The sequence below is a fragment of the Podarcis filfolensis genome (genome assembly GCF_964270895.1).
Source record: "Podarcis filfolensis genome assembly, chromosome: 6".
In the NCBI taxonomy this organism is placed as follows: domain Eukaryota; kingdom Metazoa; phylum Chordata; class Lepidosauria; order Squamata; family Lacertidae; genus Podarcis; species Podarcis filfolensis.
This window is the reverse complement of record NC_139609.1, coordinates 33,359,692-33,431,780: the sequence shown is the minus strand read 5'-3', so window position 1 is coordinate 33,431,780 and position 72,089 is coordinate 33,359,692.

Below are 72,089 nucleotides of genomic sequence, written 5' to 3'. Positions count from 1 at the left end.
CTTCTTCCTCCTTCCACCGCAGCTGGCTTCTGGAAGTTTGTCTGAGGCACCGAAAGAAGAGGATGCTGCGCAGGTCGTGGCAACCTTTTGGTAGGCCATTTCTGTTCACACACGGCATCTCCCAATGCTGCGTAGCCTTCAGCAACCTTCCTTAGGCCGCTCCAGTCTGCACCGCATCTCCTGAGGCTACAGAGCAGGAGGCGGAAGACAGCAAAGATAGAAGAGGAGAGGGAGGGGGCAAGTGAGCAGGCTGTAGTGGTGAGCGGGAGGACAAGGAAGGGGTCAGTGGAATGGGGAGGAATGGCCCAAATTTTTGCCCCAAAATGTTGTGGGTATGCATATTCTCATGATAGCCAACCAGATGCCTATGGGAAGTCAAAAAGCAGGACTCATTATATGAGTGCTCCATAAGCCTAATTTCCACAGTAAAGTCCACATGCCTTCATTTCAGAAACAGGCTGCTTTCAGATGTATGCGAATAAGAGTTGAGTCAGTTAGGGAGTCTGTGTGCACTGAGAATCAGCTGCTGAGATGAAAGAGAGTGACACAAATGAAAAGCCAATTTCTCTGTCACCAGAAAGGTGGGGAAAGATGCATGAGTCACTTGTGTTTCTTCTCTTTGGGTCATAATGGTAGCCATTCTTTTCTTCCTTGAGGAGATTTGTTAGACCCTGGCTGGTGTTCATGGCTCAAGATGGAGTCTGGCTTCAAGAATACAGGAAAACTAGGAGAGCAGAAACATAAATTACATCTGATCCCTCATTAGTTAAACTACAAACTAGCACTGAAGCTATATGTGTGTAGAAGAAGATCAGTTATAGTATGAATCAATAAAGCTGCAAACCTGTACTCACTTAACTGGGAATGAGTCCCATTGTACTCAATTGGGCTTACTTCCAAGCAGACATATATGAGATTCCACTTTAAAGATCCCCTGACACTCTGTATCAATGTAAACATTATGATGGACACCCTAAAATAATAGTGTTTGAATAAGCAGACATATTCCCCAACAATATGCTAGAAAAAGGGGAGACAGCGAGGAGCTTAAGCTAAAGCATTTTATCAGATCTCAGAGTGTGTCTCCTAAGGAAGTGGGATAACTGCATTAATACAGTATGTACAATGAATTATCTCATTAAGAAGTACTTGGAATCTGACACTAGGCTCCATGCTATCAAAACATTACAAATTCCAGAGATGTGTTGCCCAAAGTTAGTGGGGTTCATTCCTACAAAATGTGCAAGAAGGAGCCTTCAGTTTTCAGTCTTGCTCTTGCTCTTCCTCTGTTTGATATCCATGTCTTGCTGCTTACAGGGTAGATAGACCTCAATATGTATGTCACACTCTAAAAGAACCAAATAGCATTGCTCCAGAATTAAGATGAACTCAGAAATGAAATAGTAATAATAATAATAATAATAATAATAATAATAATAATAATAATAATAATATACAGAAATTCCCTTAAAAACAGCAGTTTTCCCAGGATGGCATTTATTACCTCTACTCCTGATGGTGCAACGAGCAATGTCTCTTGAGTGGGGTACCATGTTGGACTGAACTTTCAGCGCATGGTGCTGGCATAGACAAACTCGGCTCTCCAGATGTTTTGGGACTACAATTCCCATCATCCCTGACCACTGGTCCTCTTAGCTAGGGATCATGGGAGTTGTAGTCCCAAAACATCTGGAAGGCCAACTTTGCCTATGCCTAGCATGGTGAATAAATGCTCATATCAGGAGATAGGCATCAATATGGAATGATTTGAGAGGATGGAAAGTGAGAACAGGTGTTGTGTCACTGCAGAAGTACTCATGGATTAATAGCCATCGCAATATTCTTTTGAGCTGGGCTGCCTGCAAGTACTATTAGTCTCCCTTGCAGAGACGCAAAAGTTGGCAAGAGTGAAGAGAACCACCGGAAGCTGTCTGAAACCTCAGTAGCAGCCTAGGAAATTATTTGTTATTATTTTAAGTGTGTTTTGAAGCTTTGAAATCAGAGGGATGTGAGGACCCTGCCATGTGCCTCGTTAGCAACACTTTGCTGACATGTTTCATGCGTTCCTTCCCACCCGCTCTTCCAGTTGAAAGAGTAACAATGAATTCATCTGTGCGAGCTATAGTGATGCCAGTCATTCACATCTGCAATAGATTTGTTGCTGTTTCTGGGGATCGAGATATGAAGAAGAAAGGGGGGGGACTAGGCACATGGCACTGGAGTGCGGTATACTCCCAGCAGCTGTCACTGCTGCCAATTACTTCGTTTTCATTTATGAGAGGCAATATGGCCTCTTATAGCAACCAAGCAAAGCCTGTTGGTGATTATTGGTTTTGTTTAGTTCAGAGGAGACAGGCTCCAGCAAGCTGTGGGCTTCCTGCTGCCGGTTCTCGTGCTGCTGATTTTTTTCTCCCAATTATTTGAAACACTGAAGTCACATAATCACAAAGCCATTCAGCACAATCTCCAAAACAGCTTGCTATTACTTCAGCCTGCCAGCCTGCCATTTTTATAACAAAAACTCATTACAAAGAAAAAATTGACCCCAAAATAGCTAAGGTATGGGCAATCCCTAAAAGGATTCAAGGACGTGCATGCAGGCACACAGACAGCTGAGATATGGTCAATATCTGAAAGGATTCAAAGATACACACACAGATGTATACAGCAAACCTGACCATATTGGGCGACAAAATGCTTCAGTAGCTATTGTTTGCAGCAGTATCTGAAAGCATGTTACAAGTCAGGGGTAGCTAGTGTGATTTTGTGAATTTGCGGTCGTTGTAAGGACTTAGGGCCTGTCATGGCTCGCTGGCAAGTGTCCAGTATGTTCTGAGCTCAAGATGGACCAAATATCCCCCCCAAATTTATGGCAATGTCCCCACAAAACTTGGGAGTGGGCAGATGGAAATATATCAGACTTTGAGGGGGGTGAATGAAATCAAAGACCTTTCAGCTGGGAGTGAACTTATTTTTAAATAAAAGGCGGCCGTGTTGTTTTTCTTTTCCCCTTTCTTTTTAACCAGAAGAAAGCTCAGCTGTCAATTCAAGTGATGTCTCGGCTGTCTTCAGGAGCCTGATAGCATTCTTTTTGTAATTAATGCCCACTTGGAGGCAAATTCTGAGGAATCAAATATAACTGTTCCTATTAGCCCATTTTGTGGTGTGTGTGTCAAAATCCTCCATTTGTGAGGATTGATACATTAGTAGGGATGGGAAGAAAATGGATTCAGTTTGCATTTAAAGACAATGTTACTTAATGCACACTTTCTGAAACTGTGATAACCAAAACACAGCCATCCTTCAAAATTCAGTTTTCCAGATTTTGCAATGCAGTTGTCCACTCAAGTACTGTGTGGAAAATGCATATGCTGAGGTAAAATATGTATATACCGTATTTTTCGCTCTATAAGATGCACCAGACCATAAGACGCACCTAGTTTTTGGAGGAGGAAAACAAGAAAAAAAATATTCTGAATCCCAGAAGCCAGGACAGCAAGTGGGATTGCAGCTCAGCGATCCCGCTTGCTGTCCTGGCTTATGGAATAGCCACATGCAGCCTCTCCCCGGCAGGGCATGAGTCCCCCCCCCTGGCCGGGAGAGGCTGCGCACGGCTAAGCAAGAAGCCAGGACAGCAAGCAGGATCGCAGCTCAGCGATCCCACTTGCTGTCCTGGCTTCTTGCTTAGCCGCGTGCAGCCTCTCCCCAGCAGCGGGATGAAGGCTCCTGTTGTCCAGGAGAGGCTGCGTGCGGCTAAGGCTCCCCCAAGAGCCGCACTCCCTTTAAAGAGCGCGTGGAGTGTGTGGGGGCTCTTGGGGGCTTTTCCTGAGGAGGAAGAAGGGCACGCTCCACGCGCTCTTTAAAGGGAGCGCTGAGCAGAGCCTCCCGCCTGCATTCGCTCCATAAGATGCACACACATTTTCCCTTTTTAGGAGGAGAAAAGTGCATCTTATAGAGCGAAAAATACGGTAACCGCATTTTTTAGTGAAAATAGCCTACAAAAGTGCATGTATTGGACAAAATGTTGATGAACTAAAAAGAAAAAGCAGCAGACTGATTTGGTAGGGTTGCCATATTTCAAAAAGTAAAACACCCTGAAACTTGAGCTTTCTTTAAGGAAAACCCAAAAGTTGTTGAATGCAATTTTTCAATTGACTTGCCTTAGATCCAGAAGAATTTTGGATGTATGGCGGCCCAAGATTTGGAAATGTGGACAACGGGGTATAAGATTGGGGGGAGGGAGACAAAAAACAAAACAAAAATTATATATTTGGGACTTCCAGCATATTGACATCACCCGTTAGATGAATGCCGAAAACTTTTCTGTGTTGGCAAGCCTACTCAGAGATAAGATTAAGTTGCATATACTTTGTTTTAAAAAGAACTAAGACTTGTTGTTTAATTATTTTTAAAGTTTTGCTAATTCTTAATGGTTTTCGAATGCTGATATACTTTTTGTGGAGTTTAGCTGTGTTTTCTCTGCCACTTTATTAAACATTTTTAATGAGTTCTTTGATTAAGCAGTTGATAAAACTTTAAGTTTGCTAAGTATATTTGAGAGGGAAATCGGGAAAACTGACAAGCAATAAATTGGACAAAACTAAGAGAAGAAACCCGTACAGTCAAACTAGGTTTCATATATATATAGAGAGAGAGGTTATATATATATATATATATATATATATATATATATATATGCGCATAACAAAATAATGCCTGTTCAATTCCCTTGGATTCTTGCCTCTGGAGCCTGTTATCCTTAATTCTCCCACCAGAGCATGGAAGGTTTGTGTTGTTAATAATCAGATAATGTAAATTCAGCCCATAAAATCTAATAGTGGCATCTATTAGTGATGAAAATGCTGAAAGGTGTGAATATTATAAGCACTGCTTCAAAGGAGATGAAATTTTGTTCCTATCCAAATTGCATTAAAATATCCTGTTATAATATGCATTATGTGAGTAATGGCAAGCCAATTTCAATTTCACCTTCCCTTTAGAAGATAGCTTTAACTCTACATATTATGTCTTTATCTCCCTTAAAATTATATTGAGGTCCTCATCAAACCCAACTCAAAGAAGCCTATCCATCTGTCTCTGATTCCTAGGGGCTAAAGTGTTACTCAGTGCTGCTGTGTGAGTTTTAAACAGAGCTAGAAGAAGAAAAATCACAATGCATAACTTATTTTGTGATTCAAACTTTTTTTCCTGTTTGCAAATTATTGACGGACAGATAATATTACACTCCCTTTCATTCTTTATTTGAAATTCTTCAAGAATAATTATCTATTTAAGTAATTCTTAGGCCTTCAATTGTTCCCAAGAAGATCTTTGTGAATAAATGAGTTTGGGGGGGGAACCAGCTTTTTATTATTGCACATCTAGGTCATTTGAACTCTATTCAAATGGTTCTCGTTTGTCATTTTAGGCATTTGTTATGTGCTGGCAAAAATTCTAAGCATGGTACCGAAATGAAGATACACAAAGGTTACAATGGAACTGGGGCTTTTGTCATATCCTGTGACCTTTCCATATAATCTCTACCAGGCCTAAATTACATTCTTTGAACCTTTTATTCTGTAGTTTATGTAGCCTTTTTATTTGATAAACTTTCATGAGGCCTCCTTTTTGAAGCCTGTAAAATAGCCACAGAGAGCTATATCTCTGTTGTATGAATCATTTCTCGGCAAGGAGTATCTTTGTAACATTGGGTAAGGTTTGTTGTAATTTAATTCTGTCAAGAGGGGGAAGAATGTTTAAAAACAGGATCATTAAGCTAAGCAATGCTTAGAAAACTACTGAGACCTTAAAGACAAGGCTGCAGTAGAATATAACTTACCTGGAACTGGCAATAAACTTCTTCAGTCTTGATGGAAGTTAGTCCTAGGTGTGTATATGACTGAATCCTTTGGCTTATGGTACAATCCACAACTTGCTCTTTGCTAAAGGTAAAGGTAAAGGGACCCCTGACCATTAGGTCCAGTCATGGCCGACTCTATAGTTGTAGCTCTCATCTCGCTTTATTGGCCGAGGGAGCCAGCATACAGCTTCTGGGTCATGTGGCCAGCATGACTAAGCCGCTCCTGGCGAACCACAGCAGCTCACGGAAACACCGTTTACCTTCCCGCCAGAGCGGTACCTATTTATCTACTTGCACTTTGACGTGCTTTCGAACTGCTAGGTTGGCAGGAGCAGGGACTGAGCAACGGGAGCTCACCCTATCACGGGGATTCGAACCACCGACCTTCTGATCGGCAAGTCCTAGGCTCTGTGGTTTAACCCACAGCTCCACCCGCGTCCCTTGCTCTTTGCTACATAATGCAAATTGTTCTTCCTCATTGTTAGCACACACAGCTATATCCCAAGGAGCTCCAGGCATGCCCAAACTGTGGGATACAACTTGGTCCAGTTGCCGTGAGTCACAAATACGTTTTCTGTTAGTTTGCTCCTGCTCCACCAGTCTCCAGACCTATGGCAGCTGATCAGAAGAAGTTGTGGCCACAACTGGATTAAGAAATTATGAGACCCTAAATTATGACAAGTTTAAGAGACTCCATATCATTACCCAAAATTACCCCTGCCCAAAGTACTTCAGCTAGCATCTTCAGCAGCATACCGCACTTGTTCACACAGCACTGCCAAGTTCACAGCACCAACAAAGCACTGACCAGACTAAAAAGCTAAAATACTAGACTGCAGATAGAATGGAAAGACTTACCCCTCAAATAGGATCAAAATTATAATACCTGACTCTACGTTCTGCCTGCCTCCTAGAAAGCAGTGGCGTAGCGTGGGGGGTGCAGGGGGGCCGGCCGCACCGGGCACAACATCTGGGGGTTAGGGTTAGGGGGCGCAAATCCACGGGTTAGGGGGTGAAAATTACTTGCCTTGCCCCGGGTGGTGACAACCCACGCTACGCCACTGCTAGAAAGGTATAAGACTTACTCCTTTCACTGTTTCCGTGGGTTGTAATGTTGGTTTCACTCTCTCCATTTTGCACGTCTTTATGAAAGTTGGGATTTCTTTATTCTGTAGGCTCAGAGCATGTGAGTGCATTATTGCCTGCATATAATTACTCTGTAGCCCATGCTTAAAGCAACATACTCTCTGACTTTTCCTTGTAATAAACTACTCTTCTGAATATTTCTTGGTGTGGCGTGTTCTTTATTGGGTGGAAGACTGATGGATATAAACACAATTGAAGAATGTCCGCTATCTCTATGCTAAATATTTTGCTCCTATCATAGAAAGTGCACATTGGGGTCATATATGCAATGGACATGAATGTTGGGTCAGACATATGCATGTAATAAAGTTGGTGACCCCTTGAATAAATATAGAATGCAATTCTTTATAGACTTACCTTGGATTAAACGACAATGAACTCACTTTGAATAAATATGCAGAGGATTGCACTGCTAATTTATTTAATATATTTTTATTTTAAAATGCCTATGCTTTTGTACTCATTGGTCAGGATACTGGCAATGAGGGTAGGCTTCATTCGTACTGGGCTGTATGTATATCCTTTCACCACCCTTAACAGTCTTGTGTATAAAAGATTTACGGACTTAAAAGAGTATAATCCATTCAATTTTAGGCTACAGTCATCTACGCCCTTACCTGTGGCCAAACCTTATTGAACTCAGTGGGGCTTAAGCACTAGACAAGTGAGCATAGAATTGCTCTGGCAAGCCTAGTATGATACCATTGATTTTAATGGGAGTGTTTGGAATGCACTGAAATTGAAATCTGCTATTGGGATGTCAAAATGCTTAACTTTGGCAATGCTTCATTTGTTTCAAATGTAAGTTGAAAAGCGCATGAAGAGGTTTCAAATACACTTGCCCCTACAGTATTTCTGTGGCAATGAATTCTACATAGAATGACTGGAATGGTTTCCTGTTTCTCTCAGTTAGGGGCTAATCCTCACAACCACTTTCCCTGTGACAAGTCACGTATGATTTGGTAGCATGAATTTCCACAATGGGCTCGGATCATGCCATTGCCAACCTTCATCAAAGTGGTGAAGTGGTGTTAAGAACTTACTCTCAGAATGCTGCTTGCATCTTTTTAATTAAGGCTGATTTCAAGATATTTGAGACGGATATTTATTAAGCATTCTGGATTAGTGCGCAGCACCTACCTGCTGTGCCTTAATCAACTGAGACTAAACAGGTGTTATTAAAAAGAGATTAGGATTCACCAATATAAGGAGATGAGTTTAACATAAGACAAATACATCTTCGAAGCATGAAACCATTATCACTTCACTACATGCAAAGAAGTTGTTTGACAAATTTGAGTGCCCTATTGAAGCATTTCGATTGCTGGAAGTTCAGATTAGGGAATAGCTTTTCTATAAGAGTGATTGCAAAAGCCTCCTTTAGATGCAGAGATTACATTGGAACAACTGGCAAAGCTTTTTATCTCAGTGAAGCAGAAATCAGGGCCTTGCCCCCTTTTACTGTTGTTTATTTCCCACTAGTAGCACAAGCTAATCAGTGATGTACCTTCATAATGAATACACAGAAATCCACACAATAGAATTGGAGTGTGGCTCATGATGTGTTGAACTATTCATTTCAAATCTTCGTAAGTGGGGGGAAGAGGTTACCCTTTCAAATCACAGCAACCCACAAATCGCCACCCTCCAATTAGCTGTTTAAACACTTTGTGAAAAATATCATATAATGCTGCAAAAGGCAAGGCACATTAATGCCATTAAGAGCAGCATATGCCTCCTTAGGCTTCTTTGGGCAGAAGGGAGGGATATAATTTTAAACTAACTAACTAATTAAATTGGTGCGCTTATGCACTTGACGCCATGCAACTGTGGAATGCTAGTAGAAGAATAATGTTGGATCATACCTAAAACTGGATCTTTGCAATCTCTACAATGCTCTGCAATCCTTGTTTCAAGCATTGAAGCAGATGCAGTGATCCCAGTAATTCCAGTAAGTGTTCTTCATGCAGTCAATGACTAAGAGGTGGTGCCTATCATCAGATTGTCCCTGTCCAAGAATGGTCATGGCTAGTAAACCAGAGAAAGCTGATAGAAGGCAATTCATGCCACAGTGGATATTTGAGCCTCTACTGCCAAAGCTGGAATCAGGAGTGGCTCCAAGCTACAGTATTTGCAACCTTCAGAGGAGAATGCTCCATTGTGCAAGGCAAAATCCTTATGCTGATGGAACATTAGCCTTAGTGCTATAGTGAGTACATGCGGATATGACAGACCATATCTGAACCACTTGGGTCCCATGTTATCTGGTATCCCTCTCTTGTACCTTCCCTTTTCCTGTCTGAGGTACTTGCTGCCACTAGATAAGAGAATAATTGTTTGCCAACAGCCTCCCCAAGTTCCTGAGGGGTCTCTTTGAAGCCTCTTTAGGTAGCAAGAAGTTAAAGCTATAGGCATGTATACACGTGAAACTCGGAAAATTAGAATATCATGGAAAAGCTCGTCTGCGGAAGGAAGCATGAAGTGCTCCAAAATCTCCTCGTAGACGGCTGTGTTGACCCTGGACTTAATGAAGCACAGTGGACTAACACCAGCTGATGACATGGCTCCCCAAATCAACACAGACTGCGGAAAGTTCACACTGGACTTCAAGCATCTGGCATTGTGTGCCTCCCCATTCTTCCTCCAGACTCTGGGTCCTTGGTTTCCAAATGAGATGCAAAAGCTGCTCTCATCAGAAAAGAGATTTGGCATTGAAGGCTGCTATTGAAGCTTCCTGGTCTTCCATAACACCTCAGAAGTGCCACAGGCTGACAGCATCCATGCCACACCACATTGAGGCGGTAATTGATGCAAAAGGGGCTCAAACCAAGTACTGAGTACATATGCATGCTTCTACTTCTCAGAGGTCCAATATTGCTCTATTTGCAGTCCTTGTTTTGCTGATTTTAAGGAAAATATACTTCAAGAGGGAAAAATACAGAAACCTTAAATATTCCAGTTGGAGCAAAAACAAACAAATTGGATAAATATAATCCTCTATTCCTGGTCACCAGACCCTAAACACAGCAGGTTCTCAATAGAATCCCTACTCACGAGAAGCCGTTAATTCTTTGAAGACTCCATTGTAGGCTGCAGATTTTCTGTTATCATGCTGAGATCCCCTTGATCTGTAGACTCCACTTGTTAATCATATGGTCCTCTCCTCAGGTTACAGGGTCAAGGAGTTTTGGAGCTTTTAAATCCCCATTTTCACAGAGAGATTCACAACTGCAACTTGCATTAGTTCTGGGGGTCTGATGACAGCAGCTAAACATGGCTGACTCAGGGCTATAGTGACTTAGAGGGTCCCATTGACTATTGCTGAAAGAGATATAAGTAGCCTTTATTTTGTTCGTTCTGAGCTTATTTCCATAGCTGTGATCCATTTGCCAAGAGCTGACATTGCTTGCCTTTGTTTCAAAAATATTTCACTTCTTCAACCAGTTTTCAAAAACACAATGTGTGTGAGTGAGTGTGTGTGAGAATATGAATGGGTTATTTTCTAAACCAAGATGTCCATGGAAAATTATAACATCAAACTATATGAGAGATAATTTATTTAGCCTCCTGTATGATTTACTGTGTCATTTCCTCCAATTTAGTGAAATTACTCTGAAAGAAGAATGCCCTCCTTTAACTGAAGTATTCGGCCTTAAAAGTGAATTATTAAAATGCATGCAACAAGATAGCAAGGCGTAATGTGGTTTCTGACAAAATTTACTGTAACCTTAACTGTAATTATATCAAATATATTGATTTAAATTCCATAATCAGATTGCACAGGTAACGATCCATATCTTTGGTAATTGAGTTGTGAGCACAAATGTAATTACTGTAATGGTATAAAATTTTGATGATACTATCTAGATTAGATTGAACTTTGGGTGTACTTTAAGAATATCTAGTGATTCACTAAACAAAACAAACAAAATAAATATCCCCCACTATGCAGTTTTATTAGGATAGAGGGTTTATATATTCCCAAATCAGAATGATTGGAAAGCAGTGTTGTTTTATTGAATTAAATGATTTTTTAGAGTAGTCTTTTACGTATTTACTATTTAGTTCAACTGATTTTTAAAAATGTTTTCTCTGCCCTCTCCCTTCTCTCTCTCTCTCTCTTTAAGCTTTAATTCCTTGCACTTTCTTGAAAATAACACTCGTTGAATACAATGGGATTGACATCTGAAGAATGTAATCATAGGATTGTGTTGTTCGCATTATACCTCTTGGTTAGTTTCATCTGTCATTAGCAGCTACACAGATGGGTCCTAGTATAAGACTTTTTACAGCTGTATAAATAAAAAAGAGGGCATGAGCTGATGTTAGTACTTTGTGAACTGAGAGAGTTATGAATATGAAAAATATTAAAACAGCCTTGAAAAAAATAATTTATAACTTTTCACATAATAGATCCGTAAGATTCATTTTCACTAATATAATACAACTGCGGCTCATAAATTAAAGTCAATAACACACAGTTTAGCAGTGTAATGCAGCATATCTATTCAATTACAAATGAGGGCATGCTTTATTTCTTCTAGTTAAAACTTACTTTAAGAAGGTTAGTGCCTAGGACCTTTCACAGTGATTCATGGGCCCTCATAATGGGTTATTTGCAAATCAGAAGCTTAAACTTTGCATAGAAGTGTGATTATTGTTAATTTCACATTTAAATAGGTGGATTCATGTGGTTCCAACCAGCAAAAGATGGATTTTCCTACCTGCTCAATTACTAAGCTCTACTGCAACTCATGTAGCAGAAACTAATATGTTTAAGAGGCTATCTTATCTAATTGTTACCTGTGCTGTTCCAAAATGTGGGAGGGTTTGTTGTTGGTGTTTTGCAGTACATTTGACCTTTGTGTGTGTGTGTGTTTAGGATCCGGTAAACCACTTAGAGCCACTTAGGAAAGCAGGTGGTGCTGTGGGTTAAACCACAGAGCCTAGGACTTGCCTATCAGAAGGTCGGTGGTTCGAATCCCCACGACGGGGTGAGCTCCTGTTGCTCGGTCCCTGCTCCTGCCAACCTAGCAGTTTGAAAGCACATCAAAGTGCAAGTAGATAAATAGGTACCACTCTGGCGGGAAGGTAAACGGCGTTTCCCTGCGTTGCTCTGGTTTGCCAGAAGCGGCTTAGTCATGCTGGCCACATGACCCAGAAGCTGTACGCCGGCTCCCTTGGCCAATAAAGTGAGATGAGCGCCACAACCCCAGAGTCGGTCACGACTGGACCTAATGGTCGGGGGTCCCTTTACCTTAAACCACTTAGAAATCTTCTTTGAAATATGAATTGGTATATCAATGAGCTAAATAAGTAAATAATCAGTAAAAGGCAATTGATAACTCCTGAAGTTAGCTCCTGCTGTTCTTCCCTAGGTCTGTCTTACAATGTTTTGCCTTTTTAAATGGCAAAAAAGCAGTTGGAAAGAAGCAAAGATAAGTGAGTAATGTCTAGTCCAATACATGGAAAAACCTGCAGCTGTGTTCTTGAGCCTTGGGTACCTTGATATTGTTGCTTAGCCAATGGTCATGGATGAAGGAAGTCAGATTCCCAGCAACACCTGGCGACCCAAGTTTAAGAACACTGGCAAGGATAAATTATGGGTTTTTAAAAACTTCCGTAAGCTAATGTAATTATTTCCTTCTGTTTCCCCATTCTTGCTTTTTCTTCCTAAGGTGGATGCAGACATTTGAAAGTCATTAAAAAAAAATCAAGTTGCTGCTACATTCTTTGGAGGATCTCACTACACAATTAATCAAGAGGCAATTTCTATGTGAAAATTAAGTTTATTTAATTTGAAAAAATTCATGATATCTGTTTTACTCTTTACTGTGCTGTTTTATGCTCTGTGCAGAGCTATTTTTGCTAGTTGTTTCCCATTTACCTATGGGGTGACCATTTTGTTTTCCTGTACAATGCCCTTGTTGGACTAACTAGTACCATGGTTAGTTAATCAACACTGGTTCCCACCCAAACAAGCATTAGCAAGGCCACCGAATTCCATGAAATACAAAATGCTATTCTAATTTCACCACCTTCAGCTTAACAATACTTTTAACAATACATTAATTACTTTTAAAACTTTACTAAGGATCTAAGGGATTTAAGCAAGAGTTTCTGAAAAATAAGCAAATGTGAAATTTTATCAGTTTCTGACGTAATCCGTCAGCCACCAGAAACAAATTCTGTTCAAGTAATATAAATGATCATTTTGGATATATTGTTTTTTCAGTTCTGTTTGCTAATCTACCACTGATGTCTAGCTATGTATCGGAGCAACCACTGTGACAGTTGCAATTGTATTATTATTCTTTTTTGACAGAAAATGCTATTTCATGAAGCAGATGTACACAGAAGCAGAATATTGCTGATGGAGACCTGTAGGTATCAATTTTCAAAAGTGAGACAAAGAAAGAAAAATAACAGTATTTTTTAAAAAGAAAACTTCATTTATTTACAGACACAAAAAGGACATTTAAATGCAAATTGCATTCAGAAATATTGATCTCCTTTTTTTTTTAGTAAAATGCATCTTATTATGGTTGATGAAACTGAGCAATCCAAAGTAGATCTTTTTCTATAGCTAATCCTCAACAGAAAAACTTCCACAAAAAGTAAAATTATAGCCCTTATTTTTCTTCAATGAAATTAAAGATCAGCTTTTACATAGAAACTTTTTCTATAATCTAGCTGTTCATAGTGGTGTTGTGTCTCTTAATTGCCATTCAGACAAAGGACTGTTTCACGCGCTCAAAAAAAGCCAAACAAAATCAAACTTATCTCCAATTCTTGCTGATCATTTTGTTTCATGAGCCATGCAACTGTAAGCTAAAACAGGAAGCATGAATGCTACCCTTTCATTTCTGAAATTTATCTTTGACTTCCTTAGTGTAAAGCCTTTATTGCTCATTCAGTAGAAATAATGTGCTGCTTTGCACATCTTATATGCCTAAGGCATTTGATGATGTTGGACATAAGTACTCTGCAGAAATGCAGAAATGAGCCATAACATCCGATATCTCTGATCCTTTCCCCACTGGTGGACCATACTATAAAATGTCTGTACTGGTGGAAACCAAAATCAGCCTAATGCACTGTGGAGCAATGATTGTGTATGCCTATGTTAATTGTTAAGAGAACAAATATAGCTAATATATATGCCTAGCCACAATGGTCTATATAAGATAGTACAAGCTGGCATGTACCAGAGCATGGGTGACTGTGGCCACACTCTGACTCCCTACCCTGAAACACAGTTTAATGCAGGTTCAATGGTTGCATCTGGAATTTCTTACCTGCTATGGTAAGACGATAGAACAGCTTTTCATACTGGGATGCACTTAGAAGAACATGAACTACTGTATTTTATTTATCTGCAGCAGGAAGCTAGGAAAAACCCACCGATAATCTCACAATCCTCATTTACACGGTATTTCTGAGATTACAGGTTTAATGCATGTAAAACATAAATGAGATGACTGGCAATAAGAGCTAAAGCATTTAATTCTCTGAACTGAAAGCCATTGTGCATTAGGCAAGCTTGAAACCTGGGACCTCTTGCTACAAAACAAGGTGTTCTCTAGAGTTACAGGATTTCTTAGCTATAAATTCAAAGTCCCTAAGATCTGGGGAGGCTAACCATGTAACAGGTTAGAGCCCAGCCACCTGCAGAGAGCAGTGGTAGAGCTATTTCCCTTGGAAGTTTTAGAGAAAGGTTAGAACTCAGCCATTAAGCATTTCAGCCGGAGAAGGTTGTAGGAGTAAATTCAACATACTATAATAGTAAACCCAAAGTATGAAAACTATACGGTTTGGTTTGGTTTGATTTCTTAGAGCATTCAAGAACCCTTTATGTAAGGGCTGTAGAAGCAATTGGGACATTTAAAAACAACAACAATGACAGCTGTTGCAAACTGTTATCAGTGTTGCCACTGGTTCTCTCTCCCCCCCCATAGGGCTCCTGTACCCTTAGCAGCTACATGATAAACAGGTATTTGACTGGTGCGGCTTTTCATGGCATGAGGAAACTTCAACTCTATTTTATTTGTCATGATAAAGGTCCAGGATCTCATTTACAAAACTGCCTGTCTTACCTGCCATTACGATTATTATAGATCTCTGAAGGATTGGATAATTCAACCACTAAAGAAGGTCTGTAATGAAATTTTGGAGGGGAAAAAAGCGCCAGAGTCGTGGAAGGAAGCCTATATTACGCTTATACTGAAAACTGAGTCTGAAAAGACACAACTTAAGAACTACTGCCCCATATCCCTGCTTAATGTGGATTACAAAATATTTGCTGATATTTTGGCTAAAAGATTAAAAAAAGTATTAGTGGAAGAGATACATAAGGACCAAGCCGGCTTTCTCCCAGGTAGACACTTGTCTGACAACACGAGGAATATAATTAACATTTTGGAGAAGTTGCAAGTGAACATCAATACTAAAGCAGTTTTAATCTTTGTAGATGCGGAGAAAGCCTTTGATAATATTTCTTGGAGTTTAATGAAGAAAAATCTTCAGGGGATGGGGGTTGGTCAAGGGTTTGAAAATGGTATAAGTGCAATTTACTCAGAACAAAAGGCTAAATTAATAGTTAATAATGTGGTGACAGAGGAATTCAAGATAGAGAAAGGGACACGACAAGGCTGCCCAATTTCCCCATTGCTCTTTATTTCGGTCCTGGAGGTTCTGCTAAATATGATTAGAAGGGACCGTCTGATTAAAGGTATACAGGTCGGAACCAAACAATACAAACTGAAAGCTTTCGCAGATGATTTAGTATTGACGTTACAGGAGCCAGAACCTAGTACTAAAAGAGTATTAGAACTGATTCAAGAATTTGGTCATGTGGCAGGATTTAAGTTGAACAAGTTAAAAACTAAAGTTCTTGAGAAAAATTGAACACCGATTGAGAAAGAGAGGTTTCAGAAGGAGACAGGTTTAACATTGGTCAAGAAAGTAAAATACCTGGGGGTTAATATGACTGCTAAGAACTTAAACTTATTCAAAGATAACTATGAGAAATGTTGGTCAGAAGTGAAAAAGGACTTAGAAACATGGTCAAATTTGAAGCTTTCCTTGTTGGGTCGAATTGCTGTTATAAAGATGAATGTATTGCCAAGAATGTTTGTTTTTTTTCAATCATTGCAAATTTTGGACAAAATGGACTGTTTCAAGAAGTGGCAGAGAGACATTTCTAGATTTGTCTGGCAGGGCAAGAAGCCCAGAATAAAATTTAAAATACTAACTGATGCAAAGGAAAGAGGTGGATTTGCCCTGCCAGACCTTAAACTTTATTATGAATCAGCAGCATTCTGCTGGTTGAAAGAATGGCTGCTTCTTGAGAACACAGACATTTTGGATCTAGAAGGTTTTAATAACGTTTTTGGGTGGCATGCATATTTGTGGTACGACAAGGTTAAAGCACATAAAGCATTTAAAAACCATATTGTCAGGAAAGCATTGTTTAATGTCTGGATAAGATATAAAAACTTATTGGAAAATAAAACCCCAAGGTGGTTGTCACCGATGGAAGCAAAGGCTCAGAAAAAGCTCAATATGGAGGCCAAGTGGCCGAAATATTGGGAAATTTTGGAGCAAGAAGGAGACAAATTGAAATTGCAGAGTTTTGAGAAATTAAAAGACAAAGTGCGAGACTGGCTTCACTATTATCAAATAAGAAAGGCTTATAATTTGGACAAAAAAATTGGCTTCCAGGTGGAAAAATCAAAATTGGAAACAGAACTGCTAGATCCCAAAACAAAGATACTTTCAAGAATGTATAACTTGCTGTTAAAATGGAACACTCAGGATGAAACGGTTAAATCTGCTATGATTAAATGGGCACAAGATGTTGGACATAACATTATGTTTGCTGACTGGGAACAGTTGTGGACCATAGGTATGAAATTTACGGCATGTAATGCCTTAAGAGAGAATATTATGAAAATGATATACAGGTGGTACATGACACCAGTCAAGCTTGCAAAAATATATCATCTGCCCGATAATAAATGTTGGAAATGTAAAGAAAATGAAGGTACATTCTTTCACCTTTGGTGGACGTGCCCAAAGATTAAGGCTTTCTGGGAGATGATCTATAATGAAATGAAAAAGGTATTTAAATATACCTTCCTGAAGAAACCAGAGGCCTTTCTCCTGGGCATAGTCGGCCAATTGGTGCCAAAGAAGGATAGAACTTTCTTTATGTATGCAACAACAGCAGCAAGAATACTTATTGCAAAGTATTGGAAGACACAAGATTTACCCACCCTGGAAGAGTGGCAGATGAAGGTGATGGACTATATGGAATTGGCGGAAATGACTGGCAGAATCCGAGACCAGGGAGAAGAGTTGGTGGAAGAAGATTGGAAGAAATTTAAAGACTATTTGCAGAAATATTGTAAAATTAATGAATGTTAAAATGATGCTGGATTGAAAATAAGTGGCATTAGCAACAAGGTTAATAAGAATATGCAAAAATGGATTGATAATGGATGAAAACATATAGCTATAATATGTTAAGATATAGAGTTAAGATAAATGAAAGAGGGTAAGGATTTGCTGAATTGATTATGTAAATGGGAATACAAAAAGGGGAGGTGTAAGGAGGTCAAGGAAACAAGCAAATGAGGTTAAAGATATCAAAAAATGGATTTGTTTTTTAAAATTTTTTCCTATCTATTTGTTCTTTGTATTTTGTATTTTCTTTTTTTCTATGTATTTTTGTATTTTTTGTATTTTTTTATTTTCTTCCTTTTCTTTGCTTTCTTTTTATTCTGTAAATCTCTGTTTTTTGTAAAACCCTAATAAATATCTTATTAAAAAAAAATTACCTGCCATTACGAGTGCCACCTCACTCTAAGTATATTGGATGGATGAGGGTGGAGTTTACACTGCAAAGACAGAGTTAACAAGCTGGAAAATGCACCCCCCCAACCCATCTCAGAATACAAAAGATGCACAACTCGTCACTTGCCTAGAAAAATGTGCAGCCCCACTGTACATATATTTGGGGCTGCTAGGTGCTTGAATATTCTCCTTCCCTATAAAAAGATGCTGGATGAGTCCTACTGGCTTCTCCCAAAAGTCTAGCTAGTCAAGCATCCTGTTTCCCATAGTGATGTCACCAGAAAGCTCTCAAGCGAGGCATGCGGGTACCTGTCCCACCCCAGAAACTCATATTCAGTCACTTTATAAAGCTATTCCCTATTGCAGTCTCAGGCATCCATATGAGAGTCATTCTGTCCCTGTTGTGCTGGTGTTTTGTCTAGTGAGGCAAAAACTGGGTAGGTCTGCCTTGGAGAAAAAAAGAATGACATACAAGCACAATTTGGGAACGCAACTTAGACATTTACTGAGGAGCTCCGGAAAATGAAGCGGGATCTCAGACGGCTAGAGCGAGTATGGCGACGGACTCGTGACGGAGCCTCAAGAACATCTTATAGGATGCTTATGAAAGCCTATGAGATGGCTATGAAAGCTGCTAAGAAATCTTACTTTGCAGCTTCCATTGCATCCACTAGCTCTCGCCCGGCACAACTTTTTAGAATAATTAGGTCAATAACATCCTTAGGAGGACAACCAAATTTAAGCACAAATTCGACCCACAGCTGTGAGGCATTCACGAGCTTTTTTGCGGAGAAAGTCCTGTTGCTCCGCCGTGACCTCCCTGCCAATTTAGATACAGTGACTGAACTGGAGGCCCCTCAACTGACTTCAGGTCCAGTGTTGTACCATTTCGATCGGATACTCCCTACTGATGTGGATAGATTCCTCCAAGTTGGTAGACCCACCACCTGCCTCCTTGATCCGTGCCCGTCTTGGCTGATTAGGGAGTGTCCAGATGTTGCGCGGACCCCCCTGGTTGAAATTATCAATTTGTCCCTTGACACGGGGACATTCCTAGGGGAACTGAAGGAAGCAGTGGTGTGTCCTCTCTTAAAGAAAACTTCATCAGATCCCTTAGACCTATCCAATTACCACCCAGTTTCAAATCTTCCATACCTGGGTAAGGTAATTGAGAGAGCGGTTGCTGAACAGCTTGGTAGGTTTCTGGAGGAAACATCGGCATTAGATCCATTTCAGTCCGGTTTCCGTCCTGGTTTTGGGACGGAGACGGCTCTGGTTGCCCTAACAGATGATCTCCGTAGACAACTGGATCGAGGCGGGTCAGGACTGCTGATCCTTTTAGATTTGTCAGCAGCCTTTGATATGGTCGATCATGATCTTCTGGACCACCGCCTCGCAGACGTGGGGATACAGGGCATAGCCCGTAACTGGTTGTGCTCTTTTATCTCTGGTCGGGGACAGAGGGTGGCACTAGGGAGGGAAATGTCGTCGCGCCACTCCTTGGTGTGTGGAGTGCCGCAGGGCACAATTCTCTCCCCGATGCTTTTTAACATCTTTATGCGCCCCCTTGCCCAGATTATCTGGAGCTTTGGGCTGGGCTGTCACCAATATGCTGATGACACTCAGCTCTATCTGCTGATGGATGGCCACACCGACTCGGCCCCAGACACACTGACCAGATGCTTGGAAGCTGTGGCTGGATGGTTTCGTGGGAGCCGATTGAAACTAAATCCTTCGAAGACAGAGGTCCTATGGCTAGGTCGGGATGGCATGGGGATGAGAGACCAACTCCCTTCTCTTGCGGGGGCCCAATTAGTGCCATTGCCTTCCGTTAAGAGTTTGGGTGTAATCCTTGACACCTCCCTTTCCATGGAGGCGCAAGTTACAGCAACAGCCAAGGCGACATTTTTCCACCTTCGCCACATCAAGCAGTTGGTCCCTTACCTTTCCCACCCCGACCTGGCGACAGTGATCCATGCAACGGTCATCTCCAGGCTTGACTACTGTAATTCGCTCTACGCGGGGCTGCCCTTTAAGCTGTCCCAGAAACTCCAGTGGGTACAGAATGCTGCAGCGAGGCTCCTCACGGGGTCTCTGCCATGGGAGCATATTCACCCAGTGCTTTTCAAGCTGCACTGGCTCCCGGTGGAGTACAGGGTCAGATTTAAGGTGCTGCTTTTGACCTTTAAAGCCCTTCACGGCCTAGGACCCTCGTACCTACTGGACCGCCTCTCCTGGTATGCCCCACGGAGAGCCTCAAGGTTCATAAATAACAACACCCTTGTGGTCCCAGGCCCTAAGGAAGTTAGATTGGCTTCAACCAGAGCCAGGGCCTTTTCAGTTCTGGCTCCGGCCTGGTGGAACGCTCTGCCTCATGAGACCAGGGCCCTGCAGGATCTGATTTTTTTCTGCAGGGCCTGTAAGACAGAGTTGTTCCGCCTGGCCTTTGGCTTGGAACCAATTTGATTCCCTCCCTCCCTCTCTTTCTTTTTTCTTTTCCTTCTCCTCCTGCGATGAGGCTACATTTTAATATTTTAATGTTCCATTATTTTAATGTTGTTTTTTATTTTTGTTTTTAAGTTGTAATCATTCATCTTGTTTTTATTATTGCTTGTAAGCCGCTCTGAGCCCGGCCTTGGCTGGGGAGGGTGGGGTATAAATAAAAAATTATTATTATTATTATTATTATTATTATTATTATTATTATTATTATTTGTTTATCAATGTATTGTTGATTTGAGTTTGCAGGCTACTCTGTCCCTCAGGGACTTAGGAATATTGGCAACAAGTTAAAACTAATAAGCCAATGGACTGGAGCTCTCAGAATTACAGAAAGGCCATCAAGACTAGTTATGTAAGTAAGCCTTTTGAGGGGAGGATGGGAGGGAAGAATCCATATATACAACACAATATGTTGCAACAAGTTTTTGTTGTAATCCTCACGGAGCAAACATTTAAACATTTAGATCAGAAACAATATTTCAGGTGAAATGCCTTATTCCAGGATGGTGTTGAGCACATCACTGGCAATTCATAAATGTTTAAAAGTGATAGTTAATTATGTGCATTTGATGGAGGCCAAAGGCAGGTTTTCCATAAAACCCCTTTTAAGAGGATCTGAAAGAACTTTGAAAAGTTAGCTTGCTATGGAGAGAACGGGGAGGAAGAACTCTCTCTTGATGTAATATTCTTTCATTTAAAAACTGTTAATTATATAAAATAAGAACAAAAAACCCCTCCTTTCCAGTTGCCTCACTTTTTGATTTCATAGGAAATACTTGAATCAAAGAAGAAAGGTGTGATTCAGTTTTGAAGTACAAGATGCAATTTAGTCACTGAATACCTTTCCCATAAAGAGCTGCTGTTTCTTAAGAGCATTTTTCTTCTTAGGCAATTACAAAATGAAACATGTATTCTTATTTTGAACGATCCTTCCATTCTCTGTGGCATGTTGCCCTGGGTATCAGTTGCTCAGAGCTCAGGATGAGTTGGTCTGCACTGATGTGCAAAAAGTAAGCAAATATTCTAAAAACTGGAGAGAAATCATTGGTGACAATGTACTAAATGCTGTAATTTTGCATTATAGCACTGTCATCAAATTGTTTTACTAGATGCATTATGAAGTTCATGACAGACTAATTTCGATGTTTTAGAAACATGTGCTAACTAGGACCAATTTAAACTGAGATTTTCATTACTTGATGACGTCAATAGTTTTAAGGCTGCAGTGCTCTTACACACTTTCCCGAGAGTAAGCCCCAGTGAACACAGAAGGCTCTTTGTCTACCTTCTGCAGAAAAAAAAATTACTAAAGCAATTAAAAAATATATTACAAAAGGGTACCCTGCTATGAAAAGCTTTTTTTAAAAAAATTAAATTTTTGGGAAGGAGGGAAGTGGTACAGAGAGAAAAAATTCATTTTTAAAATTAAACAAAATAAAGAATTAACAACTCTAATATTGGGGTCCTTTTATAAAGTATTAAAGAATTTTGCCTAAGATTGCATGAACTATAGCCTGCCCCTTAAGAGGAAGGAGAAGGGAATAAACTAACTAACTAAATTCATTTTTCTACAGTCCTCGCTGCTGTTTCTCATTTGCCCAATCTTAAATTCAGTTCTCTACATTTCTGCAGCAATTTGCCATTATTTTAAATTTTTAATAGAGTTTTTAAAACATTCAAGAGTATTTTAGTGCATTTCCCCCTGAATAGACACATTTTTCTATGCAATTTTGCCTTACACCTATTTGCAAAGCAATTTCCTGTGATATAATATATTTGGTGTGTGTTATTTTCATTATTATAAGCTTTTTAATTCACACTTTACCCCAATGTGTTCATCTTCATACACATTACTTGGCTGAAGAACTACATTGCAAAATTCAGGAAAGTGTGAATTTAAAAGAATAGCTGTGTTTCGGTTTGCATATTGTTTCAGAACATGTGAATTTGGAAGACTCCCTTTTAAAAGCAAATTTATGCAAATTACTCACTCATCCCAAGTTGGTTACGAGCAGTCAACTCACTGTTTTGGAAATCTACGTAGTACCGGATCTATTTTATTTTAGAACAGTCAAAACAAATGCAATACTAAACAGAGTTGCTGAAGTAGCGTCAAGTTATGTAGTTTCACAGGAGAGACATTTAAATACAATATTCAAAGAAAGAAGAAACTTCAGTGAGATTATCAAAATATTTCCACAGCTTGTAAATCTCCCATTATTGTCTGAATGTCACCCATCAGAGAGACAGACTGAGGTATTAAGACTTTCCACTGTATATTACAAGGAACTTTTATTTAATTTAGAATAGTAATATTTCTCAGAATTGTTCAGGATGCAGTCTTTGAGAGGAATGGATGCAACAAAGATGGATGTCATAATGCTGTATTTTTCATTTCATTCCTTCCTACCTCACACTTCTTCCTTTGGCCATGAATAAATTTAGGACCACAGACTAAGCTGCTAATCATCCTCCAATAATGTTAGTCAGGTAACTGAAATATGTTTTAATTACTGACCGATGACACGCTTGACTCATTTCTCTTTTTTTCCAGTGGCATTTTCAAAGGGTACCACAATGAAGGTGGGGGCAGATGCCAGAAGAAGCAGTAAAACGCCACAGAAAGCAGGCGCCACCTACTGAAGAGGTCCTCTATGTGGCCAGTATTTGTCAACTCTAGGTATATCTGACAGCGACAAAATGTCACTGAAGTTAATATGTGGTGCATTTTTCAAATCTGTATATTAAGTTTTAGCTAAGCCTAACTGTCAGCAAAACAATCACATATGCCTTTCCTGTTTTCCCCCGTTTCCACTTCACTCTCTTTAAAGGTAAAGGTAAAGGACCTCTGACAGTTAAGTCCAGTCGCGAACGACTCTGGGGTTGCGGCGCTCATCTCGCTTTACTGGCCGAGGGAGCTGATGTTTGTCCGCAGACAGTTTTTCCGGGTCATGTGGCCAGCATGACTAAACCGCTTCTGGCGAAACCAGAGCAGTGCACGGAAATGCCGTTTACCTTCCTGCCGGAGCGGTACCTATTTATCTACTTGCACTTTGACATGCTTTTGAACTGCTAGGTTGGCAGGAGCTGGGACTGAGCAACGGGCGCTCACCCCATTGTAGGGATTCAAACCGTCGATCTTCCGATCGGCAAGCCATAGGCTCAGTGGTTTAGACCACAATGCCATCCGCATCCCTCACTCTTTTTATGTTTCCTATTTCCTCCTATTTCCTCTGTGCCTTCTTCACCCTGCCTTCTCCTGCTTGCACTTCCTTCCACTTTTCCCTTCTGCTACCACTTCCCTCCCCTGCCTCCTTCTCCTGATTATTTCTCTTGCTTCAACCTCCCTCTTCTGCCTGTTCCCTACAATTCCACCCCCTTCCCTTCCAATTTCCTCCCCTCCCCATTTCCACCTGCATCTACTTCTTTCCTCATCTCTCCCCCCCTACTCCCACTTTCTTGCCTTGCCGCTGTTGTTTCTCCTGTGATGAATTTTGAATTGCAAGCTTCATGAGGTGGAGCCCTGCCCTGCTGCACGCTCTTATGCACCAGGCATGATGCTAAGTAAATAATAAATGACCGTTCTGGGATGACAAGTCATATGTGCAAATTTGGAAGGGGGAAAAAAGGATACATTTTTTACCCTCTTTCAAAATTTTGCTCAGCTTTACTTACGCTACAAGTTCAAATATTTCATATCTGCCCTAGCTCTACCAAGCATCTCATTTCTGTGTTTGTAGCTCAGATACCCACACCACCCACCCTGACTTTTTAGCCTTAAAATACAGGATTCTGGCCTGGCCTTCTCTTGCAATCTGTTCTACTGACAAGCCTAGTGGGAGGAACAGAGCTGGCAGAAAGCACCAACTGGTTGTTTTCTGGGAATTTCCACATGAATATTTTATACCTGTCAATCTGACTGTATGTTAAATCTTAGCTGAACTGTAGTTATCGGTGCATAGTGGAATGCACATCTACATGCCTTCCCCAACAAATGGGAATTTCAAAGCTACCAGAGCAATAAATGTGACATCAGATAAGAGTTAAAGATCTAATTGCAGCTCCAGAAAGAAGAATGTGAGACCATAGGCATCAGTTACTCAATAAGTGTCTGTGGCTGTTGGTCTTTGGTTACTTGATGTACAATGGCTGCCTTCTTTCTCCTCCTGCGTCTTCATATCTGGATGAAAATAACAGTGTATACAATTAGAGCTGAGCTGAAACATTTGGCATTTGCTGTGTTCTCCAGGGAGGAGTCAAAGGAAAAAGAAAATAGGTGGCTTTTAATCCCCAATGGAATGGAAAGGAAACCTCATTTTTGTGAGGCAAAACAACAGAAAGGGCGCTTTTAAAAGCAGAATTCCCACTGTTGTAAAAACCTGCCTCGCAGCATCCATAGATTCCCACAATAGCCCCTGATGAGGAACAGTGCTTGTCATGGTGAACTACCATTATTCACAAGAGGTTATTCTGGGGGGGGGGGCGGGGGCTGGCAGCTGATAGACAACAGAGAACTAGATAATTTTCATATGACTTTTGCTTTTCTCCAGCCTGCATGATCACCTGAATAGCTTTACCACTGACATTGGAAATCTTTGCTGTTTGCCATGGACTGATTTAATGCAGAGGAGTGTGGGTGGCACCAGCAAGGGAACCCCCAAGGGAACCCTGAATGGAAGAAGGGTAAGAGCCAGGGGGTTGGTGGTAGGGTGACAACAAGTGGTCAGAGGGAGAAGAGGGAACAGATAGGGAGGAGGATGTATTGGAAGCTGAAGAGGTAACAGGGTTTAGTGAGCAGGAAGAGTCTGTGACAGAGAGCAGTCCAGAATCAGAGGCGGAAGCTGAGGCTGGAGAGGAGGGGGGCCAAGAAGCAGTGATGAGTCAGGCTGGTGAGGAGTCCAGGCTGCCTCCCTTTCCTGAAGCTACCAGCTCCCCTCCCCAGTGGTCTCCCAGAACCCAAGGCGGTATGAAGAGGGCGAAGCAAAGGCAAGACAAACGAGCCTTAGAAGGTTTAAGGAGGAACTGGGAGAGGAGAAGACAGAGAGTGGTGGGAAGATAGGGACCTTCAGTCCTTGAAGAGTTGCTGTGCTCAATAGGCCTGGCCCCCTGAGCTGTTTGTTTCTTTGAATAAAGAGCTAACTTCACTGAAACCGTGTGAATTGTTACTGGCCGGTTCCTGGCTCCCACCCCTGCCACTGCCTTGTTCACTTTTTTAAAAAATGGTTTAGTTTTCTCCTTGAAATAACTGTATTGTGTTGAGTGGATTGCTTGACTCTTCATGACCGTGTAGCATGTGCCACAAGTCCTAGGAAGAGAGAGAGAGAGAGAGAGAGAGAGAGAGAGAGAGAGAGAGAGAGAGAGAGTTTTAAAATAGTCACACTTATTTTTAATAACACCTGAGACCTTGTTTGCTTGCATTTTCGCCTGGTTTTTTTTATTGCTGAGTTATAAACAACCCAAAATAGGAAGTTATATGGGAAAAAAATGCTGACAATGTCTTAACTACTCTCCAGAGTTGCAAACAGCAATGCTATAATGAGTCAGCCTCGTGATAGTTTCACAGGCATGGTTTCATTTTTAGAAACACCAGATCGCTGGTGGCCTACATTTGCACTACACAGGCTCTTTCACAGACCTTCATGGCAATTTATTATTATTATTTGAAAAGGAGGGGAGACAAGATTATTTCAATTTAATTAGTTCTCTATTTTGCCTACAGCCTTTAGGAACTGAACAATGTGTAAGCTTGCTCTTACAAATTAGTTTAGATTTTTTTTAAAGGGAGAGAGAGAGAGAGAGAGGACCTGCCACTTCTATTTATCCCTCCACCCTCCCCGTCAAGGTAATATGAATCATACATCTTCTTTTTTTTCTAATGAGTTGTATCAGGGAGTCAGTGGTCTTTAGTTCGTGGAGGGCACCCTGTTCTATGCATTATTCATTACCCAAACTGTAGCATATCTTGATTCAAGTCTAAACAGAAACCAGTTCTCAAGCATAACTCTCAGCCTTCTCTCAAAATCATGAATTATGTAATGTGTGAAATTTTCTACAATAACACCCCCCTTTCTTTCACTCAAATCTACTCAGATATTTTTATTAAATATTCCTCATCTTCCACAGGGGCTCCTTTAAGCCAAGTGAATTATAACACTGAAATATTTTATGACTTTGCAAAGTCTCCCCAGCACCCATTAAAAGCATTTTAGGAGTTGACCACATAACAATATTATTATTACGCATGGGATGTGCAGATATGCACACTAGACATTACACAAAATTGTGTGTTATTGGCATCTTATATAGAACTTAAGCATGCCTTGCTGAACCAATTATATCATCTCTCAGCATGGATGACACACTTGCCAAAAATCAGCAATAACTCAAGAAACAGCAAAGCAAATTGCTAGTGAAACAACAGTAAGGACACCTCTATTTTTAGTCACTGCTATCCAGCCTATTCTTAGGACTGGATACGAGTGTAATGCAATTTTAGAAATAAGCAACCTATGAGAATATAATTCTTTTTCATCCAAAATTCAAGCTTTTCTTGTATATAATACCCCTAGAGGTATTTTTTTTTGCCTCAAAAAGAGAGAAAGGGGAAAATTCAGATGAGCACAGGCGGTAATGTGTGATGATAAATTAGTTAGTGACTCCAGTATGAAACCTCATTCTCTTTCAGAGCTTCTTTACAATAAAAGTTTGTTTCTGGAAGTTATATCAATCCGGGGGGGGGGGGGGCAAACTGAAGAGGAGAACCAGTCAATATTCAGAAAGCGTGTTCTCACTAAAGGAGAGCACGTGTTGCGGATGGGGCCTAGCAAGACACCCCATAGTTGCCAGGCAGTATAAGATAGAGGGGCCTGGCAAGGATTGGCTGTTTGAGTTGCTGGGATAAAATGGATGTTGCCAATTTGGGGGTGGGAACAGGTTATTTAAACAAGGTTCACAGCAAGCTGCTTTCTCTTTCAATGTGGGAACCGGATCACCCGCCCGCCCTCCCTTTTGGGCTTGTGCTTTGACCTTGCTATGCCTATCATGGGGTCGTCTGCCTTGGTGCGGGGGCCTGGTAGGAATTTTTCCATTTGGCTGATTAGTGTGTGCCATTTGGTTTTTGCCTACTGCGTAGCAAATCGTCACAACTTGTAAGGTTGGCGGTTAGGCATTGGTTTAAATTGGTTGGTGGAGGGGTATGGATTGGCTGTGCCTGCCCCTCCAATGCTGCTGCTGCATGGGAATTCTGTTAAAGGAATTCAGGGGCTTACCATCCTCTCGTCCAAACCCCTGGAATCGGGTGCGGGCCGCGTAAGCTCCTGGGAGCATGCGGGGAGAAGCTGAGGGTCTGTGTCGCAGCTCCAGTTATCCCTGATCTTGTTCCTCCACACTGGCTCTCGCTGGAATCCGGGAGTCAGTGCTGTCCCCCAAGGCGGGGGGGACAGCTAGTCATAACCAATGCCTAAGCAAGGCGGTTAGGCATTGGTTTAAATTGGTTGGTGGAGGGGTATGGATTGGCTGTGCCTGCCCCTCCAATGCTGCTGCTGCATGGGAATTCTGTTAAAGGAATTCAGGAGCTTACCATCCTCTCGTCCAAACCCCTGGAATCGGGTGCGGGCCGCGTAAGCTCCTGGGAGCATGCGGGGAGAAGCTGAGGGTCTGTGTCGCAGCTCCAGTTATCCCTGATCTTGTTCCTCCACACTGGCTCTCGCTGGAATCCGGGAGTCAGTGCTGTCCCCCAAGGCGGGGGGGACAGCTAGTCATAACCAATGCCTAAGCAACCACTCACAATTTGTATGTTTAATAAAGTTGTGGCCAAAACTATGCCAAAAACCTTAAACAAAAATTTATGAGTGATGTGTGAGTTATTGGGGTAGGGGTGTTTTGGGGGACCTCAGCACGCAACCACCAAACAAGGGTATTTTTACTCTAGTCCAGACATGTTTTTGAGCAGCTTAAGAATAAAAAGTTTGAATCCCACAATAAGTTAACTCAATAAAGTTCATGGGAGGAAAGCTTTTTGTCCTATCCTCCCCATTCAAGACACCAGTGTACCCTCCAAAGCCTTTTGGATTGATTAAGGGATGCTCAAAACAATGCAGGAGAGGCTGCTAGAGGGAGGAGAAAACCACACACTTTCCATCCACGAACGTGCTTAATCAGGCCAGGATCGAAGGCGGTGGTGAAAGGGGGCATGTGTGCCTGGTGGCAGGTTAGGAGCGTGGCAAAACAGCATCCTGCATGGGAGAGAGAGGAGAAAGGTGTGCCATTGCCACAGCACACACTCAAGGACTTCTTATGTTCTGGCTGGGTTCAACTTATTACGTAGCTCTTCTGTCTCTCCGATATCACATTGTTCTTAGGCCCTGAAAGACAGCTTGGCTGACTACAGCCTATCCACCTCTGCTTAGAAAGTGAAGAGGAAAAGAGAGAGGTTGTGGTGGCTTTCTGGTGGTGGTGGTGGTGGCAGGATGGCAATGATGAAGATAAGAAGGGGTTTCTCCCTTTTGCCCCCCACCAAAGCGGGCTGCTGCTGACCAAGTATCTCACCTTCATTGGGCAAGGAGAAAGACCTGGATGGGACACAAAGTGAAGCAAGAGAACCACTCTTGTCAGTAGCAGGGCAGACCTTTGCCCTCTGGGGCAAAATGTATAGACTGTTCATAATTAAACTTCTCTAGGAATTCAAGCTCCTTTTTGGATGATTTCCTCTTCTATGCTCCCCTGAACCTCCAGAGTGGCTTTTTACACAGCATGTAGATTTTATGGGAAAGAGCAGGTGGGGAGCTTTCCTTCTACGCTCTCCATTAAGTTATCTTAGGAACTAAGGCAAGGATATTTAATGCTTCAGTGCACTATTCTGTAAAGAGTGCTGACAGGCCTATTCAGTCGTTTAATTTAGATTTTTTAGATGTCCCTGACATTCTTTTAATGCTAGTGGTGGGGAAGCTTTATAAATAATTGTTCTCATTAATTGGTTTCTTACTTTTATGGCGTTTTGTGGTTTATTGTGCTTGTATATATTGTGCACTGCTTTAATATTTTCAATAGTTGGCAGTACAGATTTTTTAAAAACAAATAAAATAAAAAGCAGAGAACAGAAAGTAGGGGTTAAGACAGCAGTCCTCATTACAGCCAAACTTCCAAGCAGACATGGTTTCAAGTTTCTTCCTATCTGTTAATGGTGACCACAATTCCTAGACTGTTATTCTGCTACAGAATCCTATTCCCAAGCACACATCCATCCATCCATCCATCTATCCATCCTAATCCTTTCCCTCCCAAACTGATGACCCCATTATATCCTAGCACATGGGCTCGATATCTATTAAGCCTTTTCTTCTAACTGTGATGTCAACTTTATTATAAAACCTGGTCATGCATAAGGAGGGCATATTGTTCCAATCCTCAGACTAGTCTGGAGAATATTGTTGCTGCTGAGAATGCAGAAGTTAGCCACTCTGTCACAAAATAAAGGACAAAAAGAAATCAAATGGGGTTGAACTAAGGTCAGAGATTTTTCTAGGAGCTAATGGTACAGATATTCTCCCTAACACTGAGCCAGTGGCATAGTCAGCTATAATTGCTAGCAAGGTTATTATGCATCCACAGTGACATGTCTGTGCTTCTACCAACGCATATTTAAGCTTTAGGGAAATCCTAAATTAGCTCTCCCCACCCTTAAGACCTTTAGAAATAGAAAATACTTTGGTTGATGAATGAAAAATCTAATGCAGAAAAACAGAGCTGAGCACTTATTCCAATCTCCACCTAGTGATCAATGGTTCAACAAACCTGGAGGGTACAGCATGTAATGTTTTAACAATGAGGACTCTTATTTTTATTAGTACACATTAATTATGAATTATTATGAAACTTATGCAACAATGCAATTCAACAGAAGAAAAAACAAAGTAGCTTATTCTAATATTTTAAACCAATGAGAAACAGGTTCAATCTTAATTTTTCCACCACAAAATTCCATCAATTCTGAATCGGCACTCATGGCACAAGCATGTTTATTATAGAATAAAGACAGGAGTCTGCAAATATCAGAATTGTGTGTGTCATTTGCATAAGTAGTCATGGTTGGTGAACATGCTACATTTAATTGAGGATAGTTTATTCTGGAATTGGTAATTTGATTGAAATGTAGGAACAAGCCCAAGATAATCCTATATTGGATTAGCTAGGATCAAACTGAAGTCAGTAAATTAGTTAAGATGAGACATATTCAACATGTCTGGGTTAGTGTAGTCGAATATTTCCCCCTTTTCACAGGACTGTTCTTCGCCATGAAAGTTGGGGTTGTTAGATGCCTTTCAGCAGGTTTTGAATAATTTTCATTGGTTAGTTGTTTACTCTTCCCTCTCTTTTTAAACAACTGCAAGAAAACAATAAGAAAACTTTACTGGTGCTCCAGCTCATGGCTTTGATGCTCTGGGCATGTTCCTGGGACAAAACAATCCTGAAAGTGATACTACATCATGATATAGTGTCACTGATATGTTTTGTTTCAGTTTGAAGCAGCCATCTTCCCTTTCCTCAAAATTCCCCTTCTTGTTACTTAAAAGAAAATAAAAATAATTGGCAACCTCATATTTAAGAAAATACCATAAGAAAACAGCAACTTCAAATTGCCCCTTTCAAGATTAACCCCTCCTTCCTGAAATTTGCTGGCCACTTAAAGCAGTAGCAATGGGCTGGCTGTTTCATCCCAACACCAGTTTGGGTGAATGTTTTGGGGACAGTTTGTACTTGCTCATCATCGACTGATTTCTGGTATCTTTTTGTTTCAATGAGCCATCACAGGTTTTATTTTTTGTGAACCACCACAGATGATTGACAGTGAGCAATCTGCATCATCACCCACTGGGCGAATAAGCTGCCAGAGGTCAGGAAAGCTCCAAGCAAATCACTGAGGAGCCTTTCTCACTTCCTTGGGCTAACCATTCCACGGCTGTCCTGGCAATGGAGATAGCATCTCAGCCAGGTAGAGACATAGCGGAAATAGGGAGATGGGCAAGCTACTTGCCAGGGCTGACAATAGGTAGTTAAAAGTCTGCCAGGACAGGCCAAGGAGTTCTCCCAGTTGTATTTGCACTGCGTAGAGTGAGAGAGGGGAAAGAATTCATGGGCTAGAATCCCCTCCTCTCTACAAGGAGAGAAAAAAAGTGAACCTAGGGATGTTGCCATAGATAGAAGTTCTTTTTAGTCCATTTCAGTTCAACACAGGACTTATCCCCATTTCCACTTATCCTATTGTTTTCCCCTGGGAAAACTGCTCTTTAGTGCTCAATAGGAGCAAATGACAATTCGAGTTTTCTCTTGATTGACATTTCCTCCAATTTAGTACTAAATAGTGGGTTTCCCCTTGGAAGAGTGGGACAAGGGGAAAACCACTTGCACCAGTGCCTAGAAAGCACAGATCAAGAGGGAAACTGCTTGGACCCATGCTTTCTAGGCACAGGACAAGTGGAAGGTCCTGTTCTAGGCACAGGACAAGGTTCTGTTGAATAGAGATAGTTCATACACTTGGCCATGACCCTTAAGAGTTGAGTGGTCAATTTACCAAGCAATAAAGTGTTAAAGCGATAGTAAGGATAGTAAGATGAAAAAGAGAATGGGACTCTTGTACCTTTAATAGCTGTGAGGCTTTTCTTCCCTTTGTATAGAAAGCTGCACCTGACAAAAACCCTTACTTTAAGGCTTCAGTTATTCTGTGTTGCAGATGGTGCCAATTAGGCTTGTCCCTAATTGTTTAAATTGTAAAACAATCCTATTTGTTTAAATATTATTCTACAATTGCATCTTGGGGATCAATCAGGTTTGGAATGTAAGTAAATTATTGCCACTCTCTGTTGTGACATAGGCTCGCAACATCCAAGAAGGCAAGGCAGTGATGTGCTGTACCATTTGAAAGCTCTTTGATGGGCTAGTTGCTAGGCCGCCAAACACCATTGCAGCCCATGTTCTTCTGATGTGTTTGCTGAGCATTCCTTCTGCACATTTGTAGCTTGATGCATAAGCTAAGTCGTATTAACCATTTTAATGGTCACAATGTTTACATAGTCTACCCAAAGCCTCCAGTTGCTGGAAAAAATAACATGCCCATGAGTAAACTTATTATGACAACTTTGCTTTTTTATGTTTTCTCTCATATTGCCATTCTCATTTCACTGTTTTAATTTCTTTCTAAATGTTGCTTGGATAGTAGAGTTTTTCCACAAAGGTAAGGTTTGAAAGAGTGGACTATATTTGTTTCTCTCCCCACCCCCTTTTAGGTTTTCCTTTTGCTTCTTGGTTTTCTCCATGGGTGGTTGAGTGGTGGATTTTTGCTATATTTCATGGTATTATAGAAGTATGCTTGTAACAATGTTAGTATTGGTAGAAATCCATCTGTTTCCAGCAAGGGTGCATCTGGATTAGCAGACCAATGGAATGCATTGCTGGTGAAAGTTTTATATTTGTTGGTATGTGAAAAAGCTACCAAATCTCCAATTATGGCTTAGAATACCATGAATAATTTGTTAAAGACATGAATGAAAGTTGCCAAGTTTTATGAAGCCCACTGACCAAAGCCCCTTCCTTCTGATTCATGTAGGTACAAACGATGCTGCCAGACCAGCCTTCAATGTATAGCAAGGGAGTATGAAACTGGGCAGGATGCTGAAGGCTCTTGGGGGGAAAGTGTTTCTTAGATCACACCTTCCTGATGAAGGTCATGGCTGAGGAAGAGACGAAAATACTAGAAGTTAACCACTGGTTGCACAGGTGGTGTCATTAGGAAAGGTTTGGCTTATTCGATCATGGTCTCCACTTCCTAGAAAAAGGACTTCTGGCAAAAGATGTGTTGAGCCTTGCAGTGGTTGGCAAGCATGTGTTTGCTAAGTGCATTGCGAAACTGATCAGGAGAGATTTAAACTTAATCCTGACGTGGGGCAGAGAAAATATTGAAGGCGACAGGGGAACACCTGGTACTGGGGATAATAGCTTCATTGAGACATAGGAAACTGAGGTGGTACTACAGAAACCTGCTATAGGGCAGGAGAATACAAGAAGAAAGCAACTGGAGGGAATGACTCATGGTTTCAGTTGTCTCTATACTTAAGCACAGAATATGGGAAACAAGCAAGACAAATTGGAGTTTTTAATACAGGATGGCAAATATTACCTGGAACGCATTCCTGAAACCTGGTGGGATGAAACTCATGACTGGAATGTATAAATTGAGGGTATAACCTATTCAAAAGGAATAGACCAAATAGGAAGGGAGGAGGAGTAGCATTATATGTAAGGGATGTGCACACTTGTGAAGAGATCCATGACCTGGAGCATGGAGGGCAGGTTGGATAGGACTCCAGTCTGTGACACAGGAAGGTCACTGCCAGTCAGTGTTAACAACACTGAGCTAAATGGATCAGTGGCCAAACTGAGTATACAGCAGCTACCAGGAGGAGAAAACATTGCACCCAATGCCAACTATATACACTTTCAACATTTCTAGCTGCATATGGAGGAGCGGAAGTGAGCTTTCTCAACATTTCCATTTGCATATTGAATGAGTGGGGAAGGCATTGTATGTTGCAAGCCTGCCTGTCTTTGAATCTACAAACAAATGGTCTTAAGGGTGTGTAGCTATATTCTGAACTTAGCTGAGTTTTAACCTGAAAGTTCCCAACAGCTAAGCAAGGAGAGAAAGTTAGAAACTGGGAGCCACAGAAACGTTTTCTGCAAGGACATGCCATTAAAGGATAAGAATTTCAGACTGAGATTAAAAGGGAAAATCCTCTGAAATGTATTTATCAGTGAATGACCCTGATCGGCTGTGATCCATCACAGGAAGATCGTTACTAAAGAAGTCAGAGTAACACAGTAAACAGGTTGAAATGGTTTAAAGATTATTGACACTTAAATTTTATTTAGAGATGAGGATAAGAAAAGAGCATAAAACCAGAAAGGTGATTTTTTCTAAAACTTCATGGATTGTGGCTGGGAATCCTAGCAGTATTGCTTTAAAACATTCTAAGTCATTGAAGTTTCATTCAGATGTTAAGTTTTACTCAGCTGCTTTTATGTACATAGGATTTCAGTCTTATAGATCACCATCACATTATTGAACATGTAATAGCATGATCCAGTTGTGTGAATATTTGCTCAGAAAATGTCCATTTCCCCCCCAGCCTGAGCCTATGTGCATTTATGTTGAACTAAGCCTGTGATGCTACAGCTAGTGTAAAAATAAACTAAAAGCAGTTGTAAAAAGATTTGTGTGTTTTTTTAAAAAAAATCTTGAATTTGGATAATGAAATGATCTTAATGAATGATAATCAAATAAATGTGGTATTTCATAGCAAGAAAAACAGCTGTGTAAAATGTACTAGCATGCATGTCAGTAGTTTCTCCCCCACGTGTGTATGGGAGAACCCTATGCGCTGATGTGACACTGATACGCATTGACACTTGCCATACTACTTAGCAGAATCCTATGTCTGCTCTATGCCAAGCCACAATTTGTGAACAGTTTCCCCATTAAATCCATATGATAAAAAATACTTAGTCACCCCAAATTAGATGGAGTTCATGAAGTTCATGCATAGCTACCTCCCTGCTCTGAAGGAGAGTCCGAAACCACATTTCCAGGAAGGTAAAAAAAATGCAGGCAGCTGTGTTGGCCCACCATAACATACCTCAAAAAGATCAGCAATACACATCAAGATACCATTCTTGTAGGATGAGCTGACACACACTAGCAGAATGGTGAGTTGGTGAAAGGTGGTGATTGACCTGTTGAAATTTGGCTGAGATGTGCTATATATTCCTGATCAGCTGTGTAGCATGGCTGTAGCCCAATACATAGTTTCCTGGGAGTAAGGCAAATATAGCGCTCCAGCAGATGATCTGCTAGATCACAACTGTCATACAGTGGTACCTCGGGTTAAATACGCTTCAGGTTACAGACTCCGCTAACCCAGAAATATTACCTCGGGTTAAGAACTTTGCTTCAGGATGAGAACAGAAATCGTGCTTCAGGTTAAGAACAGTTTCAGGTTAAGAACGGACCTCCGGAATGAATTAAATACTTAACCCAAGGTACCACTGTATACCATTTAGTTTTTTCTTTTTCACATATCTTTTTCAGGAAATTGTACCAAACTTTCTTTGTATTTTTAATTGCCTTTGTATAAACCACTAACAGTTTTTTAAAAGAAAATTAATAAAAGTTTAGATCTGCATTCCCTACTCCTTTTCCTGCTTCACTACAGCACCAACTGACAGGAGTTCTTTTGTGTAGGCTCAATGTGTTTTTCAAAATGAGCTCTATACATGTCCTACTGAGTCTAGAGCTCCTTCTTTTGAAAGTGGATCAACATGGGGGTCTTCATTTTGGATTCTCTTCAGAATATGGCTGTCATGATTAGCTCATGTGCTGCAAAATTTGCCACTACAGCACTGAAATTAGATGACTTGGCTTTCCGATCATGAAATATTGTTTTGGGATGGGTGGGAAACATTTGAATTACTTTTTTAAAAGAAACATCAAATCTGAACCATCAGGCTTTAACCGCTGTCATCTTTTCACTCATAGTTCCGCAACCATGAGAACGAGTAAAATGTATTTAAAAGAAAAGAAACAAGACCAAAGTGTGGTTTTGCACAGATTTGAACAAAAGATCCACAATTTACAGAGAAGCCCAGAAATAGCATGAAACCTCCAAGCCATATGCTGCACATTTGAAATGTAAACACTTCTGTGGTGCCCAGCTGTGAAAGATTAAAAAAAGAAGATAAGATAGAAAATACAGTAGAAAAATGTACGCTTTGACAAGGATTATTTCTATTTCTCGGTGCATTTTATGGTCCAAGAAGTATGATTTCTCAACTCTGCTGACCCCATGTTACATAAAGTGGAATGGCTAATTAGCTTCTCATATGATAGCGGGCATTCTCTCACCTAACATAACAGGGGCAAGGCATGCAGATTTCCTCAGCAGGTACCTGGTGCACAAGTGCTTGCTAAATATAACCATACGGTAGGGCCTATAATCTTATAACTTCATATTTTGTGTTATTAAGTAAGAGTGCCAGCAAACACCAACTGCAAAATAGTAATAAGTACATCTCAGCACATCTTTTTATTCTTCTGTGGAGCAAAATAAACATCTTTTCAATATTTAAAAATTCAACGTCATTTGGTGTTGCATATTGCCAAAGAAACATTTCCTTTCTCCATCCTATATTCATCAAATTTTGCAAGTGCATATTACTGGTCTATAACATCATATCTTGGGCTGGTGGAAGCCCTGCACATGCCACTCTGTGACAGTGGAGTGACAACGGCATCATTCTGCAGGCCACAGCCAGAGTGAAGTCAACAGAGGCCAGCAGAGCTAGATGGAAGGACTCAAAGCAGGTGTGATTGTAGGAGAGAAAGGAGTTTGAAAGAGTGATTCTTTATTCTCTCACAGCAGAGTTAGCACAATAGTGATTGCCCCAAACACATAAAAACTTGGTTAGATTTATACCTTCCTTCATTCACCTTTAATCAAATGTTTCCCATGAAAATACTTAGGCTAGAATAAATCACAGACACTTAGCTTTGCAAATAAGTGAATATTTTACTCACAGAGTTTCCAGAAGCTACAGCAAGCAAGTATCCATCTGTTGGAAGGAAAATAAAGTTTGTGTGGGAGAGTTCCAAATGACTTTAAAAGAAAAGAAATGTGTTTCCTTACAAAAAGAATCATGCAATCTTTTGGATAGCAAAGATGCAGGCTATAAAATTTCCTTTCAGATAAATTCAATTCACTTGCTGGGAGCCATGGCCACATGGCTTCTTTCATGTTCTAGGAAGCATGAAGAAAAGAAAGGGGTGGGCAGAGCCTGCTGAGAGCCTGCTAAGGCACAACCACCGGCAACCTGAGCTCTGATTAACTCATGCACACAAGCATGAGTCAATAACTATATATTACAACATGAATTGGCCTGCCCTAGTGTTTCAGGCTGCCGCTTCAGGCTGCAATCCTGTGCACTCTTTACTGATAATAGTTCCCACTGAACACCATAGCATTTACTCCTGCAGAGGATTGCACCACACATCACAGAAGCCAGAAAGCAGGTTTTTATGTGAATGCAGAACCACAGCAATTTCCTTAACATAATTAAGTTTGTAGATAGAGCAGTTAAACAGCGCCATCATCTTATACTAAACATATTTCAGCAAATTCCTCCTGTAAGAGCTGGACAGAATAAACAGTACACTTAATCAGTGATGTCTATGGAACATGTTTACCGGCTTTTGTCTAGTAGGAAAAATATTGCCCACAGTAAACTTGTATAAGCAGTGTGCAAAGCAATAGATTTACTTATCTACTTAAAACTGAAGGATGCACTTGGGTTCTTCTGTTGCTTGGAATATGCTGCTTCTGCTTCTTTTATTAATGCCAATCAACTCACCATAGCACAATGGATAGACCTCTATACCAAGACCTTAAAATACACCTCTGCTTAGTCACTTGTCACCTGGTGTGCTTTGTAAGCAGAGATGGATTTCGGGGTGTGTGACTGGTTTGGTTGTATTGGGCACCAAGCCTTGGGGCCACCACAGGGGATGCCACAACTATGACTTAGAACGGAGCATGAGAAGCAGAGAGGTGCTGAATTTTGGCATCACACAGGGCGCCGCTGAAATTTGAGACCCCAAGGTCTGCCACTGCGGTAAGGGAAACATTTTAAGAGCTGTGCTAGTTTCTGTTATGGAAGAATTAAGGGCTGTATATGGTATTTCTGAGATGGGGCTTAATCCTGGAATATGTTTTCAGAACCAGGCTGACACCTGCAACATATTAAGTAGTGATAAAAAGCACCTGTCACTATGTACAAGGTGCACTTCCATCCACTATTTCAAATGTGAAGAGTTTCATATACACATCAAGTGTCCTTGGAGGGGGAAAGAAAAACTTGCTCAACACATTAGAAAGCCACATGTGACGATCACAAACAAGCATATTTCTCAGTGTGTGCATAAGGAACTATGCATGTACTGTATGTATTACCTGAAAATGTGTTCATATGCCCTTTGGATTGTCCCATGGTTTAGATTTTCCCAGACACAGAAGACTTAACTGCAAAGCAAATTATCCTATCTCAACAAGCATAGAAACCTCACCCTATGCACAGCTGGGCATGGACAAGTTCTTCAAGGGTGGGTACCATGATTTCTGGATAAACTTGAATCACACCACCTTTCATTTGGAGAGGAAGTGTTGTTTTGAGTGCGCGTTGAAATGTAATCCCAATCTGAGTAGGACAAAGGTTCCTTTGAATTTACCATGAGTCTCAGATTGGAGCTTCTAGTTTCCCTCCATCATTTGTTGCCAGAGCCCGTGGGACAGTTCCAGGATTCCTAGGTGGAACCTACATCACTTAAGATAAATCTGTTTCAGGGGGAAGCTTTAGTTAAAGCTTAATAATAATAATAATAATAATAATAATAATACAGCATGTTACCCACCTTTCATGCTAAGGTCCCAGGACAGGTTACAACAATTAAATCCAAATTTAATGTTAAAAACGGTTTAAAACAGGTTAACATTGCAAAAATGATTATATTTGCTGTCTTTATTGCTGCCCTTTTTAATTACTGTTTCCTCTCTCTTTTATTCTTATGATAAATTTCTACTCCTTTTTCTGTAGGTAGCCACCTTATGTCCACATCGCAGAGAAAAAGCAGGACAGATTAATAAGAAAGAAAGAAACATTAGTATAAATATATATCCTATAGAAGCCCTCATTTCTCCCAGCTTTATGTTCTTGCTGGCACAGTTCCATCTAGAAAGCGACTTTATTGACAGGTCGCCGTGTGAAACACTCTGCAGTCAGGGATCTCCTCCCATGGTTCTTTTGCAGGACTGAAATGGAACGCAGCACTGCTGATGGCTCCATGTGCACAGGGCAGGCTGCACTGTGGAGCTGCTGGTCTGTAATGACAGCTTTCACTTCTGATGGCAGCATTATTTTCTCGTACAGCTTTGAGCTAATCCGTAATGTCTGCTTCTGCACTACTGTGGCTTTCCTGGTAGCCTGGGAGCTGCTGCTACTGCTGTTAGCACCACCGCAGCAGCGGCTTGCTTCTGACATTTCATCATTGAAATCACAGAAGGAAATGGCTCATGTGGGAGTCGGAGCACAAAACTAGCCCCTAAGAGCGCCCGCAACGCAAGCCTCAGGCCGGATCCCTTGCGGTGCTTGCTGCTGCTTGCGTAACCATAGGATTCCTTTGAAAAGGCGATGTCACAGCTGCTGCTGTAGAGCAGATTTAAGGCCTAATAGTCCTGGCTGCTGCTGCTGCTGCCTTCTAATATGAGAGGGAGCTGGTTTGAAGCCCAAGGCCAGACAAAGGCTGGGCGCCCCCCGCGTGGGTTTTGTGCCTGTGCCTGTAGCCTTAGGTACTGCAGCTGCAAACATCTCTGCTGCTGTGGAGGTCTTAATAACTAACAGGAAGCCTGCAGATGCGCCTTGTCCTCTCATCATGTTCATGTGACATTACCAGATAGCATGCCTTTAGGCTGAGTTCATGTCGCCTTCATTCTGCTGATTAGAATTTTGGTTCTCTCGGCTCTTTATGAGTGGCAGCAATCCTTCGTAAAGCAGCTGCCTATAGCATTTAGAGAGGCTGTTTCCCAGAGCAAAACATAAGGTTAGAAGGGAACGCATATATGCTTTGCTTCCATGCAGTACGTAAGCGAATTGCACTGCCTGCTGTTAATCTCCAGAGACAGAGAGAACTGGAGTACAATGAAATGAAGAGGAAATTATGAATAACACACATCTGATGCCTAGATGAGCTTATTCCCATCTTCAAAGAATGGGGAGGCAGCCTGAGATGTCCCAATCACCAAGTTTGTCCTTCTGAAGATGCTCCATTGTAGTTTCCACCCTGTTCTGGCCACAAAATGGACAGGGGTCAGGATATTACAACCTGCCCAACTGGTCTCTTACATTTGTCAATTACTTTAATGACCATATTCTTAACAACTGCCTAAACAGAACATAATTCAGTAATAAGCCATCAAAATGGCATTAAAGTCATAATGACTTGGCTGAAATGAACTTGCATCTTATTAATGCAGACACAGTCTACTTTTCATGACTTACAGTTATTAGCATAATGTTGATGGCTTTTCTCCGTAATTACATTTGACACCAGTATATGTTCATTCAGCTAATTCACGATTCCAAAACAAAAGTGGAAGAGGGAAAAACTACAGTACTGACTGTAGATTTTATTTTTATTTTTTTTGCAAGTTTGGTAATTCCCTCACCCAAAGCTCTAATTAACTGGGGGAGAAAGAATTACCCTCTGCACAAAATAGCCAAGAAATGAACCCAAGTCCCGGCTACAATGTAATTGGCTGCTACAATTAAAGAATAAACCTAATTGAAAATTCCCCAAGTTTACAAAAGTATTTCATCATTGCGGGAATCAGTGGACCCTTAATAGTCAGTACAAATAAATTATTATACCCTTACTGTCAAAGCAATTTCAGATTTCATGTTCATTCTCTCTTAAGCCTTCCAGCTTAGCTCAGTTTTTAAATCACATAACAGTACAGCTTTAGGGGCTAGCATCTCTGTGATTTATAACACAAAGGAACAATTATTTCCACATGTAAAACTGTCCTTTAAGGAAAAAAAATAAGGAAGAAAAAGGTACGATAAACAGATGTGCCTAGAGCATCCTTAGGAAATCAGAGAGAATTGCTTAAATATATTACAAACAGCATAATAGCTTCCAAAGTGAGGCGGCCGGGGGTGGGGGGGAATACACCCATCAAATGTCCAAAGCAGTCTGTATATTTGGACAAGGATTCAAGTGTCCATGACAAATAACTAGTATGAAAAAGCCAAAGCCATTTGTTGTTGGTATAGTCTTTTCAGGAGCTAATAAGCAAGGCATAGGAATGGATACTTGTCACAAAATTTATTAAACAGTGATGGTTCTATTATTATGATTTAAAAAAAAAGAGGAGGAGAAAATAAAAGGGGAAACAATGAATGAAATATAGAAGCACTAACTTCAGTGGTGGGATTTACCTTTACCAATAGAGACATGACCTGCCTTCCTGCTGATTCTAAAATCAGGCTTGTTATGTGTTGAAAAGAGACCCAAGGATACAAAGTCCTATTTAAAACAGACTCAACAGGGAGTACAATGTAGGAGACCATGAACCTCTTGCTGTTGCCCCCCCCCCACCCAAGAGCTGAGTGTTGTTTTTTAATGATTTTCTACTGTGACCTGACATTTTGTTTGGAGGAGGTTTGATAAGCATTTATATCTTCTCATTTATATGCATCACCAAAATAAAAAAAATTGCCGGTAGCACTCCAGAATGTGAGATGCTGGCTGCTCTATGCAAACTACATTCTAAACACCTTGCGATGGCACTGAATAGGAAAAGAGAGAGGGATAGAAGCTCCCATGTAGCGTTCAAAGGGGTTGTTTTCCTGCAATGAGTCATGCTGTTTCCCATCCTAAGTATCCTGTAGGTGCTTTTTATGCATTCATCAAATGAACAATCAAAACAAGCGGAAGCTGTAACAAATTATCACAGTGTGCAGGGCTCCTGCTCCAGGTTCCAGGGTGCTCCAGTCCCCCTCTCTTGGCTTTCCATTTCTCCACCTTGAATGGTCAGTCAGTATTGTGTGGCCACTTAGCATGCCAATTCTTCTTCTTCTTCTTCTTCTTCTTCATCATCATCATCATCATCATCCTATTCCTCTTCTTTCTCCTCCTCTTCCTCTTCCTCCTCTTCTTCTTTCTTTTGGCTGGGTTTCTCCCCTAAGGTTTTTCTTTTTTGTATTTTGCAATTCCTAGTAGTCTCACCACCACCATAAAAATCTTTTTCCTGAAAAAAAAAGGGGGGGAAGTACAGTACTTCTGCATTCACCAAATCTCGCGGTCACCTCCCTCAAAATTGTGCATGGGCAGATTTGGGATAGTTTGGGTATTTAAAGATCCAAACTCCTTGAAGTTGAGAGCTGGTCTTCAGTGTGGGTGTTTAAATCTTCCAATCACCTACAAGGCCAGTCCTCTGCGGTTGTCCAACATGGCACCCAAGACTACCTCAGCATTCTTGTTCAGGTCAGCCATTGGGCAGCATAGTAGGTGGTGCACCATTGGTATACAATTAGCTGCCCCAATCTGTCTCTTTCTACCAGTACTTGGTACATGCCCTCAGTAGTCTGGCCCAGGAAAAAGTTGGTTGCTTCCCCAACACCTGGAGGGCAGTGACCCAGGAATGTGACAGGAGCCAGGGTCAATGGGCTCATCCCCACTCTCCTCCTTGTTGCATGAAGCTTGAATACATGAAGATATCCTATCCTCTGTCTTACTTTATTAAACTCATCCATATCCTTGTGTTATTATAAAGCCCTGCACAGCTTAGAACCTACCATGTGAAGTCTTCTGCTGACTCCTCTCCTTTGTCAGTGACTCCTGACAGACTTATCTGGCAGCACTAGATGATGGTCAATCCTTTAATTTTTTTACAGTGCTCCAGAAGGATGCTATGGCAGGGCCATCTGGCATTGCAAAGAGTGCCAGACACAAAAATTAAGAGGTCAGGCAAGTGCTAATGGAATGGTCAGGAAGACAAAGGTTCAGTTCTCTACTGAGTGATGAAACTTATTGTCTGGCATTGGTCCAATGAGTCTTTCAGCTTCACCTTTCACAGGGTGGTTGTGAGGATAAAATGGTGGTGGTGAGGAGACTACGTTTACTATTTGGAGCTCCTTGGAAGAAGTACAGTATAAAAAACATAAAAAATAAAAATTGGCACATCCATTTTCCAAGCTAATTTTCAGAAGACATTATAGGGTGTGTGTGTGTGTTGGGTGCCACTTTTTCAGGAACTGTGCTTAGATTTTCTCCTCATGAAAAGAGAGGTTGTTCTGCCTGTGACCTTTGTGAAAAGGCTTTGGTAATTTACTTCTGTCTTCCCCCTTTGTATCTAGAGTCCAATTGTTCTGGTTGTGGTTATGCACACCACCACCCTTAGAAGGTGAAAAAAAAAGAGGGGTTTGCTCTCTAAGGTCTGCAAAAGCATTTCTTAAGAGTACATAATTAGAAATCTTCCAATAGATTGTTTCACACCAAATCCCAGGCCTCTGACAGTTGCCATTCAAGAATACATTTTTTTGGGTAGAGAAAGAGAAATGCATAGCATCAGGAACAATGCACTCTTTATTGTGTGGATTTAATTATCCTCCGGTGGGAAATAATAGTGCTAGCCAGACTTCATTTTTGTGCATGCAAGTTTAAGGATTTTAATGACAGACACAGTTCTAACTTTCTTAAAAACAGCTCCTGCTTGATCCTTGCTTTTTCAGCCTTGGGGTAAACACAGCAGTTCTTCCAATATTAATTTAGACAGTCACAACTTCCTTCCTAAATAATTAGCCGGCATGTGGCCAACATTTGCAATAAACTTACATACAAAATAAATAATTAAGCTTTTCCTGTTCAGTCAATAGCATCGATCCAGGCTGCACATGAAATCAAATTGTACATTGGCAATTTTGTTTGACTGCCAGTTCTAAAGCATGAACAGATAAGTCTAACATTTTATTTCTTTTATCAGATACTGAATTTTGCATCATTTGGAAGCTGTTTTCTCCTGGGCTGTGAAACAAATCTATACCACAACTAGATTTTGGGGCAATAGCATTGTTACCATTCTTTGAAGCATTATACTTGGGGAAAATATCATGTTGAGACAGTACATGACAAATGACTGTCATAGTTGTGAGAGTCAAATGTGCCTGGTGTGACTCACCTTTGTTAAGGGCTGTAGCAATTGCTTTACTATAGAGGATAGCAAATTAGTATGCTGAAATGTCTTCTGTTGCTTTCCTGTTTCTGTTTCAGCTGCGGACAAGGTCTTGGCATGGCCGTACTTCTCCTGTTGTTTTCAACAGGAAATTATATTTAATTGTAGGCTACAGTTACCTAAAAACTAAACCCGATATCTTTGGAGACTCTGGTAACATGAATACATTCTTTTATGGCCGGGGATTTAATGACAACAGGATTCTGTTTATGAGGGTGGAGAGGGCAGTTTCTGTGTAACCAAGACACCATTTATGTTCCAGAAATATCAGATGTGCTTATCTTGTGGCAAGGAAAGATTCCTGTCCTGACAGGAAATCTTGCTGCAGAATGAATCTTCTTTTTCTCTCGCCAGGCTATTGGTAGCCAATAAATGGTGTACCCCTAGAGATCATCGGGCACCTAAGCTTCAAGATACACAGTGTTCTCATTGTAGATGTCACAAAGTGATCTCCTGCTGTTGAAAATAAATAATGACTACTACATGTCTCAGCTCAGAAGAGTTGTTAGTGACAGCGCATAATTCTTTCAGAGCTTGCCCTATATTTAACCATTCAACATTCAATCTCTAGAGCTTTCTGCAGTTTACATAGCAAAAAGGCTGCTTCATTTGAATAGAACTGTATGTACTAGTTTCAAGGCATGGGCAAATGGCCTGGATTTTGATCTGATTTGCAATTTGCTATAACAACAAACTATGAAAGTGTATCTTTAGGTCCTAACAAGAGTCTTTCTGTTCAGGGTTCTAGAACAGATTCCTCATTCCTGACACATAGTGTGAGAAGTGAATTATTATTATTTAACCACATAGTTACTTCTGCTGATGTCCTTTTCCAGGATAGCATATGTTGTTAGGGGTTTGACTAGATCAATCTCACTTCCAGTAAAAGGTAAAGGTAAAGGGACCCCTGACCATTAGGTCCAGTCGTGGCCGACTCTGGGGTTGCAGCCCTCATCTTGCTTTATTGGCCAAGGGAGCCGGTGTACAGCTTCCGGGTCATGTGGCCAGCATGACTAAGCCGCTTCTGGTGAACCAGAGCAGCATATGGAAACGCCGTTTACCTTCCCACCAGAGTGGTACCTATTTATCTACTTGCACTTTGACGTGCTTTCAAACTGCTAGGTTGGCAGGAGCAGGGACCGAGCAACGGGAGCTCACCCCATCACGGGGATTCGAACCGCCGACCTTCTGAATGGCAAGTCCTAGGCTCTGTGGTTTAACCCACAGCGCCACCCGTGACACTTAATTACTTTCAACGTTCAGTAGATTCTGGAAGCTGTTGTGAACCAGTGGAGTGTAGAGATTAGAGTGTTGGACTAGGAGCTGAGAGACCAGGTTTAAAATCCCCACGCAGCCATGAAGCCCACTGGGTGCTTTTGGGCTAGACACTGTCTCTCACCATAACCTACCTCACAGGTTTATTGTGGGAGTTAAATGAGATGGGATTGTACCAGGTATGCCACTTTGAGCTCCTTGGAGAAAATTGTGGGCTATAAATGCACCGCTAAATAAATAAATAAATAAATAACTCTCTGGGGAGTCCCTCAGCTGTGTTTTGCCTTTAGGTGGCCACAAGGCACTGAAACCCCCAAGTTCACTATCAGAATGAATAACATAAGGCTTGTTGTGTTAGCTTGCAACAACATCAGGCTATCTGATTCAACATTATGTCTACCAACAATTAGCAAAGGGGAGCCAGCAACCCACGCCATGTTGCTGTTTCATAAGCTTCTAAATGCCTGAAGCCCCAATTCAGACCTTCATATTTAACCCAATAAGGTCTGAAAGGAATCCCACATGTAGAGGGATATTGGGGTGGAGTTGCATCTTCAGACAAATCCATGAAAATAGCTGTAGTGTCCCTGCACATGCAGGCTGTATTTTGAGCTATATTCGTTCTCAGCTCACCATGAAGCTTTTGATCCACCCAAGAATGTTGGCGCTTCTTTCACCTACTGCTACAACAAACAGTGGCGTAGCGTGGGGGGTGCCAGGGGTGCCGGCCGCACCGGGCGCAACATCTGGGGGGGGCGCGAGTCCAGAGGGCCCAGCCGCGTCGTGCCCTCGGCCCGCCCCTATTGTCAGAGCGGCCGGCCAGCCTCCGCCTGCTCCTACCTTGCCCACCCGAGGACTGCGGCAGCGCCCGCCCCCGTGGCCACCTACCCCCGCCTCGCCCATTGGCTTGCCTCCCTCGGCCCCGCCTCTCTCCGATGGCCGCGGGGGTGTCCTGCTCGGCGCCGGCGCCTTTTTTCAGGAGGTAGGGAGGCTGGACGGGGAGGTGGGGTCGGAAGCGGGCAGAGAAGGAGGGGAGCTCGTAGCCAAAAGGGCTGCGCCGGCCGGCAAAGGGCCGGGGAAAGTTTGGAGAGGAGAAACGCACCGTCATGATTTCCTGGTGGAAGCGGCAGAATTAGGGATGGCGAAGCGTAATTACGCACGAATTTCGCTGGGTGAGAGCTTCGGGGATCGATCGGCGGAAATGGGAATCAATTGGAATATGAGAAAGAGAGAGAGGGACCATCATTCATAGGCATAGATTTGTAGGGTTAGGGGGCGCAAATTACTTGCCTTGCCCCGGGTTAGGGGGCGCAAATTACTTGCCTTGCCCCGGGTGCTGACAACCCACGCTACGCCGCTGACAACAAAGCATTAGTTGCTGTCTAGAAACTACACCAAATGCCTTTCCTCCTCATGTCCATCAAGTTCCCAAGCCTAGGCAAATGCCCAAATGATCATAGGTGGCTTGCATTTCGATGGGTGGGTCCATGCATGTTTGAAAACCTAGGAAGAGCTGCGATGCAAATTTCACATTTGAGCCCAGGCTTGCTGTAGGTGCTTTAATGTGCTGTCCATCCTAATTGGACATCATCAATAAATATGTATGCACTATTCTTCTGGGGTTGCTGTGCTCATCAGAGCTATGCCACTGACTGTGGGAGGAGATGCAAATGCTTCTCATTTGATAATGTTTCCCTTTTGTTTCTTCTTCTCTGAGACCAGAATGTGGCAATAAAACTTTATAATAGATTAATATCTATGGCTTAGGTATAATGAGTTTTGCCTTAGAGCAAAGGGGGGTTGACAAAAGAACTCTTTAATGTCTCCTCCTCTAGGCCTCAAGTCATAAGATTCCATGACGCTGTGAAACTGTCTTTATTATCTACATGGGTATGACTGGAAACAAAATTAATCCTGTTCAAATCCTGTATTCTTCATTTTTTCAGCTCTAAAAGTCTAAGCTCCACGATGACACAAATTTAGACGAAATAATCTGTATGGAAAAATCATCCCCACAGCACAAAATGCTACTTTATCCCTTTGAACACTAAGATTGGGATATAAAAAAAATAAATTAAGTGGCTCCATTATAGAATAAATCCTAAATTAAATGTTTGTGACAAATATTTTAACAAATAGCTGGAACTTAGAGATATGAGGCTTTCTCCCTTCTTCCAGCCTATCAGTCAGAATGCATTTATTAAAGGAACATTGGCCTCATTGTGCTCCAGTTTAAACATTATTAGAAAACTTTTCCCTTTTTTAGTGGGGTTCTTATGCATTTCATGTCGGAAACTTCTGTTCCCCGAAGCTTGCGCTCTGGGTGTGTGTATGTTGGGGGTGTTATACCCAATAAATTATCAGTGATATCTGCAAAAGCTTTCAGCATTGATAACAAGAGTTGTTATCAACAAGATCCCAAGAAAGTCTTGCCAAGGTAGCATACATTTGTATGTAGATCGGCCTGGCAGCCTGGGTGCATTAACCCTTGTCAGATATAGTAGTGGCCCATAAGGAATGCGGGTGGCGCTGTGGTCTAAATCAGAAGGTCAGCGGTTTGAATGCCTACAACGGGGTGAGCTCCCGTTGCTTGGTCCCTGCTCCTGCCAACCTAGCAATTCAAAAGCATGCCAGAAAAGTGCAAGTAGATAAATAGGTACCACTCCGGGAAGGTAAACAGCATTTCCATGCGTTGCTCTGTTTTCGGTGTTCCATTGCACCTGAAGCCGCTTAGTCATGCTGGCCACATGACCCAGAAAAACTGTCTGCAGACAAACACCGGCTCCCTCGGCCTGTAAAGCAACATGAGTGCCGCAACCCCAGAGTCGTCTGCGACTGGATGTAACTGTCAGGGGTCCTTTACCTTTACCTTTTAGTGGCCCATAACCCTGTCCTTCTTGCAGCTACTATGATAGCATATGCCTGGGAAAGGAGACAGAACTGACCATCTCTGCTTTCCTATTGTCCAAACTCTGCCTTTCCTTGAAATATGGTTTGCTGCTCCTATGAAGGGTGACATAGAACCGCCACCCCCTACCCTTGGTTCATTATATGAACATCTGGTTTGGTATGTATGACCACACAGCCCAGTCCACTGCCTGATATCACAATACACCACTGCCAGGCTCTCCAACCACTTGACATTTGTCAGAAAGAGCCCCTCCAGTGTGGATTAAGCCCAACTTTCAAATATGTCCAGAGACTTGTCGGGGGTGGGGGTGGTGGAAGTAAAATGTATTAATTTTCCTCCAAAATTCTATATAGGAAAGGGAACTGGGGCTTGTTTCTTGCCAAGCAGTGTGTGTTTGTACTTCTACATTATATATATATATATATATATATATATATATATATATATATATATCTTCATACATTTTTTCTGATGCTTGTTTGTATCCTCTGATAAGCCTTACTGGCCATCAGTCTACTGTGAGGCTATTTAAAATGCTGCCTGTGGAGTTCTGAAGAGTTCTTGGTTTTGTTGTTGTTAAAGTAGAAAAACGCAGTTTCTTTTCTATAAAAAAAGAAAATACGCACACACTCTTAAATGGAACTCTTAACTTTTAAAGAAATCCTCTACTGCTGTGCTCTAACAAAATAATACAGTGGTACCTCGGGTTACAGACGTTTCAGGTTACAGAAGCTTCAGGTTACAGACTCCGCTAACCCAGAAATAGTACCTCAGGTTAAGAACTTTGCTTCAGGATGAGAACAGAAATCGCACAGTGGCGGCACAGCAGCAGCAGGAGGCCCCATTAGCTAAAGTGGTACCTCAGGTTAAGAACAGTTTCAGGTTAAGAACGGACCTCCAGAATGAATTAAGTTCTTAACCCGAGGTACCACTGTAATCAGAGAGCCTTTCAATGCTTTGCAGGCAACATTTTGGACAGCCTCACTTCTTGCAAAGCCCATGGACCTAGAGAAACATAGATATACAGGGATACGTATGTAGTAGTAGTAGTAGTAGTAGTAGTAGTAGTAGTAGTAAAAATAATTTATTTCTACCCCGCCCATCTGGTTCTGGATCAGGATCAGAAAATGCAGAACCAACAGAATGGTGGGGACCTCATTTTAATTGGCAGGGTATTGACATACTTTGATTTGAGAGGTGGGAAAGACCCCCCCAAACCACTGGAATTCAGCTCATTATTCAGCTCCACAAAGAACCAATTCACACCCCGAGTAAAATCTGTGTCCTCTGCAAACACCTAGGTCCAACTGAAACCTCATATGTTGACAATGCCCCATCTCCCCAAAAGAGCTGGCTGACAATTAAGGGCCATTACTTTCTTTTGCTGTCTCTGGCTTAAGAAGCATTGCTTGATAGAGAGGTACTGTGGAGCACTCCTCTTCCCAATAAGAGAAGAGCAGCAGAGATTTGTTCTGCAGTCAAGAGCATCCTGAAAGTGGTCGTGGACATTCTTTCCTCCAAAATGGAAGCAGATCCTTTTCCTCTGAGCCCCTCATTGCAAAGTGCATAGTCCTCAGATTGTGGGTCATGACAGATGGGGGTGGGAATCCAATAAGGAGCTGCCCATTTTGGCAGAGACTCCTTACGTAGAGACATCTCATCAGAATCACACCTTCCTTTAATATTGCATCTGATATCTGTATTCCAGAGTTGAGCATCAGCACTGGGGCGGGGTGTGTGTGAGAGAACCCTGATAGTAAGCTCTGGCTTCTTGCATTCCATCAAATAAGTTAAGAAGAAGAGTCAGCGGGCCAGAGCGGTCCGAACATTGGACACTGACTGATCTGGGTTTGAGTGAGTCAGTCACTGATTTCTCAGGCTAGCATGCCGTACAGATTTGTTCACATGCTAAACAGAGTGTGAACTTATGTGTGCTGCTCTGAACTCAACAAGTAAAGTGGGGTACATATGTGATAACTGAGAGAATGAAACGAAGACCCATTGTCAATAGAATTTCTAAAGTCAGCATTTTATGGAGGCTTTTGGACACGTTTAATGAAGTATGGGGTGGGAGTCAGGGAGGATAGATTCTTGATTGGATTCCAAGTAAGTCTCAGGATCAATTCTGACAAACTTATTTTCTTCTTCAATGTATGAACATAATTTTATATTATGGATTCCATTCTTCATTTTCAATAGGGATGTGTGCTTATGCAAGATTATCTAATATAACCCCACTGTCAAAAGCTCTCTCTGTGTGTTTTTAGTTTGTATGTACTGAGTGAAAATTACCCCTTGAGTTTCTAATGTCAATGCTTTTTCCGATCAGAAGCATTTATCCTTCATCTCATTACTCCATCCATTATTCTTTACATTTGTTAAAAACAATCTTTGTGTCTCCAGGGTCTGTGGATATAGATGAAAGCAACAGTTTCTGCCAAGGTTATCAGTGGCTCATAGATACTCTACAATGTGTGATGCATTAACATAGCCTTTGTAACATACGAAATTTAAGGATAAGGGTGCTCTCTGAGTGGCCTCACTTTGTAATACTGCTGGCACTTTGGAAGGCATTGGGTCAGCCCAGATCAACTCTATTGAGGCTAAGAACAGGAAATCAGACAGAATTATTTCTCAATGAATACCTTAAGGTGATGGAATAGATCTTTGGGTCAGCATATAATGCTAGTAATGGTACCATTATTCTCCCCCATTAAATAAAGACCCTGTATCTATTGCATAACAGAGCAAACCTGTCTGTCTTTTTGAGCCACACATTTCTTCAGTGATCACAATTAAAACTGTATTTCTGGGGGTGGGCGAATCAGTCCAGAGCCTATAATGATAGAAATAATCCTTGTTACTTCAAATACACTTCTCAAAGGAATTAGCAAGCCCAAGAAAATGCAAAGGAAATATTTTTAATTCGCCACAAAAAGGAACCTTTCTTCACCCTCTCCTCCCATTTTGAAGCTTACAGCTAAGTGACTGATACAGGCAGGGCTTTTTCCTGTAACACTGGATACAGGGGACAAAAAAAGTCAAGAAGAACCATAGAAATAAAGTGGTTGAGCTTTTGGGGGGAATTTGGCAAAAAAATGGCCAACACACACACACACACCCTGGGTGCTAATTTTGCCATTGAAATCCCAGGCGTCGGGTAAATTTCGGGCATTGAATTCTTCTGTTGACCAACATTGAGAAATTGTCTTAGGGCAAGGGCCCCTGTACTAGCAAACTGTCTGCACTGGATAGATTTGGAAGGGACCACAGGGGTCATCTAGTCCAACTCTCTGCAATGCAGGGATCTTTTGCCCAATGTGGGGCTTGAACCCGCGATCCTATGATTAAGAGTCTCATGCTCCACCGACTGAGCTTTTCTCACTGATTCCATTGACATTTATATTTATAAACAAAACTCCTTTTCTCTACAAACTTTTTTGATGCTGATTTCTTAGCATTTTTTAGGCATAATAAGCACAGCTAAAAACAACTAATATGTTTCGAGCAACCTGCCAAAATAATACTAGGCATTACATAGCCTGGAAAACCTTGTTGAATCAAAATGTCAAACACTGCTGTTTCCCCTGCTTTCTCTGCTTCCACTAATTCTTTATGCCTCTCTCCTTCTCTGGATCAAATTCTTCTCTGTTACATATTCGGATAACTCTTGGTTCCTGGTGTAACAGAGTGCAGAATTAGGTGGCCTATGCTTAATTCTTTTTTCTGGCGTGAAGGACCTTGGCTGCTCCCAGGTTTTTCATTCAATTCCCAATTATCTCTCCTTTGCACACATTTTCTCTTTGCCTTCAGGCCTCTATCCCTTCTGCTCCATGCCCTCTGGAATCCATTTTCTAATCCATGTCCCTGTGCCCAAAAATGCATCTATATAAGACTGGATGGTCTGCTTTTGCCGCAATGGCATACTAAGAATACAAACCATTGAGAAATGTAATTACTGATGCTCTCAGCATCTCAAGTCATGTTTTGGCAGAACAAATGAAATAGTTAACCCTGGTGCCATACAATTTAAATGTTAGATCGCGTAAGAAAAACCTTCCAAATAGTTGATTTGCATAATTAAATTGCAAGCCCACAATCATCTAGTGGACATGCAATGTATTCAAATATGCTTCCCGTCCCTAATAAGATGCCAAAGAGAGGGTTTTTGATTTATCTTCTGAAGTAGGCAGGTGGGACTCATCATGACTAAGTTGCCTGACCAGCTTCAACAAAGATCTTCCAGAATAAACATGAAGTGCTTGTTGACATTTCTCTTTGTGCCTCCATTCATGTGGAACTGCAGTCTTCTGCCTGCTTACTAAGTAGAACACTGTATCCATTGTGTTTATACGGGCATCCAAATTCTTTGAGTTGGTTTTAGTAAAACTGGTGCAAAGGGAAAGTGCTCTGGCAAAAGATGGGCAGGCAGATGCACTTTGAAGCTAAGATAGCTTGGCTGTTTATCAGGAGGTTAGGGTCAGGGAAATCAAGGAACACTGTATGTGCGGAGAACAATTACATCTTAAATTCTATTACTGATTTGAAGGTGACTTAGTCAGCCAAATCTTTAGCAGATTTTTGGGTATAGTTGGTAAAACATTGAAGTTCTAGTAATCTCAGAACTCTGATACTTGCACCAGTTGCGCTCGATCCATGTTAAAGTTCCAGTTTCAATATGTCATCAGAATTTGGTAACATTTATTTATTATACATTAAAAATACTGTCGTACCTTTGCTCCCGAACGCCTTGGCTCCCGAACAAATTGGCTCCTGAACGATCAAAACTTGGAAGTGAGTATTCCAGTTTTCGAATGATTTTCCGAAGCTGAAGATCTGGCGTGGCTTCCACAGCTTCCGATTGGCTGCAGGAGCTTCTGGAATGGATTCCATTCGACTTCCAAGGTACGACTGTACCTAAAAAATAACCATGCAAAATCAACTTAAATCTAAAGCATCTACCACCTTGGATACCATAAAGGGTGGTGTACTTCAAATAGAGTTGTTTCACAAGTGTCTCTACATCGTTCTAGCTCTGTTGCCAGACCCTGCTGCTGATCATGTGGGAAATACGGCTGAGGTTCTAAACGGGGCTTGTAGGCTAAAGTTATCACCTAGAACCTAGAAACCATTTACAGTTACAACTACATGAGGATATTGCATTTTCCTCCCTAGAATAAAGTGCTATTGCGGGCATGCATATATTTTTTTCCAGAAAGCTTGAAAATTCAAGAAAATTGTTAGACATCCACAGTTGTAGGAAGGAAATTCAGCCACTTTCTTGCTGTAGCAGATCAAGTCTGATGTAGTCTAGGGATGCTTGAGAAATTAAATATTTGCAAGTATCAATAAGATCTGTCCTGATCTGCACCTCCAAGACTGATTGATGGGAGAATTGGATCATCGCTGTCCATTAGATTTCACACGTCTCCAAATAATGTGCAGTTCTTAGCTCAAAAAAAATCATATTAAGTTCAAAAATACAGACCATGTGCTTCTGCATGCAGATTTAAATGCAAATTTGAGTGCAGATTTTTTATCATTATTATTATTATTAACTGTTTCTTTAAGTATTTCTAAGCTGCCTTTCAGGGCAAAGAGCTCGCCATAAAAATAGACTTGATGCTACAAACACACAATATCAAGTGAAATGCCATAAAATTGAGATCTCAAAGCCCAGCCAAGCAAGCAATAAAAAATAAATAATCAATTTAAAGCTCAGCAAACAGGGAAAGCAATAAAACAGCTTTTAATCATCTAAAAACAGCCCATGTTTTCACCTAGAACCATGCTGGCTTTGGATGTTCAGAGCCCATTTAAAAGCCAAGCAGATGGAGTCAATAGTATATCCCTTCTACAAATGGGTGGGGTCAGGGTCACCCTCTCTTTAGTTCCTGTCAATTTAATTGATTTTAGAAATGGATTATCAGGTTAAATCAGGAAGCAGTTTGGATTGGTACAAGAACTACAGGCTCTACTGCAGACCCTGCTAATGTCAAGCGATGGGCATCATTGGACCTCCTCCAGGGCTCTTCACTGTGACAGCCTAGGACATGGGTCAGTAAAGGAGCTTCTTTTTCTTCTTCTTGCTCCTTATTCTGCCCTGGCTGGTCTGAGTCCTAAGTCAGTGGATTGCGTGCTGGCTGTTCCACCCCATCAATCCTCATTGCTTCTGGCCAGCAGTTAGGATTGCAGCATGAATTGGTCTAATCCTTTTTAAGGATTATGGATGTTTTAAATCCGTAAAAGATTTAAAAAAGAAATATGCCTTTTGTGTCATGTAGATTTTCAAAGAGGTATTTATATCGGTTACATCCACAGCATAAGTAAAGGTAGTGCAAAATTTACTGTTTAAGGTGAAGCACTGCAATAATTAAAACTTGGATAACAGGGCTGAGAAAAACTGATATTCAGCCTTGTTATCTGTGGTGCATACAATCCACTTTATGCATCTTCCTGCTCAGCTTTATTGCTTCATGAATGCACAATTGGATCTGTAATAACCAATTATTATCAAATGAATATCAAAGGAATGGATTTTTTTATATTTATTGCAGTTTTCAAAGCAAACGGGCTATACATGTTTAATGAGAGCATTGTTTACAAGCATGATCTTCCAAAACCATTATGATTATTTTGATTTCTTTGTTATGCTTTACATTTGCAAAAAGAACAGAAAGGAAATTCATTTGGTTCCTGGACAATAAATTTAATAAAACATGGTGTGAATATGCATATATTTCAGTGCTGGCTGAGTTTCACAGAAGCAGCAGCTAATCTTCTTTATATAACAGGGTGCTGAGTAGGCTTAAACGTCTTCTGTCTCCAGAATGCAATGTAATTATAAGACATGATTACAACTGATTATAATCAATCAGCATAGTCTTAAGTGTAATTTATACTGCTGCAGCTGTGGAAAGATTAAATCATCATGTAAAATACAATTTCAACTCGATATGCAAAATTATTTGAACAACCCAAATACAGTAAACTCGTAATGCTATAAATATAGAGTAAATGGTGCCAATTACATAATAGTTAAGGGTTCTGTTTACCACTAAATAAGTCCCCCCCCCCTCCTTCCTTTAGAGCCAGTTCTAAGTTGAAAAACTAAAGTGCCATTTGTTCTTATGGTAGAATATGATCTGTAGCTTTCTGCTGCTGTTCTTGAGATTGTCCCTCAAGGATAAGCATACTAAGGACTGATTCATTTTTAGGGGCAGAAAAATCACAGTGTGGCAATTTCCTTCCTCATTTTTGTGTGTGTGAAATATATAGCAGGGATGAGAAAACCCTTGCCTACTAGTTGTGGGACTCCAACTCCCATCAGCCCCAACTATCATGGCTAATACCGGATTCTAGAGCCATGGTGTAGTTCAATGTTTCACAAACTTGGGTCTCCAGCTTTTTTAGACACTAATTCCCTCATCCCTGACCACTGGTCCTGCTAGCTAGGGATGATGGGAGTTGTAGTCCAAAAAACAGCTGGAGACCCAAGCTGGAGACCTCAACAGCATTTGGAGGGGTACAGGTTCCCCAACATTGTTTTTCAGTAGAAACACTGTTTACTGTACCCTAAAGATTTATAGTTTTCCTATGCCTGTATCCCAAAGGATGCTTCCAAGGCATTATATTCCAAGGGGGGGGGGTGTGAGAGAGATTTTGTCCTTTATAGTAGATATAAGGCAAAATAAAGTTATAATTTGATATATATATAACAGATATGTACTTTCAGCTTTCTCTTATGGTAGAGGGACCCCTGACCGTTAAGTACAGTCGCGGACGACTCTGGGGTTGTGGCACTCATCTTGCTTTACTGGCTGAGGGAGCCGGTGTTTGTCTGCAGACAGCTTCCAGGTCATGTGGCCAGCATGACTAAGCCGCTTCTGGCGAACCAGAGAAGCACATGGAAATGCCGTTTACCTCCCCGCTCTGATCGGCAAGCCCTAGACTCTGTGGTTTAGCCCACAGCGCCACCTGCGTCCCAGTCTCTTAGGGTACACTTTATCTAATACTATTAACGCTGAACTTTAGGACTTTGTTTCAGCCAGATCTCACCGGAACTCAGTTTTGGCACCTCTCAGGTGGGCATCTAAGAGAATAAGGGAGGTGTTCATGGTGAGTTCCGGCACCCCTTTTTCTAGGAAAATAGTGCTGAAGAAGACTATTTAGACAGTGGCCCGCTTCACACTACACAATATTGCATGGTTATGGACTTACCATGAATGATCAACATACAGAGTCTGATCACTACCACTTTGCTCTCCCTGACATGAGCTGAAGCACCAACAAATCATGAAGCTCTACTTGGTGCATTGCCCTAAATGGGATCATAATTTGTTTCTCTGTAACAAACCATGATAAACAAACCAAGAACACACCTTGGATAATGACTGATTTGTTCAGGACAGCCAAACCATAATTCCAGGGGCAAACATCATACTAAGACAAGTGTCATGTCTTGTTGCTCCTGTTTGCACCAGGGTGGAGTGAAGTGGGAAGGATAGGGCAACATACATCTTAAGCCATTAACCGCGGGTGACGCTGTGGGTTAAACCACAGAGCCTAGGGCTTGCTGATCAGATGGTTGGCGGTTCGAATCCCCGCAATGGGGTGAGCTCCCGTTGCTCAGTCCCTGCTCCTGCCAACCTAGCAGTTTGAAAGCACATCAAAGTGCAAGTAGATAAATAGGTACCACTCTGACGGGAAGGTAAAACAGCGTTTCTGTGCGCTGCTCTGGTTTGCCAGAAGTGGCTTAGTCATGCTGACCACATGACCCGGAAGCTGTACACCGGCTCCCTCGGCCAATAAAGCGAGATGAGCACCGCAACCCCAGAGCCTGTCATGACTGGACCTAATGGTGAGGGGTCCATTTACCTTTATCACAATGCAAAGGAGCAAGCTTAATGATTATGCAGTATAATTTTGTCACTGTGAAAATACAATAATTTAGTCTAGGAAAACATGAAGCATGGAATCATTTTCAGGCCAACCTTGTGTCTTTTTCCCTTCAAAATGATACTGTTTTTCAGGTTTCTAGCATGGAGGGCCTCTGCTGTAGTCCTCGCAGAGGTAGGCTGCTTAATGAACCACATTAAAAATAATGAATTGCCTTTCTTTCTGAGCTGTATCCAAACAACAGAACGAAACAACAGAAATGTGAAAAAGTAAGAAAAAATAAATAAAAATGGCAGGATCCTACCAAATGAATGAAGGCAAGAACTACCTCTTGCTGTTTAACTCCAAAATCTGATAATTAAAGGTGTTCTGCTTGGGAACAGACATTCCACTTTCTTATAGCAGCTAGGATTAATAGCCATTGCTTGAACCATACTCCACGAAGCTGTCAGTCCTCTGAGCTACCTATGTTGGAAGCCATCATAATGCGTTAGTAATGATTTAGTAAATAATAATAATAATAATAATAATAATAATAATAATAATAATAAAATTATTCCTATGCTCTAGCCTGAACCTACTTCCAATTAGTTTCATTGGATGAGCCCACACTTGGACTCAAGGGCTGGCATATTTAGGCACCACCAAGTTCTCTGTGACTCAGAAGGGACCAGTGCAGACTGGCTCAACGCTATCAATCCATTGGAAACATTGCAAAAACATTGTGAAGTGCCAGCTGTGCCTGCCGCTATTGAATTAGAATCATAGAATCGTAAGAGTTGGAAGGGGCCACCAGGGTCATCTAGTCCAACCCCCTGCAATGCAGGAATCTTTTGTCAAAAGTGGGGCTTGAACCCATGACCCTGTGATTAAGAGCTTGATACTCTATTGATTGAGCTGCATGGTACTACAGTCATACCTCGGGTTACAGATGCTTCAGGTTGTGCGTTTTCGGGTTGCGCACCGCACCGAACCTGGAAGTACCAGAATGGGTTACCTCTGGGTTTTGGTGTTCGCGCATGTGCAGAAGCACCAAATCGTGACCCCCACGTGCACAGATGCGGCACTGCGGGTTGTGAATGTGCCTCCCGCACAGATCACGTTCGCAATCCAAGCGTCCACTGTATTGCTATTCATGGTCATAATACAGTGGCACCTCGGGTTACAGACGCTTCAGGTTACATACGCTTCAGGTTACATACGCTTCAGGTTATACACTCCACTAAGCCAGAAATAGTGCTTCAGGTTAAGAACTTTGCTTCAGGATAAGAACAGAAATCGGGCTCCGGCGGCGCGGCGGCAGCAGGAGGCCCCATTAGCTAAAGTTGTGCTTCAGGTTAAGAACAGTTTCAGGTTAAGTACGGACCTCCGGAACGAATTAAGTACTTAACCCGAGGTACCACTGTACACCAACTCTGAAGGGACTGCACATGCTGCCAGTTTGCTACAAGTGAAATTTAAGGAGCCCTATATAACTTGGGTGCTCAGTATTTGAGTTAATGGCTGCTCCCGTATAGACCTGTCTATATGTTGAGAACTTTGAAGGAGGCTTTCTGGGTTTTACTTTATATGGCAAGCCACAGGAATATGTTCTCTATGGTGCCATCTCCTTTGTGAAATTCCTACCCCTCTGAAATAAGGCAGGCATCAACTCTGATGAGTTTCTAGCATCTGTCTAAAAAATTTCTATTCACCCAGGTTTGTTCTTAGCTCAATCGCAGCATATAATTGGCTGTGGTAGTTTGTATCTGTGCCTTCGTAACTTCTTTGCAAAATTCACAAAGCAATTTGTTTGTGTGCCCAGAAGATGGAGTTATTAGCTATTTAGCTGAGCCCCACAATGCACACTGCTTATGCCAAGACAAATAGTATGAAAAATGAGTAAATATTTATTATCCTCTCTGATACAATGTATCTGAAGAGAAGATATTACATTCAGATTACATTTGTCTGTCTTCCTTTGCAGTCAATAAAACAAGTATTTTCCCAATTGCATTTGATAGGGGATGGACTCAAATCCATAATTCTGTCTTTTACATTTCAGATGCATGCCCATTGCTGTCAAAGTATTTTCCCTTGTAGGAAAACATCTTATATTTGCATTCATTGTGTCGGGTCCAAAGGTGTTCTGTGCATGCAGAAAAGCACTTCTACCTGTGCAAATACCTTCCCTCAATTCTATCAACCTGAGCCCCTTTCCACACTGTCCTACACTTTCCCTCAACTCTCAATAACAATTTTCAGGAGATGCATAGGGCTGCAGAGAGAAGGAAGAGGTGGCAAAGTCCCATTGTCCAAGCAGAACTTCACTCCTGATTCATTGAATGCAACCCTCTGTTACCTTTGTCAGGCCTGCCTATCTTTCTGTCCTTCCAGTTCATAACCTGAAGTTTAAAAAAATCTGGGGTGTCCCTTACAATGAGGGACAGATTCTGATGTATTTATAGAGTATCTTTCTTTCCATTTAGATGTGAATAAGGTGGTGATTTAAATCCAGATGAATAAAATTATTCCCTACAGTGGTACCTCAGGTTACATACGCTTCAGGTTACATATGCTTCAGGTTACAGACTCCGCTAAACCAGAAATAGTGCTTCAGGTTAAGAACTTTGCTTCAGGATGAGAACAGAAATCGGGCTCTGGTGGTGCGGCAGCAGCAGGAGGCCCCATTAGCTAAAGTGGTGCTTCAGGTTAAGAACAGTTTCAGGTTAAGTACGGACCTCCGGAACGAATTAAGTACTTAACCTGAGGTACCACTGTATAACAGTAGGAAGTTCCACGCTTCATGTTATTGTGCACTGTTTAGGCATTTTGTCAGTTTGCCTTTCTTAGTACTGAGCTGATGTGTAGAGATCTTTCCTGTTCTGCTTAGTTCAAGAGGGTTCTGGAAGGTTTCTTCTCTGTGTGAAAGAAGGTTGCTTGTTTGGGTTATTCCTTCTGAGAAGCTGAGTACAGCTGGTTTAAACTGGTTCTGCTATCTTTCTGTCAAGGTCATGCAGACTATAACAGTCAGGCCAGAAGGAGCCTGGGTTTCACCTACTTTCTCTTTCTATCTCTTTGTTCTGGTGTGGTGTTCTGTTCTGTATATAGTGTCACGGTTTAGTCTTATTATAAGTTCTTGTTGGAAATCTAAGACAACTCTGCTGCAACTAGATTTCTTATGGACTGTGCTGATCCTGAATGTATTGGATTTGTGACCATTATGCTCATTTGCCTTCAGTAGCAGTAAAGCTCTGCTGGATGAAGTAGAATTGCCCCTGGTCTATTTTTTGGAAACTCTGCAATGTGTTTAATTTTTTTCTCCACACGCGTGACACATTCTGCCCTCCCCTGAAGCCCACAGCACTCAAAATCTTCTCCAAAGATTTGGGGGACCTCCTAGAGCAGACTTGGGGAGGGTATAGGGAGAAGAGATGGAAGGGGAGTGCTCATAAATGAGCGGAGTTCTGTTCATGCAGCAAGGGGTACAACCCCAAGTTGTGTTTTATGATATGTTGTATTTGTTTGGTTGATAGTGTAAATTGCCCTGTGGTCTCTTGGGCTGAGTGGGCTAGAAGTAACACTAATAAATGAATCTCTCGCTATGCAGTCAGGTGCAAAAATTAGATATAGCCACACATATAGAGAAGAATGATAAATCCATGCAGATGGGCTGCAGTCAGAGGTTCCAATCCAATGATTTGTTTGCATGTGCAAACCGAAATTTGTTTTCTTCATTGCTATGTAAACATATGAACTTACTATTTCTTGAATCAGGTCATCTGGTCCATATTTTCTACTCTCCTGGAAGTGGCTGTCAAAGGCTTCGGGGTGACACCTTTTCCAACCCAGCAGTTTGACATCCTTTTAACTAATTGCTAAGGATGGGAACTGGGATCTTGTTAAGTATGGGTAAATCTGTCAAATTTGGTTTTTCTTGGTTTCTCCCGTCCCCCTTAATCATCAGCACAGTCCTCCACATTTTCCAGATCACTCTCATGAAAAGAAATCAGCTTTTCAGTGCAAATTTCTCCTAATTTACATTTTTGGAAGCAATTTTGCCTAATATACACATTCTGGCAAAGCAATTTCTGCTAAAATAATGCATTTTTGAATATTGTTTTTGCTAACCTAAGCAGCTGTATGCACACTTTATTCTGGCGTTTGCATTTTTGTACATATTACTTGGCTGGAAAACTGCATTGCAAAATTCAGAGAAGTGCAAAGATCAAAGGATGGCTGGGTTTCATGTTCCCATGTTGTTTGGAAAAGTGTGATTTACATGCAAACTGAATTGAATTTCTCCCCCTCCCTAGAGCTTGTGCTTGCAATGCTCTACCACACTGAGATTTAGTCCCTCCCTCCTTGTGGCGCCAAGACTGTGGGTACATTTGTTTCTTCAATGAGCATTTGAGATGAGCTGATGTCATTTTGTGATTTGAAATGTTTTTGTGGCAGCAATCTGGATTTCATTTGAATTTGTTTTGTCGCTGATAAATTTTGAAGGTTTTTTTTTAGCTTAGTATGCTTTTAATTAGATACGTTATTACTTTTTTGTTTAGGGAGCTTCACAGTTGTTGTTTTTTGGAAATGCCTTCTATTAATACAAGTTAATAAATATACTAGCTTCTTTACTGTTTGCATACAATGGAAATTGCTGTAATCACAGACTCGATATGGCCTCATCAATGTCACCGATACCAATTTACACAAAACAAAATGAAGATTCAGTCTTACTAGTACAGGGCTATGGATTTCATACTGTGGATTTCATTGTTAGTTTACTCAGTGAAGGAGAGATAGGCATCCTGGTTCTCAGACATATATGTTGAAAGCTGCCATTTACAAATCCAAATGCCAGCATATATTTTTAATTTAACTATTCTGGACCAGTTATTGAACAAGTTTAACTTTCATCGTTGCAGGTTTTTTAGCTTTCCAGTTATAGCAGCAATGGGTTTTTTTCTTGCTCAGTAATGAGCTTGTATTCTAGCCAAACAGCTGCTTATGTGGGCTGCCAGAGTTACTCTTCACACACTTCTCCATTAGCAGAGTTTAAATTACTTGAGGTTCATAAAAATCTATTTCTACTACTTTATGAAGGGAGGTCAGCATGATGTCAGCCAGCATGCAGTAGCCTTATTGCAAGTTATATAACTAATGACTTTTTTGTTATATCTGAAGGGGGTTTAATATGCATACTTTGATAATGAATGTACACGGCCATAGTCCTAAATACATCTCTTCTGCCATGTTTGTCTGCAATGCTAGTATGATGTCTCTATAAAGCCAGTGCACAAAGACAAGATTATTTTTTTTAATGTACTTTGCTATGCAGTTGGTATTCTAAACATATACCTGGCAGTTGTAAGTCTAAGGGCATCTCCTGACCAGTGGTGGTTTCCCCCCAGGTGTATTCTGCATCATGTTCTTGACACAATAGAATCATAGACTCATAGAACTGTAGAGTTGGAAGGGACCCTGAGGATCATCAAGTCCAACCCCCTTCAATGCAGGTCCGAAACAGGAATCGAACCTGCAACCTTGGCATTATCAGCACCACGCTCTAAGCATCTGAACTATCCATTGCATTCATGGTGGATTTGTATGGGACCATCCACAAATCATTCCATTTTATTAGCTGTTGTTTCCTCATTGCAACCATGTTATTGCTGTCTGGAGAGGCCATATGGCAAGAAAAGTATGACCCCCCCAACTCCCAATAACCCATCTTCAGGCCACTGAAAACTACTTGGAGCAGAGGAGAAGGAGTAACATCAGGTGATCATGTCTTGGTTTAATACTTCACAATGTAGCCTGAGGTTCTTTTGTTCACTTTGAACTTGCAAATGATAAGGTTGAGATGACAGAGATTTATAGTGAGAAGAGACAATTAATTTACCAGGTACTTTTGCAGTTCAGCTTGCTTGGAATATGCATGCCTGGTATGCTGTGATGGAGTCCCTCTTTTTTAAAAAATGTTTTTATGAAGATTTTCTTGAGTAACAATAGAACATAAAGAGTCTCTGTTTTACTGAATTATTCAGACAAAACAGTCATGTTCATGGTGATACATTACTGTTACAGGCAATATAGGGTTGTTGGAAAAGATAAGTGGGGAGAAGGGGTGCAAAGGGGAAGACAGTGAAATTGCATTCTTTTGCATAGTGTATATGCAAAGCTTTCGTGTCAGGTATTTTATTTTGCTGGCAATGCAAAAGCCTGGAAGGCCCAGGGTTGGTTGGTGCCTCTCTAGGCCAAAAGCAAACCATCCTTCTTGGGCGCTGGCTATCAGAGCAAAAATAAAAATAAAAATGGATCTTTTAGGGGTATTTCAAACAAACACAAGCAACATTGACACAAATTCAAATGCACAGTTTAAAAGTTACCGTATTTTTCGCTCTATAAGACGCACCAGACCATAAGACGCACCTAGTTTTTGGAGGAGGAAAACAAGAAAAAAAAATATTCTGAATCCCAGAAGCCAGAACAGCAAGAGGGATCTGGCTTCTGGGATAGCCTCTTGCTGTCCTGGCTTCTGGCTTAGCCGTGCACAGCCTCTTCCGGGCAGCGGGAGGAAGGCTCCCCCAAGAGCTGTGCTCCCTTTAAAGAGCGCGCAGAGTGTGTGTGCGGCTCTTGGGGGCTGTTCCCCGAGGATTGAGAAGGGCAGCCCTTCTCCCTCTTCGGGGGAAAACCCCCAAGAGCTGCACACACGCGCCACACGGTTCTTTAAAGGGAGCGCTGAGCAGAGCCTCCCACCTGCATTCGCTCCATAAGGCGCACACACAGTTCCCCTTACTTTTTAGGAGGGGAAGAGTCTTATAGAGCGGAAAATATGGTACTTGCATTGTTCAGCTTACCACCCACCCACTGTGCCTTGCAAGACCTTTGCTAGGTTACTTGTAGCATCTTTTTTTCCAGATCAGTTCAGACCTCAAAGCAAGCCTAGTTGGAGGTAGGGGATATCACATTAGGGAGGGCACAGATTTTCCATGAGATAATTGGGCAAGGCAGATAATTAGCTGGTGGTTTTAAGCACCCTTATTCCATTTGCTAATTCCCTACCCTATCTGTTTAATAGTATTCAGAAGGGGTGATGGCACCGGGGACCCTTTGTTTCTCTTGTAACGTATCATGCAGCCTCTGGAATCATGATGATACAAGCAGAGGGCACTATTCAGCCAAAGGTCTGTACTTTTAATTACAAGGGGTGATGTAAAACATGTTCTTAACTCTTTCCCATTGAAATCAAAACTACTTAATGCTTAAGTCCCATTGATTTCAGTCGGAGAAAGCGCATGCTTTACATCTCCCATTGGAATCAATGAGACTTAACAGTGTTTCACTTGGGCTGGGATTGTCTCCAATTGATTTCAATGGGAAAGAGTTAAGCATGTGAATAAATCTTTCCGATTGAAATCAATAAGACTTACATTCTGATCCCAGCTCTATTTACATGGGGATAAATCCCACTAATTGGGCATGCTTACAATTAAGCAAACATAGGGCAAGGCCTTAAAAGTAGCTCACATTGGTAGAATAATTCCTAAAGCAAACTTTAATTTGCTTCCCCACTGCCCCACAAATGTGCTATATCTGGTTGGCACAAAAGGGAGGAAGGTAGGGGGAAAAAATGTGTTCGTTTGCACCAAAGGTGCTCTATGTTTAGATTGTCTAGTTAGAAAAGCATACCTGTTCTGATCAGTAGTCAATAACTGTCTCCCTCAATGATCAGTGCCAGAAGCAAAATATAGCACAGCACATGACAATTAGAGAACAATCTGAACTTTGTTGCCCATTAAGCCTAGCAACAAAAAAAAATTCAAAAAATACCTAAAAACATTATGGGTGGGAACTATTGAGAGTAGTTCCATCGACATGACTAACTTAAGTCCGTTACTTTCAGTGGACTGAGTAAAACTTAGCTGACTAGCACTCTTTGTTATTCCAAACTCGCGTGAAGACACAGAACTGCATCACATTCAGTTTATAATGACCGCTCCCCGCATAAAACGGGGGGCGACTTCTGTGTGGACGCGCACAGCCCCTGGATCTGGAGCGGCTCCATCAGCATAGGCTTGGCTTTGCCTTCCCTCAGGTGGGATACCTGGAGGTCTCCACCTACCCCAGTCAGTTGTTGAATCCCACCTGGGGGAAGTGTTGCCAAGGAGATCAGGCCAGGTAGGGGAGGGATTACCTGCCCACACAATAGAGGGAGGATCTTACCTGGGAATCCTCACTTGGCTCCAGAGCTTCTCCCACCCTACCCACCCTCAGTTAATGCCTTATTTTGCAGGTTAACTTTTCTTCACAGGTTTTGCAGGTTAACTTTTCTTCACAGGTATGTGGGCGCTGCTACATTAAGGTCGCTGTCAAAGGGCTGGAAAGGAATTTCCCTGCATTGGCAGGTTTCGCCTTTCCCGTAGCAAAACGTCACAACTTTGGCGGTATCAGGCCTTGGGCGGAATCCTTTTGTCCATCTTCTTCTTTGCAGCAGCGATACCAGGGTTCCTCGTTAAAGGGGTTTCTGAAGAGAGGCTTTGACCGTACGCCGAAAAGTCGTCATTGCTCTCCCTTGCGACGGTGGCGTAACGGCGGCAGGCTCTCTCTGCTTGAACATATGTTCTTCAGAGCCAGCCCATCCCCCCCCCACACTCTGGATAACCCTGATGTTCCCCAGATCCCCGGCGGGGGACTGGGAGGGATAAATGCCCAATGCCTGAGCCAAGGTCTACTCACATTTGAAATTTAATAAAGTTGTGGCCAATTTAATCCCATAGCACGTTGTCTTGAGTCGTTATTCCACATGCTGGGGGGGGTTCAGGATCTGGGGACTCCGCCTGTCCACGCAAAGCATTTCAGTACAAGATATCACCTTAGTTATATCCGCCATATTTAGAAGAGACCTGCTGGATCAGGCCAAATGCCCACCTAATTCAGCATCCTGTTCTCACAGTGGCCAACCAAATGCAAGCAGGACATGAGGGCAACAGCACCCTCTCCACTTGCGCTTCCTATCAACTACTATTCAGAGAAACATCACCTGATATACTAGATGTAGTATACAAACACTGTGACCAGTATCCACTTGTAGGCTTATCTTCCCTTAATATGTCCAATACTCTTTTAAAGCCATTCAGATTAGTGGCCATCACTGCATCTTCTGGGACCAAATGCCATAGCATAGCTTATGCAATGGGTGAATAATGATTTTCTTCTCTCTGCCCTGAATCTATCAATATCCATCTGGATTGGATAGTCTTGATTTCTAGCATTATGAGATTCTCCGAAAAAAATTTACACATCACTTGGGAAGACAGGCAAACTAATACCAGTGTACTGGAAGAAGCAAAGATCACTGGTGTTGAAGCAATGATTCTTCAACATCAACTTTATTGGACTGGACATGTTGTGCAGATGCCTAATGATCGTCTTCTAAAGCAACTACTCTATTCCAAACTTAAAAATGGAAAGCATAATAACGTAATGCTGGTGGTCAACAAAAGAGGTTTAAAGACCGTCTCAAGGCAAATCTAAAAAAATATGTAGTATAAACACTAACAATTGGGAAACGCTTGCCTGTGAGCACTCCAATTGGAGAACAGCCTTTATCAAAGGTGTCATGGGCTCTGAAGACACTCAATCTCAGAACACAAGGGAGAAACGTGCTAAGAGGAAGGCACGCTTGGCAAATCCACACCGTGATCAACTCCCGCCTGGAAACCAATGTCCCCACTGTGGAAGGACATGTGGTTCCAGAATTGGCCTCCACAGTCACTTACAGACTCATTGTTAAAACGGTGTTTATGGAAGACAATCTTACTCGGCTACGAGTGATCGCCAAAGAAAGAAGAAGAAGTATTATGAAACAGGGTGAAAAGCATCTTCTTATCCACTTTCTCCCTGCCTGTGTAATTTGATACATTTCCATCATGCCACCGCTATCTTGCCTTTTCTCTAAGCTAAAATGCCACGGAAAAGTGACAATACGACCATGTAAAAGTAACCTGTGCCCTCTACCTCAGATGCCACTCTGTAGCCCACTGTTTAATATTGCTGCTGCTGTTATTTTAGCACTGAGGTCACCAGCAGTTGCTGAGTATACTTGGCATGTGGCATGTATCTAGCTCCTTTCTGTCTAGCTCACGGTCAAAATGACTGGAATTCATTGGAAGTACAAGAAGATTGCCATGGATATAGGAAGAGTGTTGATATGTCTCTGCTGCTTCATTATCACTGAGATTGGTTCCCATATGCATTACAGGAAATGACCTGTTCTTGGCAATTTATCAGAGTGTTCTCTATATGTCCAGTATGCTGGATAATACCCCTGCTGATTACTTGGTGCTAATTATTTTTCTGTTGTGTCTCATTACGTTTACATTGAGTGCAATGTCAGTGGATTTAATTTTAACATATTTCCGTCTCTAACGTACTGGCATCGCAGATGCACATTAAAACAGGGTTATCCTATCATTTCTTTGGCCTTACTTTATTATTTGAGTTTCTTAAACTCTTCTGAATAATGTCATGTAAAGAGGTCAAATTATGCTTAAAATATGGCACTGTAGAATATTTAATGTAACATAATTTAATGCATTCTATATTAGTCCAAGAAATATTGAAATTATTTTCCATACAACCCTTTGATAATATATTTATTCTGAATAATAGAGCAAACTTCCAGAGAACGTCATGAATCATGGAACAGATCTGAAATCTTGACTTCCATTTCCTTGGAATTAGGGTTCTGTCTGCCACCGGCACTGTGGCATACTAGAGATTGCCTTATTCACGGAGCAAATAGCTCTAAATCCTTGAACCATATGATTGAATGAAAACAGAATTAAAATGTGGTTGTGGGAGATATTGCATATCCTAAGGAAATAATACTACATATACATATATATATATATATAGATACACACATGTAGTGATTTTATGATATATCTTTTTCTTCTCCATGGTAACATCACAACAGTACCTGTTTCTTAAGCTGTAATAAAAAGGTCTTACCACTCAATTAAAGCCACATAAAAAACTTATCCTTACCCACTGATTGTCTGTATAGAGTTCTGTGGACTGTGGGAAACACTTGTAACTGCTAAGTGTTTTGAAGGGAAAAAATACAATAAACCCATCCATATAAATGTGCAGTGGAAGAAGATTACAGCTGGAAATGCTGGTTCTTTGTATTTATATTTTTATTCATGTGCTCTTTCCTAAGGGCCCAAGGTGAATTAAAACACTCAAAACATTGTTTTGCAGGCAAGATGGCACCACCCATGCTCGAGAGAGGCAGCATCGCACTTGGACAAACTCCAAGATTTGCAGAAGTGCACACACACAAATAAGAGCAGGGGTAGGGGAGAAATAAAATTAACAGGCCAGTGTGGGTTCCGTTGCTAGCAGGGGCCATTTTGAAGGGGTGACTCAAGGATGGCGGTTCCAATTGTACTGATAGAAAACATCCACCACCTTCTCAGGGGCTGTTTAAAGACTTGTACCTCCTGATGAAAGGCAGAAGAGGAAAAGGCAGGGCTGGGGAATGTATGCCATCAGCTCCTGAAGAGCCCACCAATGGCCTGAGAGAGCTCTCTCTGTCATATTTTGTAATGAATTTTCTTTGTAGTGTTTTAATATTCCCAGTGTCTTGTGAGAAGGATGAAGAGCATAAATGCACAGTTTGATGGTTCCTTCACAAGTTGGCAAAACTGGGCAAACCTGCTTAGTGGTTACATTCTTAATATCCACTTTGCCCTCTGCTAGTTTCATATGTGGTACAGTTGTACTTGTATCACATCTCCAAAAAAGAGAGAACTGGCCATGGAAATTCTCATCTTTGACCAATAGGGCGCTGATTTCATGAAACGTAAAAAGCCATTTAATCCTGGCATGTGAATTAGAGAACACTTTGCCATTGCTGCTTGTAATTGCCAGCAGAGCCTTTCTTTTCTAAGAAGCTTTCATTTCCACCTTCTCAAGCTGAAGTGTTTGTTCCTAGCGTTTAAACAGTTCGAGAATAAGCTATTTTCCTTCCAAGCTCCCTGACGCTAGATAGCAATCTCTGTGTCTCTCTTGTTTCATATTATTTACTGCTTTGAAAAAATGATGCTAGGATCTTTGCATCTGTCAAGGGTCAGGAGAATTGCCATCTTCTTCCCAGATTCCTGACAATACAAGACAATGAGGCAACTGACCTTCTTAAACTTTTCTATTGTGTCAGGAAAAGAACACTTTGATCAATGGAAGAGGATCCAGGACAGCTTTTACATTCCACAATGTAAAACGTATGTGCTAAAATGATCTTGTTGAATACATGAAGAGATTTGATGATCCAGGCTCACTATGAAACAGTTTCCATTTTCTGTGCAGAACTGAATCCATGGAGTGGAGACCCAAGGTTGGAAATGCTGGCCCAATTCCCTTTCCACCAAACATTCACAATATAACAGAAAATCCATAGATTCTGTACACATGTGCCTTCAGTTCCCGAGCATTCAAACACTTGTGTATTCATACATGTACACACAATCCTAGAATGATTGAGTACTGGATGCCATGCAACTTTATTCTACTACAGTTCGAAATTTAGTTCTGGTACACTGCCTGGAGAAAGATTATTTGGGTTAAAATGTTTTTGAGTTAAAAATCTCACTGGCAGTAGTAACAGCACTGTCACAACTGGTGCTAAATGATTTAGGCCACTTATTGCATTTAAATTCTTCTTTGTTCTTTTGTCTAGTTTTCTCCTGTTAATATGGTGGTTGTAAGTTATTCATTCATTCATTCATTGTGGTTGGAAGATTTATATGAATGATATATTGATGTGGGGCAAAGTAATCCACATTTTTCTTATGTCAGGTTGAGAGATCTTGGATTGAGTGGAGCTGTCCCTTCACTCAACTCTGCCAACTAAGGATGGGGCACTTTATGCTGCACTCTAAATTTCTATTACACATTTTGCAATTACCACAGAAATAAGGAACGGTAAAAAAATGAACAATATGTATATAGCTTTCAGTGGTGAGGCCTACTATGATATTGGGAGAGGTTAGCCCCTTTTTATTTTATTTTTATATGTATACATTTGATTCACTGATTACAGGTTCCTTCTTTGAGTCACTGAAATGAAGTACGTAGATAACAGCTGTATATAGCTGCCCCCAAAATGAAAATAAAACAAAACATACAAGTTTTCATTTTGTGAAAGAAGCATGTTCGCGTAACGGTTGTTACAGTGCAGCTTCACTTTCATGCAGGGGCACATATTTTTGCAGGGAAAACATTATGTGTTAATCAGCCCAGAGGTTTTTACAGCTAAGTATTCATCATTTTGAAAAGAAAAGGGGGAAAGAACACTTCATGTTAACTGTTAATATTCATGGGTTTTAGGGCCATTGAGAAACATCAGCAGGAGAAGCAGAAAACCCAGCATGAAGATTCAGCTTAATCCAGGCACTAACCATCTGCAAAGTATACAGCAAGGTCAGAATTAAGCAGAGGAGCAGTGGGATCTTGAAACATTCCTCACCAGGTGAAGAAGAAGAAGCAGCAGCTTCATGTTGGGTATGAAAAAATAACACAGTTTAAGGAAGTGTATTGTTTAAGCAGCCTCTGCCTATGGAGTAATCCCATTCCACTGATTCTCAAAACACATAGAAATCATTGTTTAAAAGCTACCCTGGTCTTTTTGAAGATGTCACATGTGAGAATCCTTAGGTTAAAAGGAGGGAGGCTTCAGAAGATGCATTTAAATTAAAACTCATATAGTTCTGACCACAGCAGTTCGAACACATTGCCCCTGCATACTGAGAGGAAAATATCGGAGGTACGTGTGAGATCTGAAGCCACCATCTTATTAAAAGAATCTGAACAGTTTATCCTGGGGGGAAAAGCAAAACACAGAAAATCTTATGAAAACCGAACATATTTCTCCCTCTTTGCTTCTTATGTTCTATTGCTAAGGGTGGTTAATAGTTTAATAACCCTACCGATACACAGTTAAGACTGCGTTCATGGAAGACAATCTTACTTGGCTACAACTGATTGCCAGAGAAGAGTACTGGATGTTGAGTGGTCCTGTTCCCCCCCACAAAGCTGTGCTTTTCCAGCTTCCTATTACACAGACACACATCAACACAAATTGTCCTGTTGAAGTTTTAATATTTAGCAAGTCTTCCCACCACCACTTCCAGCAAAGAAAGTCCCACAATTAACTTAGTGAATGGACATCTGAAGAACGCAACATTGAGCAGCCAGAAATATAGCAGTAAAATTTAACATTGCTTCCTTAATATAATAAAGGGGGAGGGGGGAGATGAAGAATCTCTTTCACCCACCTGGATATCAAAGTATTTGTTCCAGTAAATTTCCAACGCCATCTTGTACAAGGCTTGATCACATCTTTTGAGCAACGTTCCTCTTCAACCAGGCCAAGTCTATAACTGATCTGCCAGAATTCGATACTGTTTGCAGTAACAATGAACCCTTACAAGTTCCAGAATGTTAGCTGCAGTAAGTTTTTCTGCAAGGGCAGACTTTAAATTTTTTTGGGGGGGTGCACAAATGGAATCAAAGGGGGCAACAGGTTTGTAAAGCCTTGGGTTCTCTTGAACAAAGCTTCCTGTATAACAGGAGGCAGAGTTATATGTTGGAGTATTACGACTTTTCACATTCACAGCTGTTTCTCCCTGAAATGGAGATATTCATATAATATACTAATTTTAGCCTTGTTCATGAACACTATAAGCAGCAGCAACCTACACAATCA